This window comes from Lineus longissimus, chromosome 17 (assembly GCF_910592395.1).
Source record: "Lineus longissimus chromosome 17, tnLinLong1.2, whole genome shotgun sequence".
Lineage (NCBI taxonomy): Eukaryota > Metazoa > Nemertea > Pilidiophora > Heteronemertea > Lineidae > Lineus > Lineus longissimus.
Genome location: NC_088324.1, coordinates 5,030,348 through 5,102,436, shown reverse-complemented (window position 1 = coordinate 5,102,436; position 72,089 = coordinate 5,030,348). Strand labels below are relative to the sequence as shown.

The following is a 72,089-nucleotide window of genomic DNA, read 5'->3' as shown; positions in this document are numbered from 1 at the left end:
AACACCAAAAGAGCGCAAAATAGAGCGCAAACTGCAAAAACGCACTAAAACATGCATTACTGACTAAATTCTAACCGACGGCAGTCACACACATGACTTGACCTGCACATTTTCTGCAGGAGTGATAAGAAATTCCAGTAGCCATCTTTGACTCAACTTGAAATTCTGTACATTCATAAATCACTTCCATAAAATGATGCCCGTTAGATCCACTGCGGGACCCGGCCAATCTTTTCTCTTTCCCTTCATTGCAATGAGGGGACCAAATTGATGACAGCATCTTGAAATTTGAAAGGTTAAAATTCACACATTCCGATATTCTCATTTATACTAATTTTGAGCAGATCAATTCATGAATGTTTACCCATGGGTCAAGCTTGGTGTCGAAAATAATTCTAGTGAAACTTGCCTTCCTCAGCCAAACCCTCCATGGCCCTTTTCCGGATTTCCTTTGCAGTTTCCTCCTCTTCTTTACCCTTTCGCTTCTTGTCTTCTTTTTTCTTCGTGACCAACTCCTCTGCCTCCTGCTTGAGTGCCTTTACCTCCCGAATCAACTCTCCTCTTTCATTTACTTCTTCAGCGGTCCCCGACCTGTATGAATGGAAGATACTGAAGTGACAGACATGGCACCATAAGACCAGAGTTTTGATGCAAAAAAACTGATGTTTGGCATGAACGCTATTTTGAAATCACAGTAAAATAAGCCCAATTAGAGAAATCAGTGAAAGGCTTAAAAGTTGGAAAAAAGCTCGGTAGACAAACTAGTGTACATTAAATAAATGTACATGCTAAATGCATTTGTCATTTATAATATCAAACTTGGAGTATGCTTTAAGGTTCACTGTCAAAAATTGCTCGTCACTATTTAACAGTTTAATATTGTATACAGGTACACTGACACTGACATTACTGCACTCTACTTACGCTCTCAAAGAAGTGAGTTCATCTCGGTTGAACTTGTTGATGAGCATGGTAACACGATCAGTGAGGGTCCGCTCCGAGGGACAGCTGGATAACAGACCATACTGCTTCAGAGCATTGTTATAGTGTACGAGGACTTCCCTCCAGCTTCCGCCATCTGGGTCAAATGGGTTTATTGCTACTATTTCCTTCAGCATTATGATATCTTTCTTCATGTTAAACATGAAGAGTTTCCGTTGTTGTGGAGTTTCAGCCTGAGCCATCTGAAATGAAAAAAAAAACATTTCAAAACATGACAGTATTGACACAGCATGAGCAGGAGGAGCTGGAAGCTAGATCTTATGACTCGTCAGAAAATTTTGCCCCTAAACTGTATTGCGTATGAACGCCTGGCCATCCACCTTCATTCATCCTGACAGGCTATGACAATGTTGTACATGAGGCCATGGAGGTATAAATAAATCTTATTTTTCATCATCATCATCATCATCATCATCATCATCATCATCATCATTGGATTGGAAGCCACTGTAGCCAATACTGGCTTTGGGCTTATCTGAATACAAACTTACTACGAACAGTACGCATGGACTGGGTGCTGACATGCGGTTATCCTTGAGAATTATTTTCTATTTCCACTATGTACATAACTAAGTCCACTAGATTCATCAGGCATATTATGTAGCAACGTCCGGCTGTATCAAGTTGGCGAGTGTGTCATCAAAGACCAGAAGACTCCTCTCACAAAAAAAATAAATAATAATAATAATAATAATAATAATAATAATAATGCAATAGTAACCGTGATGCCCACCATCTACACCTTGTAATTAAATAGCCCATCCCTATTGGACCAATGGTGGTCTAATCTTGCTTTAAAACTTGTTACACTTGGGGCACTGACGACTAATTCAGGTAGATCGTTCTATTCGTTAACCACAGCGTTTGAAAAGAGGTTCCCGCCAATGCGTGTCCTGAAGCGCTTTTTTTCAATTTTAAGCGGATGCCCCCTGGTTCTACCACCTGCTAGTCTCAAAGTTAGGTTGTTATAGGTCGTGAGGCCCTGAAAATATTTGAAGCATTGAATCAATCTCCCTCTGGTCCTTCTGTGTGTAAGGGTCCATAGATCTAAAACCTTTAACCTCTCGGGATATTCCAACTGCAGACCGGATCAAGCACAAATCATCTTAGTTGCTCTCCTTTGTACTTTCTCAACTAACTCGATATCCGACTTATTTAATGGCGCCCATGCACAATTACCATACTCAAAAATCGGCCAGATTAGTGCTTTGTACAGTGTAACCCCCTTTGATCGAATGTCAAACTGCATGTTCCTTTTTAATGTAAATAGGGCCCTTGTTGCTGATGCAGTCATTGACTTAATGTGCTTTGTCGGTTTTAAGTCACAGGAGATTATAACTCCCAGATCCTTTTCTTCATTAGTTTCCTTCAGAAACAATCTTCCTCCGCCATCTGTTCTCATAGAATATTTAAACTCAGGATGTCCTCTACCCACTCTCATGACTACACATTCCGATTCATTAAACTTCAGTTGCCACTTGTTAGACCAGTTTACTAGTGTGTCCAGACCTCTTTGCAGAATTCTGCAGTCGTCCAAATTCTTCACCACGTTAAAAAGTTTGCTATCATCCGCAAAAAGTCTAATATCATTATTAATCCCCTCCTTGATATCATTAATGAAGCAAGTGAAAAGGGTGGGGCCAAGCACACTCCCCTGTGGGACTCCGCTTATGACTTCAGTCGGTGCAGATAACGCATCTACCCTCACACACTGTTTCCTTCCTGACAGGAACGCTCTAATCCAATTTACACAGTCATCGCTGATACCCAAGTCTTGTTATTTCAGGCAGAGTCTAGCATGCGGCACTGTATCAAAGGCCTTTCTGAAGTCTAGATCAATCACATCAACACCCAAACCGTCGTCAACTGCTTTCCCCCATAGCTCTGTACAATCCACCAGGTTGGTCTCACAACTCCTTTCTTCCATGAAGCCGTACTGATGCGGTTCCATCAAGCCATTTGGAACTAAATGTTTCATCATACGTTCTCTGATAATGGATTCCATAACTTTACAGGGAATAGAGGTGAGGCTGACAGGGCGGTAATTACCTGCGACAGTTCTATCTCCTTTCTTAAAAATAGGGGTGACATGAGCTCTCTTCCAATCTTGGGGTATCACTCCTTCAGCTAACGACCTATTGAAGAGTATTGTTAAGGGGTATGATAATTCCTATAAAAGTTCTCTTTATAGCATAAGGTGCATATCATCAGGGCCGGGGCCCTTTTTGGGGTCAAGTCTAGCTAACGTTTTCCTCACTTCCTCCTCGGTTATAGCTATTCTCTCCATCCGTGGGATACCATCTGCGTCATTAGGTACTGGTAAGTTGCCCAGGTCTTCTACAGTGAATACTGATGCGAAATACTCGTTTAGAATTCTCGCTTTTGCTGCATTATCTCCCACCAGTTCGTCTCCAACCTTGAGATTACCTAATCTTCCCCGTGGCTTATTTCTACCCCTGGCATACTTCCAAAAAGATCTTGGGTTTTCCTTGAAGTTTTGAGCCTGCAGCCTCTCATGCGCCCCCACCGCCTCTCTTATCTCTCTTCTGGCCTCATTCCTTTCTGTAATGTAAATATGGTAGTCATCGCCATCTTTTGTTTGCAGGTATCTCTTGAACGCTGCATGTTTAGCTTTAACCTTCCTAAGTGCTGCAGGATGTACCCACAATGGCTTAAAGTTTTTCCTAGAATTGGGTCCGACCACACGCTTAGGTACATACCTAGACTCAAGACTCTTAATCTCATTCATGATAAGGTTCCAGGATTCCTCAACTCTTTGCCATTCAACATATTGTCCCAAGGTATTTGTCTAGACTCATCTCTCATTGCGTCATAACGATCCTTATCATACAGCAGTTTAGATGGCCTCGCATCTTTGTAGCTCACAGAATTCTTATTTTTACAATTTGAGTGGATTTCGAAATTCAGCACACAGTGGAAGCTCCCACCAAGAGGGTCACCATGCACAATCTCGGTAATTTGTGAGTGATGAAATCGCGTTAGTACCAAATCCAATACATTCGAGGCTTGACCATGTCTAATATGCGTAGCCTTTGAGACATGTTGCTGATAGGTATTCTGGATAGTTACTTCGAGTACCTTAAAACTGACGTGATTGTCACCTCAATTTCAGCGCAGTTGAAATCTCCAAGGAGTACAATTTCTCGGTCATTTCCAGTGGCATTCCCGACAGATGCAAGGTGTGCTATCAACTTATCATTCATTTGATCGTCATTGCTAGGGCTCCTATAAACAGTACCAATACAATATTTACCACCATCCTCCAGCGTGATGTCAAGCCACACACTATCTCTGTACTCCGCCACTGGAATGTAACTTGCACATATAAGTCCATCCCTTGCATATGTTGCAACCCCCCTGCTACCCTGTTCAGACATATTAGCATACAGCGTATACCCTTCTAAGTGGATATCGTTTTCACAAAGTTGAACTCAATTTTTAGGATGAATCTCGGTGACTGACACGACATCCGGTTTGAGACAGAAACAAGCTAGTTCCAAGCTCCTTATCTTATTTGACAATGAATCAGCATTCGTACACAATAACTTACACATGTTATTAGTTTTCAGCCCCCTGTTGGGGATCTCCACGAAAGGGCCGCTTTCGGTCCTTGACTAACTTATCACCTCTGATAACCAGGTCCTGCTCACCCGCCAGTTCTCTAGTCTCCTTTTCTTTCAACAGATCCCTGTAATGCTGTCTGGCCTCCTTACTCCTGTCTCTCCTAAAGTTACAATTTTTCAACCAGTTATTTTCCTGAACCCCCTCTTTCAACTTATTTATGCCACTTGAAAATCCTGCTAGCGGTCTTTGGTAGCGAAGATCAGCGGGAGAGATTTTTATGATATTTGATATTTTGATATTTTCACGATAATTTGAAATACTTCGAAAAGCTTTTGGCAAAATCGAGATATAGCCACTGTTAGATGATATGCCATGTAGTGAAAGCCGAAATAGCTCACCATAGGAATAAGGTAAAATAAACAGGTGTATGAATACGTATGAGCACAACTGTAGATAGATATGGGTCTACTGGAGACCAATGGCACTAACTGCCGAAAGCAGCTGTGGCTTCATTGGTGTTGCCACCACAGCATAGGTTACTGTCTGAAAAAGACCATCGAAGTTGTCAAGTTGGGGCGCGAAATGAACGTCAAAGACGTAATGCACTTTAAATAACATGTCAAATGCTTCTATAATGGTTGACCCCGCTTGAATTGGCTGGAAGTCAACCACTATGAAGTACTGGACCGGTCTAATTCTTGGTCCAATGCCAATTATGATTGGCTGCGTGTACTTTGTTGCATCTATCTGCTTGGCCAATACGTCTATGTCGCTGCCAACCTAAAATGAAATGTAAAATAATAATTATGAATAGAGTATATATACGTGAACACACCATTGACAATACACTCTTTCATTATGCCGCATGGGACTGGACTGGGAATCGATGTAACCCAGCCTTACGGTCACTTCTTTTCGAGTATTAGTTTGAGAGAGCAATCAAATTAAAACAGTTACATGATGAAGAAGACAACGAAATAAAAGGCACCTGTACGTAAAAGGAAAACACTGGATATAAAGTATATGTGTGTATAAACGACGAAGACAACCGAAAAATCCGCCTCCGGGATCCGTCCGTGCAGTGATGGGGGGGGCTGATTATTATTACTAGCAAGCCAAGAGAAAGAAACTTTATTCTCAATTACCAACTCATAAGTTGCAATTTCTTTTTTGAATGATGAGGCAATAATTGGCATGGTTTGTTGATGTTTGCGTGACGATTGTCATTGAATGAATGACTTTGATTTGGGCTTTCCCAACTTTCCCCCTTGTAAGGATATTTGAATTTACCCGCGCCATGACGTCACTTGTCAGTGACTGGTCCGTGCACATTCGCTACTTTTGACACCATCTGATTACCTTACTTCGGACGATCGGTGCAGTCGGGTGAAAACACTTGGTTTTAAACCTGATGAAATGGGCAGACTGGTAAGTACTATAGGATTAGGAAAAGATTAGTACGTATAGAAACTAAAGATCATGTCTGGCATCCTATAAATTTCCCCATTGTTGTACAATCGCTGTTTGAATACAGGGTTCTCAAAGAGCACCGAGAGCACGTGGCCCCGCACACATAGGTCATATCAATGTTGTGCTGCCCTCTTTTAGTGAGATCAGATCGTACCCATGCTGATTAATTCTCGGCTTTCAACTACTGATATCTTGAAATAATGGACAGGGTCATTCAAAAAAATTCAAATTTGTGTAAAATAGGCCTATTTCTCCTACTCAGCCGAATTGATGCATGAATGAATGAAATTATTATGGCTTAATAGCTTTGGCCTTATCCACGCCTTCTTCATTCTTGAATCTTGTATGTATAAATAAGTGTAGAAAATAAGGAGCAGACACAGAGTTTTATTTTCCTGGTGAAAACCTTGAGGCCGGAAATACTTCGAAAGGTTAAAAGGATAATGGTCTTTAATTGGCTTACATTTTCGTATCATCTACCAGTACTCCAATATTGAAATTTACAATCAGTCCAATAAATTTGTCCATTGATTTCGCAACTCAGTGTAGTTGATAATTGTGCTACAGATATCACTACTGCAGGCTTGGGGCAAACAGTTGGACATCTTTAGCACTTATAGATGATTCCTATACATCTTTTCAGTGTTTTGGGTGCAACAACTTTTTCCTATTATTCTGATACTTTCAATAAACTAGCTTATTTCTTTTCAGATTATACTTCCAACCAGACCTTTGGATAGACCCCTAGGAAGAAAAGAACCTTGAAGAGGGTGGAAACCATGTGACAGTCCAATCAGGAAAGAAAGCATGTTGCAACACATTGACATTGATGAAGCGTTTCGATTTTAAGTTTCAAAATCAAAACACTCTGTTCAACTTACTGTCCTAGATAGCTAGATGTGTGATTGTTATCATAGTCATCATTCCCTTATTAAGTTATTGTTGTCTTTGTTCAAGGTGTTTTATCTCGCTTATAAGTGACATGTTTTTGATAAAACTTTTGTAAATCTGTGTAAATTGCATCATATTCAAATCAGTCTACTGATATAACGGGTCAGACGTGTCAAAGTATACTATTTTATTGCTGTTTTTTGTTGGTCTGCAACTAGCATCATACTGTTGAGTGAATAAATAACAATTTACCAAATATACATTGCGTTGCCTTCAGGAAGTCGGAAGACCTCAGCGAGGCAACTGGCCAATGCATCAGATTCAAATCAGTCGACTGATACAACAGTCAGACCCATCAAGTAAACTATTATTGTTGGTTTTTTTTGACACCCGCTACATGTAGTATATTGGTTAGTAATTAAATTAAAATTTAACAAATATACATACTAGTAGTATGTTTTGGTCAGTCCCTCGTTACTTGGAGTGCCGGCACACCAGAGTTCAATCTCACATTGGTGAGGTTTTGCAACTTCGTGGCTCAAGAAATGGGCGAATGAACTCCCCGCTGTGACATCACGCTAGGCCCGTGATGATATAATTTTAGTAGGAGGTGTGATGAATTCACTAAAATCATTACCTGTTCCATTATGACATGTATGCATACAAATTGGAAAGCAAACTGCATGGCCAGATAATACGTACCAATTATTGATATAAATTCGCATAATAGTAGAAAACATGTACGTTTAGAGTTGATTGAAGTAGGATGTGACGCGAAGTGCAGTTTTGCAAAATGGCATGTTGGGACTTTTTGCAAAGTGAAGATTTGTAATGGCAATTACCAATATAGACAAACAAAGGGCAAATGTATACCTCTCAGTGTATCCACCAACTCTTGACCAAATCCCTCCTTCTCTAAAACTGCAGAGAGTCCTTCCATTTCAATGGCATTCAGAGTCTGAAAATGCAAGTTGGTACAGCTGCAGAGAATGTTAATGTTGTAAGACCATCTTAGACGGGGCCTAGCCCTAAGATAATGAATACTAAGTACATAAATTGACTTTGCATGCTTGTGAATCTGGCGTCTGCGATAACAAGAATGTATGGAAGTATTATAAAAAGGAATACTTCCCTATTTAAAACCTAATGTCTCTGTACAAGAAGGTCTGTACTTTCCCCTTGGATTGGATGGACAAGAAAAAAGGCATTACTTTTTTACCCCTCAGCCCGAATTGGGCAGAGGGGTATTGTCGTCCCCTTGGCGGGCGGGCGGGCGGGCGGGCGGGCGGGCGGGCGGGCGGGCGGGCGGGCGGGCAGCTGACAAGTTGATTGAAATAGGATGTGACGCAAAGTGCAGTTTTGCAAAATGGCATGTTGGGACTTTTTGCAAAGTGAAGATTTGTAATGGCAATTACCAATATAGACAAACAAAGGGCAAATGTATACCTCTCAGTGTATCCACCAACTCTTGACCAAATCCCTCCTTTTCTAAAACTGCAGAGAGTCCTTCCATTTCAATGGCCTTCAGAGTCTGAAAATGCAAGTTGGTACAGCTGCAGAGAATGTTAATGTCGTAAGACCATCTTAGACGGGGCGGCTGCCAAGTTTGTCCGGAGCTGTTTTCAGTAACGGCTTGGGCTAGGAAGTTCATATTTCATATGGAGACTGCCCCTGGTGGGTAGGCGTGCCTCGTCAAGGTTTCGTCCCATTTTGGCTTACGGCCTGGCCACTAGGGGGCGATATGTGAAGACACAAAAAATGCAATAACTCCGCAAATTTTGATCGCATCTTGCTGAAATTTTTATTGTAGATACCTATTGAGAGGGGACATAATGTATGGTACGGGTTTTGACCTTGACCTTCTTTTCAAGGTCACAGAGGTCAAAGTTCGTGTAAAGTGACGAAATGTTCACATTTCGTAACCACTGAAGCTATTGATACCAGTCTTGGTATGTGTGTACCCCTAGGTGACAGTAACTCGTAAACCAAGTTGCAACCTTATATCATTACTGGTTTGGCCACCAGGGGGCGTTATGTGAAATTCTAAAATACCTTGGTACCGTAAAGTCAACTTTTAAATGGAAAATGCATAAGCCTCGTTCTGAGAGTGGAGTGTTTTGGACACGCAACCAAGATGCTCTACCAAAGTTCCCTCGGGTTGCACTAAAATGTGGAAACCATGTACACAGCTCACATCAACCACCCTAAGTTTTTTAATGAGCACTACACATATTTGCTGAGAAAAACGCTCCAAATAGCCCATTTGCGCGGATTTTAGCATCACTTGAGCGAGCCGATATGCGGACTTCCTATGCGCGCTGCCGTAACATAATGTAAACAACGGCGCTACCGGCGCTCCGGGCAGGCGATGGATGGAATTTGCCAAATTCGCACATATTCAAGTTATTTTCGTGGCCTATCTTTTTAAGTTTGAGGTATTTTAGAATAGAAATTGAACCCTCGGCTTCGGACCTTGGTTGAGTTATCGGCTCGGGTTTGGACTGTATTTTAGCTCCACCCTCGAGTGTCTTGGTAACTCAACCAAGGTCCTCCGCCTCGGGTTCAATTCCTTAAACATAAAAAGTGTGATATCTCAGTTAATATTGGTCGCAGTCTGCTGAAATTTTTATTGTAGATACCTCTTGAGAGGAGACATAATTCATCTTACAGGTTTTGACGTTGACCTTCTTTTCAAGGTTACAGAGGTCAAAGTTTGTGTAAAATGACGAAATTTTCACATTTCGTAACCATGGAAGCTATTGATACCAGTCTCTGTACGTGTGTACCCCTAGGTGACAGTAACTCATAAACCAACTTTCAACCTTATATCGTTACTGGTTTGGCAACCAGGGGGCGTTAGGGACAACACAAAAAGTGTGATATCTCGCATCTCGCTTAATATTGGTCACAGCTCACTGAAATTTTTTTGGTTGTATGAACAGGGGATTTGCAAATTTGAATTCAATATCTGGCGTTATCTCACTCATGGTTTGGCCACCAGGGGGCATTATGTGAAAACACAAAAATGCAATAATTCCAACAATTTTGATCGCAGCTTGCTGAAATTTTTACGGCACATACCTCTTGAGAGGGGACATAATATGTTGTACGGGTTACGACCTTGACCTTCTCTTCAAGGTCACAGAGGTCAAAGTTCGTGTAAAATGACGAATTGTTCACTCACAACGTCCATTTTGTCACTTAGTCCTCAATGATACAATGTAGTCACTTATTATGTGCATAGTTAGAAATGAATATATATATTATTTTCACCCAATATCTCATGAATTCACAATCTTGTGAACATTGTATGAGCCAAATGCCTTCCATTGTTGTCATTTTCAAACAGTCATAATATCAAATTTGCTCTTACTTGTTAAAAATGAATATGTTTATGCAATTATGTTCCTCTCCTTTAACATCAGTAGATTTTAATAAAGCTCACATCGTTCATATTGCTATCCCATCTTAACTCTTCTTCCTTGAATTCTTCACAATAAATATACATTGACAAGAACAGCTTCGTGAACCGAAATGATTCTCCACTGATTTAAGTGCCAAAATTCACAACCTTGCTTGCATCGGAACGATCTCGCCAATGACCACTTCATTGATAGCAAGCAACCTCCTTTGCATTGCCCTGAAACGAACTTTCCATGATCAGGATAACTCCCAGACTACAGCCTCTAGATTGTGACTATTGCCTGAAAGACACATTTTCCTACAACAGTGTTGACAATTCTGTCTTGGGCACGGGTCCTCCGTTTCAAAGAAAAGACAACACCATGAGATAGCCGGGGTGTCTTTCGACTTTCATCCTTCAACTGAGAATGTCTCCTATCCATGCGAATAACTTCATTTCTTCCCAGAAATGACAATTATCTCTTTTTAACTAATTGCATGTCACAGCCTGTCCACTGCACTTGAAACCATTCTATCCAACAAACTTAAGACAATCTCCCCACAAACACTATCATTTATGTCACAACCTGCCCTCGAACTCCACACAAACAATGTCACGACCTGTGGTACATCAATATTCTGTCCCCTATCAAGACCATCCCATCCCCCAACCTCAAAAGAACTTTATTCATACATTTGGACAAAAATTACCCCCCCCCCTCCCCTCCAATCTACATCACAACCAGTCCAATCTATCTGATCAATCCACACAGGTGTATTCTTTGTATCCTAGAGGTATATTCTTTGTTCAACAACAACTGCGACAACTAATTATCTTCTTGATGGTGTAAAAAGTGAGAGAGACTCCTTTACTCTGTGTTTTGAAAGACTTCACGACGGTGCACTATTATCAGTGTAGCGGCCCATAATGCCTTGCGGAGGAAGTTGCTAAATTCGATCGACGACTCCATATTGAAAATTTCATCCGAGTCGTCACCACATGACGATTGTGACGAGGTCGCGCAGGTGGCAGAGTGAATTGGCAAAACATAGTTTTCGGCAAAATAATCTTATTTCGTTTCATTCTCATTTCATCGTATTGATATAAATCAGTGATTTGATTAGACCAATCCATTCCAAGTGAATAACATCCGCCGAAGGGCTTGTAAATGAAATTTAAATTAGACAAATCTGTGTGTCATGCCTTCTCACTGTGTAGGTTGGGGAAGACGTTGGCTATCTGAGCCAGCATCTCTGAGGCTTGGAAGACATATTATTTAATATATAATATATTTGACTTGGCATTTGGTGTTGCTGGCAGTGCTGCGGATGTTGATGGGACTGCAGATTCCACACCACCAGATATTCCAGCCCAGCTTTGGCTGTCGCCAAAAAGGCTCACAATCTTTTGTGACACAGGGTCTAATGGTCGTGGGCCTGGTCCACCTTCAGTCTTCTTCTTCTCTCTATTTTCCTTTGCAATCTTGTTCTGGCTCCACTTGTCAGCCCTTGCCACTTGCATTTGATCTCCTTCCAGGTTCTTTGTTCCACCCCCTGGGCATTAATTTGCCTTAAAATAGTATGCCAAACGCTCTTCTTCAACTTGTTGGTAACGGTGGTCAACTTCGACGTCAAGAGCTTGATGTGTGGCTCTGCTAAGTCGAGCAGCAGAGCCACCCCTTTATCAGTGAAGTTCTTCTTCCTAACAATTTTTCCATTCTCTTCTGCAGCAGACAGCTCTTGGTCGAGGAAGTGCGATGACAAGGTGCATCGTGGGATAATCCACTGACAAATCCACTGACAACTAAAAGGGCCTAAAAATTGGCTTTGAGCAACTCATACCTGTCGGTGGATTACCTATAGGCCGACAATTGATTTTTATCCACCAACAAATTTATCAACCGATAACCTTATCGATGCTTTGAACAACCGGGAAAAGGGGGTTGATTTTCAATCTTGTTACAGGAAAAAATCCCCCAAAAAATCAACAAATAGAGTTGTTATTACTGCTATTTTCCCTTCAAAAACTAAAAATAGGGGTATATTTTCCTGGGTGTCCTTCCCCGAAAAGATTTTTGAAAAGCTTGTTTTATCAAACGCGCAGGCTTGCGGTCAAGATTCTTCCCGCTCTGCCCGCACCACCCAGTTCCCGCTCTTTCCACGCTGTTTCTGACGCAAGAAGAGAGAAGGGGGTTCGTCAGGATGTTGGTAATTGCGTCAATTCCCTCTCCATGTCGTTGAGCTACCCCGGTAAGCTACATTCAACTCCTACTCCCGCTGGGTCTCAATAAGCCGAGAACAACATGGCTCCCGATTCGCGCGGAGTGAACCGTGGTCGGTGCAAAGATTGTAATGACCAGAAGCATGTTGCAGTGTTTTCCACGGAGGTTATTTCATGGAGTTTCTTTGTACTTCTTTGTACTGCCAACTCAAAAGTCATTGGAAAACCGAGTGGAAAACCTTGTGGAGGACCTGTCATTGTCAGTGGAGAACAGTGTTGCAGCTTCTTACCATTTCAGTTATTATGACTAGTAGCCCTGGCAGTCCCCAGTTTTTTTAATCCCTGGTAACATCTGAAAAGATTGAAAAATGTACAGATGATTTGGCCTGGTGATTGTATGGGTTGACCTTTCCTTTAGGGGTAAGGATCCAAGACTCCCTTTAATTAGGGGGGGTAAGATCCAGTCCTTCCTTGAAATCGGGTGTCAAAAAAGCCCGCTAATAGGGGGTACTAAAATATGCTGTTTCATTCCATTAGGGGGTGATTTTTAAACCTGGGAACAAGCCTATGTACCCCCTAAATAAGGGAAGTGAGGGGGCCGGGAACCAATGTTGACTACATTCAGTATTTCTTGGCAAACCTCCCATCATCCGTGGAGATGGCCTTCATCATTATGTTGTAAAATCAGCCATCAAGTCTTTTTGTTAAAAAAGGGACGCTAGCTTTAAATTCACTGATTTCTACAAAGCTTTTTAGGTTTAGATACAAAGACAATATTGATACAAAAAGCAGCGTGCTTCGTATTCAGATGGTTTTGAAAAGTTATGATGTCATTTATTTGAGAATAATTTTCCAAATCCGTTTTTTTTCTCCACATATAACTTATTTTTTTGGTTAGCAGCTAAGTATGTTGCTAGTGCTTTATTGACTATCTTAGGGTATGATTCCATTCGTTTTCATCTACATGTTATGGGATATTCAATGTTGACAACAAGTTTTATAGCAGGTTTAATTTTTCGTTCGTGGTTAAAAAACGAAAAAAACGGAAAACTGCAAAATGTCTCGACTTTTTGGTCTAATGTTTTAAACATGTTTTAAAAGAAATCTGATTTTACTTTTGTCAAAATATAACTGTCATTGAATGGGATATTTAACAGTTTTGTGATTTGAAGCCCATTTTCTTGGTTTTTAGCTCACCTCTTAGCAGAGGTGAGCTTATCCCATACCGTGGCGTCCGTCGTCCGTCGTCGTCGTCGTCGTCGTCGTCGTCGTCGTCGTCGTCGTCGTCGTCCGTCGTCCGTTAGCAGGGCACGTTTCGTAACTGTTAGAGCTATTGAGTTGAAACTTGGTACACATGTACCCTTATGTAATGACACCTTGGAGACTAAGTTTCGGTCCGATTCGTTTCATGGTTTGGCCACCAGGGGGCCAAACGTTAAAAGTGAAAATGTGCAATATCTCCCTTAATAGTAGTCGGGAAATTTTGAAAAAAATATGGTAGGTACTTCTAGCAAAGGTGCATCATATATCCTCCGGGTTTTTGATTTGACCTCCTTTTCAAGGTCACAGAGGTCAAATGGTGTAAATTGGCCGTTAGGATGTAACGATGGCACGTTTCTAAACTGCAATGACTATTGATACCAAATTTGGTACACATTTACCCCTTAGTCAGGTGATCTTAGGGACCAAAGTTTGGTCCAATATGATTCACCACTTGACCACCAGGGGGCAAAATCCAAAAACCTTAAAAATGTGATTATTCCTTAACTTCTTGCCCGATTGCCACCAATTTGATATCATGGGTACATCTAACCACCATACAGTATATGTCACACAGGTTTTCAATTTGACCTTCTTGTCAAGGTCACAGAGGTCAAATGACGTAAATTCGCCGTCAGGCCGTAACTATGGCACGTTTCTTAACTGCAATGACTATTGATCACAAATTAAGTACACATGTACCCCTTGGTCAGGTGATCTCAGGTACCGAAGTTTGGTGCGATCTGATTTGCCGTTTGGCCTCCAGGGAGGGGGCCAAATCCTAAATTCATCAAAATGCCATTATTCCTAGTAATGACTTGCCCGATTGGCACCAATTTTATATCATAGGTACATCTAATTCTAACAACCATTCAATGTGTCACCCGGGTCTTCTTTGATTTGACCTACTTTTCAAGGTCACAGAGGTCGAATGTACTGTAAATTGGCCATTTTGGGGAAATTGTAATTGCTTGGACCTACATCAAACCTAACACTACATGACACAATACCATGCTCTTTATCCATCTTTCCTCCACATGAGGTGAGCACAATGGCCCTGGCCATTTCATTGAGGTTAGAAAATGGTTCATTTTCCCATCAACGAGCTTGTTTTGGCAAACATTTAAACGCAGAGTAGTGCGAGGCCTTGGAGTAAAATCATAGGCATTGGCAAACAATGTCGTAACACGTCAAGTTAAAGTTAGCTTTTGAAAATGCTAGTTGTCACCCTTCCATCACACCCATTTAAAATCTTGTCAATTCTCGGCAAAACCAGTATGCAGGACCTGTTACAGATAGACTGTGCAGTAACTATATGTAAAGTGCCAAGCCTGGTGAATGACCGAGATTGTATCAAGCTCTTAAATTTAACTAATAAGTGGCACATTTTGTCATTATTTGTCCAATAATCTTTTTACTTTATTGTGCGTGATATGTTTACATAACTGAGGTTGAAAGGGACCTGCCAAGCACTTTCCATGTTTTGTACATTGTACTAATGTATTTCAGCTGAGCGCCGGGCTCTTTGGCCTCTTGTTCAAATATAACTCTTAGGCTGAAGTTACATCGACCTCACGTTTCATCGACTCACGACTCATTTGTCACTTGTCATTCGTGAGCTGATGAATGGACATTGGAAAACCTATTGACCTGTTCTCATTGAAGTGAATTTTGTAAGTTTTGCCCGCATTCGTCGCCTCACGTCATTTCGTGTCATTTCACGCGTGAGGCGATGAATGGACATGTTCATTCTTTGTGAAATGAGCTGGCAAAGAAAGTGGACGTCCATGTGCATTTGTAGTGATATCGCCTTCGAAACTGTGAGTATAGCTACTTTTCGGCATTTTCATTAGTTTACACATTAACACAATAGCTAATTTCGATTGGAAATGAGAAACAAAAAATGCAAAAATGCAGCACTTTTATGTACCACATTGTTCTCGTCCGTCGCCTCCGCTTTCGTTTTCTATTCTCCATCAGGAGCAGCATGGCTGCCATCTCTTCTTCTTCTGAGACCATGTGCGTCGCCGAGAAAATCCAAGTGACAAATGAACGAGCGAAAAAATGATCTGTATGTAAACCGCCGCGGTCACTCGTGACAAATGAGGAGTGACACGTGAAAATGAGCCGTGAGTCGATGAAAAATGTGGCGTGAGTAGCTCATTCCTATGTAACATCAGCCTTAACCAAGCTGAGCTAATTATGTCAGAAGTTAAAAGATATTTTAAAGTCCATTTACAAAATACACATCGTATAGAATTCACCATGGTCACCATGCCTTGACCTACTTACTGCATAGTGCATACCGCTATGTGTATGAAAGTGACATGACAAGAGGTGTCTGTTAAGGGAGGTTCCACTTCCACTGTATATATGAAATTCATATTTCTATGTTTCGTTTTTGAACTTTAAATTGATCAGATTTACTTTTGCAAAATTTATTTATATCCTTGAAACACTGTATTTGATTTTTTCTGACAAGAAATATGTCAGTGCCTGGTATTGAACCAACCTAGTAAGTATGTTGTGTGTATAGCTGACATGAATTGCAATTCTGAGATGATATATATAACGTTTGCGATAATTGTATATGCATTACACGTTCACGAATCGGATACTTGTCATAAAAGGAGTAGACCATACCCAGTATGCACCTCGTTTGTGTATCTTAAAAGTCATTTCGGATAGAATTTACTTTGGGAAAATCGTTGCATTTGTTTTTTGTGCCTATGCTTTGCCTTTAGATATAGTTTAATGGTGTGTACATTAATTCTGAGTCGTCTCTTAAAACACAATATTGTATATGTGTCTGTCACAAATTTGTGAAAAATAACAACCTGAGAATGGGATATTTGGCTCACCGTAGGGGAGTCTCTACACCACAGTATCCTGTTTCAAAAACAGTGGCACGTTTCTTAACCGATAGGACTATGAACTTGAAACTTCGTACACAGGTCAGGTGACCTCGGACACCGAATTTCGGTTTGATTTGATTCTTGACTTGGCCACCAGGGGGCCAAAAGTGGTAACCTAAAAAGTGTGATAACTCTCTTATAAGTGACTCGTTTTCGATAAAAATGTTATGGTTCATTCTCCTAGCAAGAATACATCACATGTTATACAGATTTTGATTTGTCCTACTTTTCAAGGTCAAAGATGTCAAATAGCTAAAATTGGCGTTTGAGTGTAACAATGGCACGTTTTTTTACTGCTAAAGCTAACAACTTGAAACTCGGTACAACTGACCCTCTAGGTCTTGACACTGAATTTCGGTCCAACATGATTCTCGACTTGGCCACCAGGGAGCCAAAACTGAAAAGGTAAACAGTGCAATATATCTTATATTAGTGACTCGTTTTCAATAATATTTTTGTAGTTGGTACATGTACATGTACTCCAAGCAAGGATACATCGGATGTCATCCCAATTTTGATTTGACCAATATACAATACATGTGGCATGTTTTTTTACCAGGATGACTTCCTTTCCATATTATATGTATTTGTGACACTTAACATTTTATGCATGATGTATGTACAGAATAAAAAAATTGTCATTTAATTTTTGGTCATTGTGTTATTTTATTGCTCCTCAGCACAGTTGGTAGGTTCATGAAATGAGCTTCATCATGGCTTCCAGGAAATGGCCCGAGAGACATCTGTTGATAGGTGTGTATCGATGTAGCTGTCCTGGACAGACTGTCTACTATGGTTACTTTAATGCACTGCCATGACTGTCTACTATGGTTACTTTAATGCACTGCCATGACTGTCTACTATGGTAACTTTAATGCACTGCCATGACTGTCCCCTCTGGTGAGTTTCATGCACTGCCATGACTGTCCCCTCTGGTGACTTTCATACACTGCCATGACTTTCATGCACTGCTATGACTGACCCCTCTGGTGACTTTCATGCACTACCATGACTGTCTGCTATGGTTACTTTCATGCACTGCCATGACTGTCTGCTATGGTGACTTTCATGCACTGCCATGACTGTCTGCTATGGTGACTTTCATGCACTGCCATGACTGTCTGCTATGGTGACTTTCATGCACTGCCATGACTGTCTGCTATGGTAACTTTAAAGCACTGCCATGACTGTCTGCTATGGTGACTTTCATGCACTGCCATGACTGTCTGCTATGGTTACTTTCATGCACTGCCATGACTGTCTGCTATGGTGACTTTCATGCACTGCCATGACTGTCTGCTATGGTTACTTTCATGCACTGCCATGACTGTCCGCTATGGGGACTTTCATGCACTGCCATGACTGTCCGCTATGATGACTTTCATGCACTGCCATGACTGTCCGCTATGATGACTTTCATGCACTGCAATGACTGTCTGCTATGGTGTCTTTCATGCACTGCCATGACTGTCTGCTATGGTGACTTTCATGCACTGCCATGACTGTCCCCTCTGGTGACTTTCATGCACTGCCATGACTGTCCCCTCTGGTGACTTTCATGCACTGACATGACTGTCCGCTATGGGGACTTTCATGCACTGCCATGACTCTCTGCTATGGTGACTTTCATGCACTGCCATGACTGTCTGCTATGGTGACTTTCATGCACTGCCATGACTGTCTGCTATGGTTACTTTCATGCACTGCCATGACTGTCCGCTATGGGGACTTTCATGCACTGCCATGACTGTCCGCTATGATGACTTTCATGCACTGCCATGACTGTCCGCTATGATGACTTTCATGCACTGCAATGACTGTCTGCTATGGTGTCTTTCATGCACTGCCATGACTGTCTGCTATGGTGACTTTCATGCACTGCCATGACTGTCCCCTCTGGTGACTTTCATGCACTGCCATGACTGTCCCCTCTGGTGACTTTCATGCACTGACATGACTGTCCGCTATGGGGACTTTCATGCACTGCCATGACTCTCTGCTATGGTGACTTTCATGCACTGCCATGACTGTCTGCTATGATTACTTTCATGCACTGCCATGACTGTCTGCTATGGTTACTTTCATGCACTGCCATGACTGTCTGCTATGGTGTCTTTCATGCACTGCCATGACTGTCTGCTATGGTGACTTTCATGCACTGCCATGACTGTCTGCTATGGTGACTTTCATGCACTGCCATGACTGTCTGCTATGGTGACTTTCATGCACTGCCATGACTGTCTGCTATGGTGTCTTTCATGCACTGCCATGACTGTCTGCTATGGTGACTTTCATGCACTGCCATGACTGTCTGCTATGGTTACACTTGTACAGTCATGACAGTGACACAAGTGATCATAGCAGACAGTCAGCCATCTTTTATTGCATTTTAAGACTCTTTATCATGCTTATGGAACACTTTGAGCCACGTCTTCTGGTGTATATGCTACACAACACAGCACATGTAGTAATCTTCACAACTTAGGCAGATATGGGAGAAATAAGCGCAATTTGTACCCTGAATTAGGAATAGGTATCAAAAATACATGTACTTCTTTTCTACTTATTTAAGACAGCTACCATCAATATAAACCGACATGTACTAACAGATGTCTAGACGTTATCATCCAGAAATGTCTACCAGTAAATCCATATCGAGTGCTATAGAAGAGGAATTATTCGCTGCTCAATGTGCCGGAGTTTTCAAATTTGTCATTGTCGTCTATTAAGCACTGCAACCATAGTGGACAGTGACTTGCTGACACTGTCCGAATCCACACACTGAATGCAATTGGTTGTGGCGTTGCAGCAATGCTCTTGACAGGGAGGTGGTTTTGCTTTTTTTGGTTATAATCCATTCTCCCAAGTTAACATCAATACTGTGGGGTCCCGCCCGTTGTTTGACTCAAACTGATGCACGGATGTTGCATCTATTTTTCTCAATGAAATATTTCAGATTTTATAAAAGAAAAGAACGGTGAAGTGAAACCAGGATAAAAGGACCCTTCAAAAATTTTGATAGTTTTATGCTTATCTTTTTTTACAGTATCTTTGGCTCACCGTAAGGGGAGTCTATACGATAGCGCTGTGTCCGTCGTCGTCGTCGTCGTCGTCGTCGTCGTCGTCGTCGTCGTCGTATCCTAACAGTGGCACGTTTCTTAACTGCTAGGGCTATGAACTTGAAACTTTGTACACAGAATGCCCTAGGTCAGCTGACCTCTGACACTGATTTTCGGTCCGATCTGATTCTCTGTTTGGCCACCAGGGGGCCAAATGTCGATATCTAAAAATGTGATATCTCGCTTATTAGTGACTTGTTTTCGATAAAACTTTTGTTGTAGGTACTCATAGCAAATATACATTTTATATTATACGGGTTTTTAATTTGACCTTGTTTTCAAGGTCACAGAGGTCATATGGCGTAAATTGGCCATTAGAGTGTAAACTATGGCACGTTTCTTAACCACTAAAGCTATGAACTTGAAACTTGGTACATATAACCCCCTATATCACATAGCCTCTGGTGCTGAATTTTGGTTTGATCTGATTCTCCACTTTGCCACCAGGGGGCCAAAAGTGGATATCTAAAAAGTGTGATATCTCGCTTATAAGTGACTTGTTTTCGATAAAATTTTTATGGTAGGTACTCTTAGGAAGAATACATCACATATCTTACGGGTTTTCAATTTGACCTTCTTTTCAAGGTCACAGAGGTCATATGGCGTAAATTGGCCGTTAGAGTGTAAACTATGGCACGTTTCTTAACCACTAAAGCTATGAACTTGAAACTTGGTACATATAACCCCCTATATCACATAGCCTCTGGTGCTGAATTTCAGTTTGATCTGATTCTCAACTTTGCCACCAGGGGGCCAAAAGTGGATATCTGAAAAGTGTGATATCTCGCTTATAAGTGACTTGTTTTCGATAAAATTTTTATGGTAGGTACTCTTAGGAAGAATACATCACATGTCTTACGGGTTTTCAATTTGACCTACTTTTCAAGGTCACAGAGGTCATATGGCGTAAATTGGCCGTTAGAGTGTAAACTATGGCACGTTTCTTAACCAGTAAAGCTATGAACTTGAAACTTGGTGCATATAACCCCCTACATCAGATAACCTTTGATGCCGAATTTTGGCCTGATCTGATTCTTTATTCGGCCACCAGGGGGCCATAATGGAAAAAGGAAGAAGTGCAATATCTTGCTTATTTGAGTGAATTGTTTTCGATAAAATTTTTATGGCAGGGACTTCTAGCAAGGATACACCACATGTCCTACAATTTTTGGATTTGACCTCCTTTTCTAGGTCACAGAGGTCAAATGGCGTAAATTGGCCATTAGAGTGTAACTATGGCACGTTTCTTAACTGCTGAAGCTATGAACTATAAAGTTGGTACATGTAACCCCCTACATCAGATAATCTCTGACACCGAATTTTGGCCTGATCTGATTCTTGATTTGGCCACCAGGGAGTCAAAACTGAAAAAGTAGGACATGCAATATCTCGCTTATTAATGACTTTTTTTCGATGAATTTTTTATTGCAGGGACTCTTAGCAATCACACGATATTGATCTTGTTGATGTCATAGACAATTATTGGTTGGATCATAAACTTATATATACTGCCCTGTCTTATTACTTGACATCAATACACATCTAAAAAAAGTCTTCATGCCTGATTGTGTTCACCATATTCACCTCTAAACTAAGCATGATCCTGCCTACTAAAAGATGTATACGGTGAGCACAATGGCCCCTGGCCGTTTCATTTATAATAATACTGGAAGGGGGACGAATTAAGTCCCCTTGGTATTTGGCACGGATGTTGGTTACATGTTATCCTGATGCACGTTTTGTTTATTTCCGAAAATTTACTTAGCAGAGCAGTAATGAGGAATTTTTAGTCGGATCGCTATCAATTATCCTTACCACGGACGGACATGACAGAGGCCAAGCCATTGCTGTTTAGTTATGCAGTAGCTTAATCAGTTATCTGCACTTCCTGTGGGGTAACTAACATTACCTGTTGAACAGCTTGGTGTAGGAGGATGCTTGGAACAGCCTGTACCTGCTGACCTGCTGAACCAACGAGGAAGTTGCATGCACTCATTCTCCAAAGCAGACATTTCGACAACTATCACTGTGCCGGATTATGGCTTACTGTATTTAGCGCAATCATTACGCTTCGCGCAATGAATGGGGGAAAACCCAAAATGTGGAACCTATTTCTCTCCCTATTGAGAAACACGATGAAATGCATGTAATTGCACGAGATCAACTACTTCCGCTTAGGGAGTGTTCATTATTTGGTTTAATACATTTACCCACACATGATGATTTACCATGGATAAACGTTCGAGGACGGACCTGTAACTCCGATATTTTCGATGTATACTAACACTACTAATCCAATAACAAAAAACTGAAGTACGGGTACTGTTAGGTCGACGACTTTCGCGAGTGTGAGTTTGTGTTTACCTTGGTTCCATAATCGTCGTAAGATGGCAGGGTGGTAGGTAGACTTAGTTCCCCGACCAGCCAACCGGCACCCGTCCCGAACTGGGTAGTTGTAAAACAAGAAACACAGAAACGAAACAGAAACACAGAAACGCAGAAACGAAACGCAGAAACGAAAATCAAACGGGTTTTCATAAAAGTTGGAATCAAGCGGCACGCCGATACTTTCCTTGCCCAATCCGTTGTTATTGTCGTTTAAAAGTAAAATCTGAGGTTGGTGGGTTGCGGCCAGCCGGAATGCAATAGAGTTGTTGAGGGGATACATGGAGCAACTTGGGGGGGGGGGGGAGGGGGCGGCACGATATGGGTGAAGTCTTTTGAGGTGGTGGTGTAGTACTTTGGTAGGTTCGATTCGATTCCTACAGCATGTTATTTTAAATGAAGGTGCAGTGCAACATCTTGCCTTGTAGTGTTCAATTTACATGAAGTACCAGGATCATCCTACAAATCCCGTCTGATGCAGCACTAAATGCAAGGTACGGTACCAGTACATGGGTGAATCATTTCGACGTTATGTGAGACGTGAGAGACCAATTTTGGCGACTAGAATGGAGTGAAGTGGGGGGGGGGGGGGGGGCGGGCGGGCACTAGAATTGGACTTGGAGTAACTCAATCTTGCCTGCCCAGCTGCTGCCTGGGGCCGTTTTTGGTCAGGGGCACGATCAAGGCCGGATGCTGCCAATCTGCGCACACGTTGATGAGGCTAAAAGGGGTATTGGGAAATGAGCATTCCTCCTTCCATTCCGACTGAATACCAGTTTTAGTTACACCCGCGTTCGCGGCCACAACCATGGCAACAAGATGGAGTCTGCAGACCAGAATTCGCCACAGGACTGGTTTCTGCGTTTCGTTTCTGTGTTTCTGTGTTTCTATTTCGTTTCTGTGTTTCTTGTTTTACAACTACCCTCCCGAACTGTACAGTACACAGGGTGGTATATCGTACGTTAATGTAATAGTGTTGATTTTGCACTCAGTGACCTTTGACCAGTCATGACCTTGACAGTAGTATTTCGGGGTCAACCTCCTGATGATAGATCTGGGAGCTAGGAAATGATCAATATTGCCTTCCTTATCTCCCCACCAACCCTTATTTCCTGATTCCCTTTCCGTTCCCATCCCCTCTTTATCCATCACTGGCCTTCTCCGCTCACCAACCTCTTCTCACCGAGGCTAATCCATTAGTAAATGCCTACTCCCCTGGGGCTTATTAAAGGGGGACTATAGGCCTAGGCAGGAGCAGAGGTGCTAATTTGGCCATCTTCAGGCGACTTTTGCACAGTGAGGGCGCTGGGCCATGTCCGATTCAGCACTTAATATATTCCTTACACAAGCGTGAGATGTGAGAGAACCCTTTTGGCGACTTAGTGTAACTTTATCTTGCTGCCTATATTGTCTCTTTATTATCCCAAAGCAAAACAGACATGATATTCAAGCTTAAAGGTCACCGCCACCACACCATGTACTACTTCTAGTATATAATAGTAGATCAATAGGCGCGCCATCTAGGAGATGATACGATAACTGACATCTACCCTTGTTCCATTGTATTTTTTAGTGTCAGAAAATAATGATTGCTCCCGAGGCGTAATATTGCGCTAAATAGGCGTAATATTGCGCTTAATACAGTAAGCCCCGGATTATGACATGCATCAAAACACAAACGACAATGTGTGCCCATATGATATTATGCGTTGCGCCCGGGGTAACCAAAAACGCCGACCGACCGACCGACCGACCTACCGACCGACCTGCCAACCTACCGTCATATGCAGTATCCCTTTCGCTTGGTAACCGGAAAAACGCTGACCGACCGACCTACCGACCTACCAACCCAAGGAGTTTTGTAGTTGAGTCTCAGGTCTCATAAGTCAATGTGATATATCCAATCCACGATAGCAGGTCATGTGAAATGAAATTGTAAACAAGCGCACGTGCGCTGTTCAAATGACAACAAATGCATATTGCGCGTTGCAGTTCATGCATTGCATCGGTCGAGACACTCGAGTGGAAAAACTACAGTGCATGGATTAGGCCCAAATCATGTTTTATATCCACCGACCATGTAGACAAAGCATATCTTAAATTAGAGTATCGTTATCATTATCAGTTCCCTACCGCGTGGGCTCGTTTTCCCGGTATAATTGACTGAAGATGCTGCTGTCAGACATGTCCGAATCCATCACGTCCATTGCGCTGGGCACTACACAGATACATGTGCTATAGAAAAGCGAAAGGGATACTGCATACGACGGTTGGTTGGCAGGTCGGTAGGTCGGTCGGTCGGCCGGTCGGTCGGTCGGTCGGCGTTTTTCCGGTTACCTGCGCCCGGTACCCATTAGGCGAATTGATTTCAGCAGGATCGAACGAAATGTATCCCAACATGAAGAGATCAGTGTCCGACAAATGCTACTTTTGATTAGCAGAAACTAAAAATATGACCAAATCAGTTCGTGACTACAATAGACCTGAGGAGATTAACATTTCGTGGCAAAATACCAACATATCGGCCCTATCGTCGTCGGATGTCCTTTTATCGTTGTTCTCATCGGCATACAGTACATATTATATATGATCAATCCAGGCGGATCGTCAAGGACCATCGTTTACTCAGAACATTGTCTGCAAAGAAGTCCTTTAAACTAACAATCAGGTTACATTGCCATTGGTCGCCAATATCACTCCGGGCAGTTGCCCGTTTTGGTAGTGCGTTTCTGCAACGGCTAACGTGTTACTGTAACAGTCAGTTAAGTTGTGTTTATGTAAGTTGTTACGTATTTGCTAATGCACACTCCGTTACCCGATTCTTTAGCTGGTAAGCGTAAGCCCTACATGGCCACACCCAAATTCATAACATACCGCTCCCGTCAACACCGTACGGAAAATTGCTAGAGTAATGTAATAGACTTTACAAAAAAACGTATTCTTCTGACCCACGACAGCATTCAATTTCTAGATCCATCGCACCTGGATGAACACTTGTGAAGAGAACGGCACATTGGAACAATGCGATTCAAATAGAGTTTCAATATCGAATCGATATTACCGTACCATATTCAACACCTCTTCAGTTTACTGCAGCTGGATTTCAACAGAGGATGTAGACTATTCAACAATGCTTTGTTGGATAACAAAGTGAATTTCGATCGACATAGTCCCCACGGTGAGCAGCAAGGTATTGGTTTACTTTTGCAACATAATAGAAACGCGGCGCTCCCATTACAGCAGTGTTGGAGGGGTGCAAATGGATAAAAATAATTAATGCGGGCCTTATGCCCCTCAAAATGAATTAATCTTTTGTATGTTTATTTTGTGTCGTCATTTCCTCTGGAAGCACCTACTTTTCTTCGGCAAACTGATACCTTCAGCCACTGTAGTCCCACGACTGCTGGTTAGTGACTGACTATTGGTCGTCGCGAGAGCAGACCCTTATTGTCAGGTTCTGTCATTATGTTTGTGGCAGCATGTGCCTAGCAACCATGGCTAGCAACGGGCATTTTACACTAAAAAATATCTTTAAAATCATTTTTTTTAAAATTTGGTTCCAAGGAATTGTTTGCAGTACATTCAGCCTCTTTGTCACCAACTTTGAGACAAATCGGAGTAAAAGTGTAGACGCTGAATCGATTTGTTTCAGGTCCGTTTAGCTAAATGGCGAGATTGACTATGAATGAAGATAGTTTTAGCCCTAGCAAATTGCGTTGCCAGTATTTGTCCTATTGTAATAAAACTTAAGTTTTCATTAAAGTTCGTTATCTTGTTCATTAAGTCCTTCGTCTCATGTAAAATGCGAAATGAATAAAATTATTAATTGGGAGCTCAAAATTGATGAGCGTGTATACGTAGCATGCAGGAATGTTGTGCTGGCCAGCGAGCAGTATGGTGAGTTTCTTCACAAAGCTACGTGTCTTTATCGATGATGTATGAAGAAACTACGAAGACCCAATGTAAGCAGTAATCTAATCTGTAATACTCTCAAATTTCAACGAAATCAATCAAGTATTTGCCGAGAAATTAGAAATTACGCACAACTTTACAGGATGGCGTCAGCCATAATAATGACATTAATGTACATGCAAATGAGGACTGTCACTTGCTCGTCAATACCGAGCAGCTAATCACGTGGGCATAATTATGATAATAAGGTACAGCGGTGGAAAAATTCAAATTCAAATTCAAATTCTTTATTACTCTAAAACGCTAAATAGTCTGGTTCTGTGACCTCGATCTCCGGGCTTTTGGTAGGGTTTAGGATCGGGTCAGGTAACAACAACCGTCTACAAATAGGCAGAAAAGAGGAGTGTTATTTTTAGATTCAGCCATTGTTGTAATTTCCCGAGCCAATTATCGTTTTACGGTCGAATTGAGCGCTGTATCTGTCCTAGGATTATGCACTATTATTGAACACATCATTCTACACTGTAGAAATACCGGAATTACTCTTAAAATGCGCGATTACGGTTATTTTATGTTTCAGACAAAGGGGTTTCCCCATATAATGACCTCACTTTTAGCGATATTGTCATTTTCGCAAAAGTACGATTTGGGACGCTAAACCTTGACCGATTGCGTTGGTTTTTGCAGGATAGGTTGTTTATAATATTAAAAAAAATTAGGCATAAGAATTTTTGTGGAAATGGTGGTTTAAGCTATTGTTCTATTTATAGATTTTTGTTATTGCCTGACCTACGACAGCGAGAGTGAGGTCAGGAGCCCAGACTATAAAACGCCCACTAGGGGCCAACGGTTACATAAAATAATTACAAAATATACAATATAAAGTTACAGGGTATACAAAATAAGATCACAAATATTTAAAGACAAAAACATAATAATGGAAATCAGGACAATATAGAGTTACGCAGTTTAAAGAACTCGTTGATAATCGCAGCAGAGGGAGGTGAAGGATTTTTCAGAAAAATTGTAGTCAGATCCGACAGAGACAGAAAATGGAGATCACTTCTATTACAACTGCAATGAGTTTTGCTGTTTTGACGCATATTTAGGGCACACCGCAAGGAAGTGAAAAATCATCCTCAACCTCCCCTGACTTGCAAACCTCACACTTTCTTAGACTACAGTGTCTCCCAGTTTTGATTCTTAGACAATGGGCTTCCAGCATTAATTTTGTGATACAAGCCCTGTGTTTCACTGATTTAATATAATTTAAATATGTTTGAAGTTCAAATGAAAACATAAGATTACTCTACATCGAGTTTTTTATTTGTTGCGATTTCACCAAAAATTTCATGTTGACAAATATCTCTAATCCTTTACTGGGCATTAGAGTATAATATTTTCCAATTATCCACATTAATATTCATTTGATCAAGCCATAGGTACCCCAACCCGGAGGAATTAAGAACAACATTTCCAAACTTTGGGGACGTTCTGGCATCAACGCGACGGCCCATATTCGCCTATAGGCTTGTCCCAACTATACCGACACTCCAAAATGAAGCGTGAAACAAACAAAAAAAATCACTGATTGTGTGATTTTTCTGGTTCCAAGGGATATTCGTAAGAATATACGACTGTGTACGGTGTCGGGCATGGTGCATGTCGATAGAAATACTTCGCACGACGTTTAGCATTCTGCCACGAATCTATTATAGCTCTAGTGCTATAATTCCGTGATTCTGCTATATTCAGTGAATTATGCTTTTTAATACAAACCCACGTATTATTATGATAATCTTTGTTGTTGCATATCCAGAAGAAGTAAAATGCATGCGCATGTGTGCATTAGATGAAAAAATACACAGTGGTTATTTCACCAAAGCCTCTTGGTAATAAGGTCCGGACTAAAGAAACTAATTGACATATAGGTCCATTTCGGGTTTTTTTCTGCGGTCAGAGTTTTTTGACCGGAAGCGACAGACATTAATCAAACTTCTGTTTGCAATTTGCCATGTAAATTCTTCTTTTCAATTGGTCAAACGGAGAGGCCTCGTCCGTCTATGACAACGAGTTTTGCCGAAATGTTCTTCAGCTTGATGCAATCAACCAGTATGCTCTTTCCCTGCTGTACGGTTCCAGAAAACCGACTTCACCATCGAAATGTAGTTCACAACAACCGCAAATAACAAGAGGCAACTCCTAATTGGCGACTGGTCAAAGCCTTGGCAGTTTCGGATTCAGGGGACGGCGAGCGGGAAAATAGGGGTCACCCTCAGACGAGACATCAACAGTGCAGGAAATGATCCCACGCACGCTTTCAGAATAAGCAAAGGTGCCTCCTTCGTCCTCGGCAGTTCGTCCTGGAGCTTCATGGTAATGGGTATGCTCATGTCTCCGCGGTCAAGATTCAGAAACAGGACTTAACCATCGAAATATGGTTCAAATCAATTGGAAACGGCAAGAGACAAGTCCTTTTCGGTGGTCCAAACCATGGCAATTCATTATTGCGGTACAGACCGACGAGAAGATACAGGTGGATCTCAGATGAAACATCAACATCCGACTCTGATTGAAGCCATAGGGGTGGTTCTGTGACACGTGGCTAGTTTGGCAACGCCTTGTCGTCACGTATTTGCACGTGTCTGGTACGTGTGTAATATACCTAAATGACCAAGCGGTGAGCTCCCTCAGTACCATATTTCCTGATCACGACCTACAGGTGAATGACCATCAAACTTACGAAGTCGGCTACAAGAAGAACACCAATAACGACTTCTTTATGGGGCGCATTTGCACTCCTGAATATTGATGGCAACGCGTACAACTTACTTGGCCGTTCAGGTAATGCTCGAGTCCATTACTTTATGTTTGTCCGCATCATTTTGAGCCTTGAAGCGTGAACTAATTGTTGGATTTCTTTTAAGTTTGTTTGTTAATGATCTTCGCTGCGCGACCAGACTTTTTAGTGCATCAAACTAGAATTCCAAATCAAGACGATGTCTTTTAAAGAACATTTTCAGTGCTCTACTTGTACTTTATTACATACTTTACCATGAATATTATTGGTGATCTTTTCCCACTCTTCAAACAAGTACTTCTCCACCGGTCCATTTCTAGTCTTGTATGATACAAATGATCATATGAGCAGAGCAGTATCAGTCACTTGTATCATGGCCTCGAACCCGTATCAGCCAGAGGGCGTGGTACCGGGACTGATACGGCTCTGCTCATATGATAACCAGTGTGGGGATTCGAACAGAGTCAGCCAGTCACTGTCGACTATGCTTACCACAGCGGTAGCAGATGACACCAGTGTGAGGAAAGGTCAAAGCCTCCTCTGCAATCATCAAAGAAGCGAAACGGACATACTATACTTCACACTTGTCGAGTGCTAATAACTCTCAGCGCGAACTTTTTACAATGTTTTCAAAACTGACTGCTGATCAATCGGCTGCTACCTTGCACCTCGATGGCGTGTCTGACACTGAACTAGCTAATAGATTCGCTGATTACTTAGATCAAAAGATTGTGAAAATTCGAAATGATTTTGATGCTGATGTGCCAACCACGGGTCAGAAACGTTGTAAAACCCCCGGCAACCCACTGATATCCGAGTTCGAACCAACTACAGTTAGTGAACTTAACACCATAATCAGGAGCACCCCTGTCAAGACTTCATCCCTTGACCCGATCCCAGCATCGTTACTCAAGGATATTCCCACCAATATTCTACCCCAATTGGTAGAATTGATCAATGAATCCATGAGAACTGGTGTATTTCCTGATGAGATGAAACTGGCCATCGTTACTCCCATTTTAAAGAAACAGAGTGCGGACATTTCTGATCTCAAGAACTATCCGCCTGTGTCCAACCTCATGTACTTTTCCAAGCTTCTGGAGCGTGTCGTCACTGCTCGTCTCCACAAACATCTTGCTGAGCATAACCTTTACACTACAAACCAGTCAGCGTACCGTCCAGGTCATAGTGTTAAAGCAGCTTTGACTTCAATTTCCGACAGTGTCCTTCGTAGTTTGGATGGGAGGAAGGGTTTGGCCATGGTTCTGTTCAATTTGTCGGCCGCGTTCGACACCATTGACCACACCATCCTTCTGAGTAGATTGCGAGAAGTATTTGGCATTGGTGGCATGGCCCTGGCCTGGTTTGACTCTGAGACAAGACCACCAATGAATATTCATAGGTTGGTGGGTCCAGGCCTATCAATTAGACTTGTGCATGTTTTTAACTCTCGAGTACATATTTGGAGAGGTATTGAAAATATATTTGCTGTGGCAAGTCTACAGATAGATATAAAGAAATTATTTGATGAAAAAATTAATTTCGAATTTTGCTCATTTGGTAATAGGGTGTTTTGAGATTTTTCTGCCATTTGGCTGAAAAGAGTGGAAACATCAAGGTCTGTCTAATTTGTCGATTATCAAAAAATGTCCGTGGTCAACTACCAGTTTATTTTTCACCATTTACTTGCCCGACTGTCCGGAATATCATATCAAAATTTCAGATTCTCAACCCCAAGCAGTATTTGATGCACAATTGAACTGCTAAAAGGCTTTAAAAATGGTGGTCTTGCCTCCTCTTACCTCACGGGCCGGAGTTTCCGGGTCAAGGTCGGGGACGATTTGTCTGAATCGCACAATTTGCTTTATGGGGTTCCGCAGGGCAGTGTGCTTGGGCCACTTCTTTTCTCTTGTTGCACTCAGCCACTAGAAGCGATCCTAAACGCCCATGACCTTACCTCCCACTTGTTCGCAGATGACAAAAACTGGCGTGCGTTCCAGCTCACTCCTACGTCATCATTACCAAGTGTAATGATCAGAGTGGAGGCATGTCTTGGCGAGGTCTGCAAGTGGATGAGTAAAAACAAACTTGAATTAAATGACCTGAAGACTGAGTTTCTTCTACTCATGTCCCCTTCTCAGGATCAAATGCGACCAAGTGATATTGTACACATGGGCAATGCTGAAATTCTGCCGTCCCAAAAAGCTCGCAATCTTGGTTTTATCTTTGACAACACAATGACTCTTCATGATCAAATATCAAGTGTTGCATCCGCAGGTTATTTCCACTTACGCAAAATTGCCTCCATGAAAAAAATATCTCCCTGCCGGACTTTTAGTTACCTTAACCCATGCTTTTATTACATCTAAATTGGACTTTTGCAATTCGTTGTACTTTGGTTTGCCAGATTATGAACTCAACCGCCTGCAGAAAATTCAAAATCAAGCTGCACGACTGGTTACCAACACCAAGAGAAGAGACCATATAACTCCTGTCCTCCGTCAACTTCACTGGCTACCAGTTCATGCTAGAACTCAATTTAAACTCTTAACCTTTGCTTACAGAGCTGTGTATGGCGGTGGCCCTGCCTATCTTCGGCTGCCGCTTCTTTCGACCCAGTGAACAACCAGGGAAGGAGCGGCACCGAGACTTACTCGATGTAAGTCCAAGAAGAAGACAGCCGGAGATAGGGCGTACAGTGTCAGCGCCCCACAGCTCTGGAACAAATTGCCAGAAAAAAATTAGATTGTCCAAAACAATAGCAACTTTTAAAAAATGTTTAAAGACGCACCCTTTTAACCTATATTTCCACTAGATAGTGTTTTATTCAATGTGTTTTATGGTTAAATTGTTTTATATCATGTATGTATTGTAAAGCGCCGCTGACAATTTGATTTAAAGCGGCGCTATATAAATTCTTTTATTATTATTATTATTATTATTACAACACAGCACATGCAATAATCTTCACAACTTGGGCAGATATGGGAGAAATAAGTGCATTTTGTATCCTGAAATAGGCCTGGATCTAAAGAAATACTGCGTTTTACCCCTCGGCCCATAAAGGCTATATGGGTTATTGTCGAGGCGGGCACCGTTTATCCGTCCGTCAGTGGTCTGTCGGTCCGTCGGTCCGTTGATCTCGTTTCCGGAGCCTATTTCCGTAACCATAAACGCTAGGTATTTTATCTCTTGGCGGTTTGAAGGTCGGGTTGGCATAAACCTGGCGGATGGTGATTGGCCAATGGCGAGTCTTGTAACATGAAGAGTCTTGAAATATTCAACTCTCGTTGCTTCTTTCAGCATTTAGTTACATGTTCGTCCAGCGCTCAAAGAAATCCCTCATATACCCTCCGATCAATGGCTAGAAAGTTGCAGCATTTCAGAACATTTATAGAATACAATGTATTACTAATCAAAACAATTACATAACAAGCATTCCAGTGACTCTTCTTCTTAAGCGTTCGGTTTAAACAACACTAACACTACATTCACTCGTGGTTGTCGCACGAGGCACGCACTGAAAGCCATCATAATTGAAGACCACAATGAGTAACGGGTAACGGTTCCAGGGATGCTGACCTGACCCAAATGCACAGTGCATGTTGTATAGAAGAAGGGTAACCTGATCCGGAGGTTGGCATAATCAATTCAGGCCGTCATCCAATTGCTTTGTGTCGAGCAATCTGATTGTCCACCCGTTTATGATGGTGCGTCCGACAGATTACCTGGCGAGAGTTATCGGCGGTGAAAGGAGGAGACTTTAGGACTGATATTCACCGCCGATAAGTCTGCATGAAGTGTTACAAATGTACCGTAACACTTACATGATTGTGTAAGTCCATGAGCTAGACTCGAACACTTCTTGGATGTGTACCACCTGGGAGGAGTAAAGGCCACTCTGATTTTGTGAAAGCAGTAGGTCTATAGTTTCAGAAAATCTTTAAAGCCAAAGCTGGATCCACAGATAAATTGTAAAAATCGACCTTTGAGTGCAGGCATGCGGGTTTGAATTTGTTGAAAATTTGGGACAAAATGTTGGGGCAGGGGAAACCAAAGGAAACTCAAGAAGTAAAAATGATAACTAAACAAATGACCCCTCATATTGTTGCTAATTAAATTTTCTATTGATTAAAATCAATTCTATGCAAATTGGGTCATTGTCAAGGTCACCAGAGGTCAAGAGGTCATCATTTTTGGCGAGTCGCTAAAATCTGGTTGCCCATTCAAAAAATCACCATCAAAACATCAAAACACGGAATTTTGTATATCAAAATGGATTTTATTAGAGCCAAAGGAGGTGGTCAACACTTGTATAGTTGTTATTGTGGCACTTTCTGAGAATCGACAACTTCACAGTGTAGGGATAGATCCAACATCTGATAGGTGTTTCATAAAACACTGGAATGTGTGACGTACGGTAGAACCTGGTTGGGGTCAGTTATTTAAAACCTTTTGAGTGATAAATTGGACCGACCTGATAGTCAGTATACATGATACAGGACACTAATATATTTTGGTAACAACTGCTTTAATTGAAACCAGTAGCCTAAGGCCTCTACACCAAAAACTGGATTGTTACAAATTAGACGTTAATCAAGGGGAACTTGTTGAACATGATAATTAGGGAAAATTCAGGGGGGGGAGAAAGTATTCTAGCAGTCATTTTTGAAACGAATTGCATTTTATGCTGCAGAAAAAGGAACTATTTTAACCTAGCAATTCGTCCTTTATGCTTTTATAACATCCTTATCATACTGCGCCAATGCAGCCTTTGGCTTTGCTTGTACTCCTAAATGAATATACGTAATTGATGATGTTCAAATAGGCACCATCTTAAACATTTCCATTTGCAGTTCCTTTGATGTTACTTTCGAATCCTCTTTTCCTCCAGTATTCTTGCAGTCTGAAATTAATGAGAAAGATCCACATTCAGTGAATGCAAAACAACGATAATAACATGGATTAATGGTGGGGGGGCACACTTCGCGAATTTCCCGCTGATTTTTCTTCGTGCGGTTGGCAGCTTAGGCATTCGTAAGAATCACAATCTGAAACTCCCAGCATTACGCGATTCAACTTAAAGCATCCCGAATTCTTATTTTACTTTGGCATTCAGATCTGGGACTCTTTGAGAGCACAATGGCCGAAGCTGACGGTTTAAAAATAAGTAAAAAAACCTTCTGATTGGGACATTTGCTGATCAACGGTCCTGCGAGGATATGTGTTGCCATAGCAAATACATGGTGCTTGAACGCTGTCCACACCAGGCCCAGTATTTCTCGATGCGAATGCAAACATCAGCTGCAAGCATGCGCTCGACGTATTCCGGGAGAGAATCGATGGACGGATTCAGGACTGACTAACCCGAGATGTTCGGAACCGCTTGATGCTCGGAATTAGGGATTTTGATTCTACAGGATGTTACGGCAAAGTGTGCTTTAGGCCTGAACCTGTGTCGATGTCGAATGGCGCCAGGAGTCACTAGGATATCCGCCCCGAGTTTCACGTATTGTTCTGTTTGCAAACCTTATCAGAATCACCTTGTTCCTATGGTAAGGAAATGTCCAAGCGAGGTAGACAGCTTTATTTAGATTAATGAAAATAAAGGCCATATTTTACGACTGCTTCTCTACTTATTCATAGATGAACCATTGTACCCTTTTTGGGTTGTAGAAATTTGACAGCACGTGCTTTATTGTTGGGATTCTTGCAAGCAGTATAAGGATTGAAGAGAACCCTCGTCTTACATATATATGGAAGGTCTGGGGCCTGATTCACAAAGCACTCTTAGATTTCCGATCTTAGATCACTCTAAGAGCACTCATAGGGTGAACTTACGTGAAAGGTTAGGGAACCCTAAGTGTTATTCATGAAGCTATCTAAGAATTATCTAAGCAATTGCTTACGCAAAGTGAATGAATAAGTCCTGAGTGAACACACGTAGCTTGCTATAGCAAACTTTAAAACGTCTCTCGTAATGAAAGGGTAAGGTATTTTAGCTCATTGCATTGCATGTTTATACACAATCGTGACAGATGGCCTAAGGGTTTGCATGGCCAGAAGACTTCTACGTGGCATTCCAACGGCGTTTCCCAATTACAATGGCCCAAAAACGCCCTGGAAAAAACAATTTCTCTCCGAAAAGAATAGACAAACTCACTGACCTGGTGCAACAGCATAACGAAGTGATTTCAAGCAAATTCAGATTTGATTACTTTGTGTTACATGAACTTTGGTGTGTTATGAAACTTAAAATACCGCGCGCCCAGGGAGCGCAGGGAGAGCAGACTTGAGAGTGACGCCGAGAAAGCAGAACGTGATTGAGAGCAAACGAAAAAGCTCGCAACGTTGAGACGGAGCCCCGGAGTTAGGCTGGGTACAACGAAGCCAGCTCAGTGCTGAGGCCGAGTGCCGCCAACGGTTGAAACGAAATAGTATGCTGTACGAGAAAGAATGGTTCGGGAGTGTCACGAGACGTCCACGAGGGAACCGAATGTAGCTGCACGTGCACGAATGATTCCGGAATCTACGAGGCGTGTCTAGCCTGTATACTGATGTAACTCAATATTCTGAACTTAGCGCCGAAATCTAGCTAGTATCGAAGTCTGCTCCCTTTCGCGAAACGCAATAATGTCAACACGCGCTGAAACTCATTCTGAAGTGACTCTTGAATAGAATTCCTGTACATATTTTGTATCAAACTTATATTTGTTTACATTTAAAACCAGTCTCGTTCAGTTTCTTCATACACAGAAGTGTCGCATCTTGCATAGAACCAACAACCCACTTGAACTCACAGGGGGAGTTCGTAACAATTACAAGAAGATATGTTCTATTGCACCATGCATCCGGACGAGAGAAGAAGTGGAAGGACTTGAAGCAAAAGGCAAAAAAGAAGCGGTATGACGAAATGAAAAAGAGGCAGGTGACAGGAAATGTTCCATTTTCTGATGACGGCGAGAATGGTGGTGATGAGAATGCTAATGGTTTAAACGATACAGAAGAAAAAATCATTGGCTTGCTGAGTGTAGATCTTGTGTGTGGCCTTGAAGGTGGGGTAGATACTGCGGGTAAAAATGCTACTACCGAAAACACAGGGAAAATACGTAAAGTAAGTAAGCGTGTTCATACATCCGTCAATAGGCCTATGAAAAGGCTTTAGCTATTCTCTATCATTACCAAGAGCAATAAATGGTCTGGCTCTGAAGGCTAGCTAAATATTTTTTTCCGAGAATATGAGGGCGGCGTGAATTTGATATGTTGCTTGGTTCATCATGGGGGAGGGAGTTGGGTCCGCCCGATAAAAAATACTAACATTAAGTTTGACATGTGTTGATTATTCTGCGTCGCTCCCTGTAGAAACCCTCAATAATACGTTCCTGGGCATCCGGCTGAGGGAATGAAACGAATTGCTGTGCCTATCTCACCAGTACCGTAGAAACTCGTAAAACAACCCTCGAGACATTAGGTTGGCTGATGTGACTGGCATCACCGTTACATCACCGATACATCCTGTACCGTTTGAACAAATCGACATCGTCATATTCATCAAGAGGGTGCAACCGATCCCGAAAACCCGTTCCCGACGGAGAGGTCGTCTGACGTCTTCTTCAGCAAATATTACAGCCGCCATTCTAGCGCGCGTTGCCTTACCAAATGCCCTAAGTGTACACTAAGATGGGTCCGGTACCTCACGTAGAGTTACGATTACACTATGTATTGGCGTAATTTTAAGGGTCTTTTGTGAATACCACTTAACTCCTTAAGTGTTATCTAAGGGTATGTTACGGGCCCGTAAGTCCTTAAGAGTGCTTTGTGAATCAGGCCCCTGAAGTCTTATGTCGAGTTCTGATCAGGTGATCCGGGTTCAAGAACTTCAGGACGAACTTCTTTTCTTCATTTTCACATTTTAGGGTGGGGTAATTTTTGCCACCGGCTAAGATTAAGCGACGATTTTGGATAGTGTGCTGTATAGCATTACACAATTGCAATTCTATTAATCTCCTCAAAGACTGAATAGTTTATGACCTCTGCGGTTTCGAAGTGGCCCTAATATTTTCATCTTACCGTAGGGCATTCAACTTAATGAATCCAGAGGCATCACTCGGGACGTAGCCACCAAGCTCGTCGAGGCTGAAAAAGATAACGGGGTGATCGATCGAGTTGACGTATTCATGGAATGAACGAAACATAATGACAAGATAGGTATAAGAGGCAAGTGAAAAGAGAGTATACCTTACCTAACAAGCGCCTTGTTGTGGAGACTTTTCTTAGAGGTTCTAGCTAATATGTAGATGGCGCCCTTGTAGATTTTGAGGTCCACCACCCCCTCGACACATTCCTGACTTTTCGCCATACAGTCCCGGATGAACTGACACTCTGGACTGTACCACTTGCCTGAAAGGAGATCTGGATAGTAGACACTTTTTATTGAAATTTTGTAACTCTAGATACTTGTTATTGACAATGTATAACTCTAGACACTTGTTCATTGACCGCGTGCAGCTCTAGACACTTGTTATTGACCATGTGCAACTCTAGTAACTCTAAACATTGTTATTCACTATGTGTAACTCGAGACACTAGTTATTGACCCTGTGCAGCTCTAGACACTTGTTATTGACCATGTGTAACACTAGACACTTGTTATTGACCATGTGTAACACTAGACACTTGTTATTGACCATGTGTAACACTAGACACTTGCTCACTGACCATGGTCACTCTAGACACCTGTTCATTGACCATGTGTAACTCCTAGACACTTGTTATTGACCATGTGTAACTCTAGACACTTGTTCTTGACCATGTGTAACTCCTAGACACTTGTTATTGACCATGTGTAACTCTAGACACTTTTCCTTGACTATGTGTTGCTCTAGACACTTGTTATTGACCATGTACAACTATAGTAACTCTAAACACTTGTCCTTGACCATGTGTAGCTCTATACACTTGTTTTTGACCATGTGTAACTCTAGACACTTGTTCTTGACCATGTGTAACTCATATACACTTGTTATTGACCATGTGTAACTCCTAGACACTTGTTATTGGCCATGCGTAAGTCTAGACACTTGTTATTGAATATGTATAACTCTAGACACTTGTCCTGACTATGTGTAGCTCTATACATTTGTTATTGACCAAGTGTAACTCCCAGACACTTGTTATTGACCATGCGTAAGTATAGACACTTGTTATTGACTATGTGTAACTCCCCGACACTTGTTATTGACCATGTGTATATCTAGACACTTGTTCTTGACTATGTGTAGCTCTAGACACTTGGTAATTGACCATGTGTAACTCCCAGACACTGGTTATTGACCATGAGTAAGTAGGAACCGTTTCAGAAGTTGTTTCAGAAGTTAATTATGATATACAACTAACATCCAGTTATGAATGAAATTCGTCCCCAAACCTCTTTATCCGACGAACCCAAACAGTTCTAAACCTTCCAACATATAACGCGTGGACCACTTGCCCAGCAAATGACATGCCCTGAAATAACCCGCACACCATAAATGATACAATCGTGTTTTTTAATGATAAATGTGGTATTGAGTGATTTGGAATTTAGTTGACTGTTTTCACGGCTTCAGAGATCGATAGGATCTATCTGAAGCCAGAAAACAGTTATTGTATGTATATCCAGTTTACTGGGGTGTGTCAGATGGATGGATAGAAACCTGTTTGTATTCTCCCCGAGAATCAAAATCTTAAAACGGTTCCGAACACCTAGTATTCGGGGTAAGAGACGAGAGACCGTGTTCGCCCTTCGGGTACTATTTTCGGATCGGGGGTCTTTAGGACAACAATGATCGAAATGTTACATTAAGACCCCAGTCCAGGAGGCTGAATTACTTTTGATTGGATTGCTTACTTTTAAATACCATCTAACGCTTGTATCTGCTATATTGGCAAATCTATGCAGCTTGAACTTTTTCCTCAGCGATCCCAGTATTTCTAACATTCTAAAGTTTTTTGGTTGTAATTTTGTCAATAAGACTCACACCCGAGTAGATTGGGGGTGTTTTTTCTGGTCATATCCGAATCACTAGGTGGATTTCTCATGAAGCACGTGCGGATTTCGCTAGGAGGACTTGCTTCTGAAATCACTATCGAACGTAATTTCTTTATGTTACTGCGTCGTCTGGCTTCTGGATCCATGGCCATAGACTTGCAATAATCGGCATTCCCTTTGCGAATTCTTCTATCATTAGTATCAAGGCGAACTGCTAGAGGAGATCCGCATAAGATTTGTTATGTCCGTCAACAATGGTGGCGCATTTGCTTACTATTGAGTCTAGAAAGTTGAAACTTGGCGTGTGGATGCCTTATGATAACATTACCTGACAAACAAAAAAAATCATTGCAATTTGACCTACTTTCTGGGCTCCAGGCGGCCATCTTTGAAAACCATACGTTGTCAATGTCTTATGATCGAACACTGATAGCTAGAACCGTGCAAGTTTCATCACATCTTGCTCCATGGATAGTACTCGATTCCAGTGGAATCTCAGTCCACTGAGGGTCAATACCAGTATAAGCCATAATAGAGAGCTGGACTACTTCAATTCATAATTCACCACAAATGGTGGCTGTGCCAACAAGTGTTTTCCCCTGTTAACATAACTGCTTTCTGGCCAAGTTAATACATTTTGCCTAATTTTATATTAATGTTGGTAAATAACGATGCTTTTTATCATGTCAATGTTATTATATGGTTGATCATATCACTGACTGCCTTTTTGTTTGGCTGCGGCATCACTTTTCTTGCCTTTTTAAGAAACTTTACTTTTTCACATGATTTGTCAAATAAAATCATCAGTTCTAAAGAAAGTTTCTCTCGCACCTCCCATATTGTACTTGAACCTATAATCTAACTTAACTATATAATTTTTGTTTCAAAAGTTATTTCCAACTGTGTAAAATTTGACTTGGTAAAACGTATTTAAACCAACTTGCTAAGTGACCATCCCCTTTCACTGTCATTTGTCACAGACTCTTCAGGTTTAATATTTAGACACCTATTAGGCATCTGTACACATTGACAAAATTTAGGCCAATTGTGACCTAATTGTGACCTAAATGTAGTTTTCAAATTCATTGAGGCCCAAGTCTAAAAGTAGTGAGGTTTCGCAACCACCCGTTTAGGCCCTACGACGACGTTTATCTATTGTGTGAGTTTACCTGAACAATAGATAAACGTCGTCAAAGGGCCTAACCGGGCGGTTGCGAAACCTCACTATTATAGTGCCACGTTTTGTGATATTGTGATTGTGGTTTCTAGGCATGGTAGGCATGTGGAGTGGCATCACCTCATGTCCTGGCATCCCATCTGTCTTTACCTTCCATCTTTCCAGTATCCCTGTTGATATTCAAAGTCAAAACCACCGCACGTCTCATTGCATCTACCACTAAATATTCCCAGGTGAGCACAATGTCTCCTGGACGTTTCATTTTTAACCGCTACGCTGCGCTGCGTTTGTGTCATCGCGTCAACAAACCAATGCTCCCAAACTCACCTTGGTAAACAAGCTCCGTAAATGCGGTACCAAGACTTCGCTTAATCTTTCTCACCTCCTGAAATCGAAAGTTCTTGTCGGTTTCATGCAAAATGATGGTTTTGCAGGGAAAATTTTAAAAATCGCTCCTATCAATGTTCAACTTACCCCATGAACGTTTTAGCATTATGTAACAATAAATTGTTGTATGTTTTAACATTGAGTAGGAAAGGCTTGATGCCTGGAAATTTAAGTCAAATGTTTTATAATGCTCCAAGTCTGTATTTCTGAATATCTCCATATAGCGGCTAATCATAAGTTTGTGGCAACCTACCCGGTCCATCGTGTAGATTTCTATATCAACATGAGCATCGTGAATGATCATTCCTCCAGGTGTCTCGTAAAGTCCTGTAATAAACAGAGACAACTTTGGCAGGTTTGGCAAACCTTACGAACAACGAAGTGCGAAAGTCTATGGCATCATCAAGTCCTGAATGCGCGACAATCTCGTACTAAATCTGGAATGGGCTAGACCGAACTCGTATCAAAAATAAGTTATAACAACGTATTTATTTCCCTGTGTACCCATGCTAGTTACTAGTTTTCCTTATTGAAAATAGACCACCTATGAGCAACCATTCCTATACCACTTGAAATATTTAGTACAGCACTACACATATACATGTAGTATCAATCAAACATATATATTTGCTCTTATTTGCACAATCTTGTTGAATATGGTGCACACGAACATTTTGCAAATGAATCGGTAACGGACCACCTTGCCCGAATCTGTTATCCAATGAATTTAGAGGGGTGCCGTACACTCCTTTCACCCTCTCCAATTTTATCATCCTGAGAAGTCTTAAATACCACATAAATGACAATGCAATATCTGGTCATATGAATGTTAATCAGCTTCTAGCCATGAAATCATCCCTCACCTCTAGATTTGAGCCCAATGGTTGAATCCTCGACGATGTCAATACGTCCAATGCCGTGGCGACCGCTAGGAAATGAGAAAACAAACAAGTTGTGAAACATGTTGTGGACCAAATGAACAACACACTAATGAGTCGCCCGCTAATAATTAAAAAGTCCACAGCAAAAAGTTTCAATTTGAATGTGACAATGAAAAATCTCATCTCGAGTCACACAACCGCTGACAATCTGGTCTTTGCATCCTACTGTATCGGCCCGTCAACACTTGGATCAATTGCGGTGGCAAATTCTTCCTTACCCGACCGTGTTAAGGTATTTAAAGAGTTCCAGGGAGCCAGTGACATCTGTCCCGTCGGATACATTCTTCACGCATACAGGCACACCTGCAAGGACAGCACGACTAGTTGCTTTAGACACCAGGATTGGTGATAACACGCAGAACAGCTAAAAGGAGATAACCTCGCGAGGCCAGTTTAACTAGCTCGTATCACAATGATAAACACCTTCTTCACACAATTTTTACAATCATCAGATCAGTTCAAATGCGGTTTTTCTGGATATTTTCATAAATGTTGCCGCGCTGGCATGAACCATTGTGTAAACGCTTGCCGGATTATCACAAAATATTTTATAGCATGCATAATGTAATCGGTCATTTTTAAAAGAGTTGCAATACCTTTCTGAAATTCTATCTGCAGTGTTTCAGCGTAGTCGGGGGCCTTCTCGGGGTCCGTAGTCATCTGGAAAATGCCTTCTGGAGCGACTGTTTCGGGGTCTGTTAAGATACCCGACTCGTAACTAGAAACGCAAAAAAGACACTCCCCTTAATTGGAAATGGTAAAGAGTCAAAATAGAGACATGATGGATGTACGACTCCTTGTTTCCTTATTACCGCATTTTCCAACTGTTCCGTGATGAACTGAGCAAAACTTACGGAAAGCTAGTCATCTTGTAAAGGCCTTTTTGAGTGTACTGTAAGGTCGTGTTTCATTTTTGCTATCGCCAAATTGATTTACCTGTCAAGGTGGTTTTCATAAACAAATGAAATACAAAGATCTAATCGAGTTGAATAATTTTGTTTATTTGTCCTGCACTTTCGGTTGCGTGGGGTCGATTATATAACGGCTGGCTTTGATAACCCCTTTAAAGAGGAAGTAGAACATTGGTAATGGTACTGTTTGCAGAGTAAGTGCAGAGAGATAGAAGTTTGATGTAGAGATATACATGTACATGTTTCCTTTTATCAAAATATTCGAAAGCAAAATTATTAAATAACCGAGCGCGTTTTGAGCACGACTTTTAATTCAAGTCGCGAGTCTGTAGGTTGCCGCATTTGCTGATTAGAGCAGAATGGTATATTCCCTTGAAATAACTGCACTGAATTCTCTGTCAAAACATACCATATGGGTGTGGAATCATTCCACGTGAATACCAAGACCGCCCTCATCGATTAAGTAGGAAAAAGATAATTTTATTCATTATGAGAGACAACATGACTACTGATACTGTACAATGTGTGTAGTTTACAAGTCTGACCTGATGTGCATTAGATTAGCATCCATGCTCCATGGTGATTTTGGTGTCACAGGCAGCGGGATGTTGTTCTCCTTGGCGAAGACGAATAGCTCAGGTCGACCGGGAAATCTGTCGTAGAACTCGGGGATCTTCCAAGGGGCAATTACCTAATAATTACAGTAAATGACAGCGAACAGTTGCGGCACATAATTGTCCTTTCCAGGGTTTGAATAAAGGCGATACGAAAAATTTGATAACGGTCATTTTCACAACCGCATTTTCGATCGTAAGTCGTAAAAACTTGATAGACCTCGGACTACGATAACATATGTACTTTGCGGATTTAATTCCGCAATAACTTGTGTATGGCAACATGGTTACTGTACAATGTTTTAAGGAACCAGCTAAGTCTACTTTACAGGATGAAGCACCCTGCCAATAGTCGGACTAAGAAAGAGGGTGATCCGCTGCAGTGAGGGGCAAACGTTCTGCTCCGAGGAGGATAAAATAGAAATATCTCAGCACAGAAGAAATAGCACGGTGACTATGGTAACTATGGTAACTATGCATACAGTTGGTTTCAAAAGCAAAAGGTACAAGGTAGTGCAACAGGTATGTAACATATTGTACACCTCTACAAAAAGGGAACAACTCAAAAAAATCGAGAAAAAAAATATTATACTGTCCACACTCTTAAAATCAAATAGTAAAAATAACTGTTTGACAGTAATAGTAATTTCTTGCTACGCTGGTAGTTGCTATTGCACCGACTGTGTAATTAGTTGTTTTAACTCTCAAAACAGTAATTCTTAATCATTTTAATGGTAGTTTTTATTACTTTTTTTAGTTGGAACAACTAATTGATGGTTAGTTTTTAATAATTCTACAGTTTGTGCAATAGCAACTACAAAATTAGTTGTTTTACAAATGAATTTTAAGAGTGTACCCCGCCCCGCCCCGCCCCCGCTAATTATTCGTTTTTGTAACTTGTCTGCTGTTAACACCCATTGAACGGGCGTCTGATAGAACAAAACCCGTGTATGAAACAGCACAACTACTCTCCTCACCCAGTTGACTGGTTATACCCTCGTACACTAAAATAACATTAACAACGTAATTGCTCCTAATCAAATGAAGCCAAGATGCGGAAATCGACACTTGCAGAAACAACATCTGCCCTCCTGTATGCGCATCCATGTTTCAAGGTCGACTTAGTTGTCGTCTGCCCATGTAGGAGGAAAAAAAGGAGGTTCAAATGCGACAGTATTGCGTAATGTGTGTACGGCATTTAATTCAATTTTCAAATCCTTTCTTACTGCATCGCATGTTTTGGACATTATGCCTTCATTGGGAAAGAATCAAGGCCGAGTTACCATTTATTGTAATCCCCTTGAAAAAGATCGTCTGCTTGAGAGGAACGACATGCAGCTCTTACAGTAAAATGTGACTGCCGTGTTCTCACCTTTATAGTAGGATGCAATGCATAACAGCTCGTTTCAAACCGGACTTGGTCATTTCCTTTTCCAGTTGCACCATGGGAAATATAATCTGCGCCATTTTCCACTGCTACTTTCACAAGACCCCTGGAAGATACATTCAGAGATATATCAAACGCCGTGATTAACTCCAATTAGAAACTTTCTTCGATTAGAATTATTCAATGCTGATGATACGCTCTCTCAGCCCTACGTTGTGCTTGGTAAGGTCGAAGATGTCCGTGAAGTGCATATATATACTCTATTAGCCATCTCTACCAGTGCAAAGGTTGAAAGCAAAGCATTTTCTGCACTCACACCGTGTAAAAGCTACTCTAAAAGCCACTCGACCCAATCACTACGTTTTGAATGAATATTGCCAAGGGTCTCATCTGAAAGTGCGTTTTTTTAACTGACGTCGTATTTGGATAAGTAGCGGATCTTGCTCCTTGAAGCGCATGCCCAGTATGATCTGCACGTGAATGCTCTCGCGCCAGGCCCGAGGATGAGTGAAGATGCGTAAATAGAATTGATCAGACACCGGACTGGGCTACAACTATCACTTGTACTCATCACTAACCATATTGGCAAGTTTTTGTATTTATTTCTTGGATAATGTTCTTTAAATGCCTATGTATTAAAATACTACAGTGTGTATTGCAAAAAAGGATTCGTGTGCTACGAGGGTCTCTCTTCGGCCTGTAGGCCTAGCGAGATGAGGCGGCTTACAAGTGCAGTGCCAAAAAGGAACGCACTTATGTTCACGCGCCCACATGTCGTGCTGTAAGAATCGAACTGGGGTGAGCAAGGAAAAGTTGACCAAACAATACTATGCTCTATTAAAGTGGTCAACGCATATGGCAAGCCGTTCGTCCAATAACTAAGAAAACCTAGTTTTATGGAATGTTCTTTCAAAACTTAGTTTCATGGAATAAAACCAGGGTTTTTTCAATGAAACTATGTTTTTATGGGAGGAAAACATGGTTTTCTTCCATAAAACTAGCTAGGTTACATGGAAGAAAACTAGGTTTTTAGTCGAAAAAGTCGAAAAAGTATAAGTCTTATGTTCTCTCTTCAAAACCAAGTTTCAAAGAAGATAAATCCTATGTTTTCTTCCATACAGCCCAGTTTTATTGAAGAAAAAAACATGGTTTTCTTCTATGAAACTAAGTTTTTAAAAGAAGAAAACCAGGTTTTAATGAAACCTAGACTTTTTACCTCGTCTCCAACCCAACCTCTCCCCAGGCGAGCCATGCTGTGGAGACGAGGTAAAACGACTAGGTTTTCTGGCAGATGGATTGGAAACCAGGATTTAACAGAAATAACCTGAAATAACCTTTTTCAATAAAGACTAGGTTTTGATGAAGACATACATATGGTTATATTCCACAAAACATAGTTTTCTTTTCATTGAAAAAGCATAGTTTTAATTTCTTAATAGTTTTCTTGCAAAACCCTTGGTTTTTTATCAAGAAAACGTGGTTTTTATCATTAACCTATGCTTCTTCCATAAAAACCTAGTTTCAATGAATAAAACGTGATTTTCTTACATGAAATTACATTTTTAAAGAAGAAAACTAGGTTTTCTTAATTATTGGACACACGGCTTGCCATAAACGCCAACATATCGCTCTATTTTCCTCGGTGCAATGTTAAGATGGTCTAAAAAAACATTCCAAATATATATTTCGTTTGCTGATTTTGATGTTGCAATTTCGAGTTTCATGTGATTAAGATCGCGATTATATGGATCAGTTCACGTTTTCTCATGTGACGTGTGACTGCTCACTTTTCATGTACAAGTCATTTCCAAAGAGTGGGCCACATACGATTCAAGATATCACCTTTCACCCTCACGTCGTGTTTTCAAGCCGAAGTCAGTTAACTCGTGACAAGTGTATAATGTGAAAAGTGACACCGTGAACCCTTATTCGACTCACTCTACTAATCTAGTTACAATATCAAAATCATCAAATGAAATGTATTAGTTTTCGGGACAAACCTGACGATAAACTAGAGTGATGATGGCGTTGACTTGATCTTAAGGAATAAAAAGTTTGGTCACTTTATTATTGCACTCCACTCATGTTTTAGATGAGACTGAGGGTTATTCAGTAAAGAGATCAGTGATGGAGTCGAGCTTTAGACCAAGGTTGCCATCCGGACGACAATACATATTCCAGATTGCATCTCTGGAAGCCTTTAGCCTACTCAGTGTACCGTACAGAAAAATGCCCTACTTTCGGTTGTGTTGTCCACTGGCTGTATACAGTGTCGGATTCAATTGCACATCATGCATATTCCCGAGTGCACGGCTTCAGCCACATTCGGAAAGTACACTTGACCAGTCACATTAAACAGAAAATGCTATCTCATCCAGCATTGTCAAGAGTACGGCCTACTCACCTTGCTATACACGGTCTGGCCAGCGCCGTGCCCATGGGGTATCTGTCTTGGTACAAAGAGCTGGAGTGAACCCATGGCCAGATGAACTCATCCACGAACGCCTTCTTGATGTCCAGAATGCATACCTGCAAGATGGGGGAAGTAGTGAATATAGTGTGCAAGTGTTAAAATGACTGTATTGCTACTTTAAATATGAAAGGTAATTCTTTTGAAATATCTAATTAGTCAAAAAGAAATCACCAACTGCAAAACAGCAGCGATAGGACTTACGTCAGATGACATAGATGTCCCTAAATTGCACCATTGGTGGGAAGACCTAAATATTCTAAATAAAGAGATGTAATTTCCGAGCGATAACATATTATCATTTTCATGCTCAATAATAAGAACGACATGCACTTGTGAAGGGGAGTAAGAAAGAATCCTGGGGGTTGTTGTTCAAATTAGAGTTCAGAGCCTGGAATGGATGATGCAACTGGGGTGACCGCTGCGCAATTACCATTCTGAAGAGAGAACAGTCAACAAGTCCTCAAAACTATTACCTGTTTAAGCGAATTGTCATTTTAGATCTTGAGACATGATCTTGTGTTGAGTTTATTCCGCTTTGGCATTCCATAATTTATGTCTCCATGCAGCGCCTTGCATCGGTCCACATGGAGATGATCGACGCATACTCGGCTTACTCGGATCAAATCTGAGTCAACAACATCGGAACAGCAGGATAGTTCAGTCCGATTTAGATTTTCTTTCTTTTTTTGTGCAATTTGTTGATGGAAACGTCTAGAGCAGAATATGGGGTGACTAGGCAGCCGATAGCTTTGTAATATTACCGTTAATAATATCAAATGTCCTTTATAGGGAAGGAGTGAACGAAGTTCCTATTAAACAGGTACACCGTAGGTAAATGTATAGGAGTGCGTGTTTCATTGAAAAATCACCGTCAATTCAGTTTTAAAACGGCTGTAACATTTTTGACAGTTTCCGTTCTTGAATTTTTGTGTTTCCCCTCGTGTTTTTATGAATGATGAAAAATAGATTGACACGTTCTTCTATGCTTCCCATATTGCAAAGTCATGGTCTCTCTAAGCTATATATTGTATGCCACAACTGAAATATGGGGATCAACCACAGATAATTCATCGGCATTGTCAGTTTTTCCTGGCCCCCTCACCTTACTCGCCCCGAGGGACAGGGCCTTTGTCCTCGCCTCGTCGAAATCCTCCTCTTGCCCTACGTCAGCCTGCAAAATAATCATCATGGAGTCTATGCGTAATATGAATAAAAACTAGTAAATGCTTTTACTTCAGTTTTTGAAGTATTTACTAGCGACTATATGAATAAACCAGGAGTATTAACTACAAGTACTTACTTTTACTTTTTACTAATAAGTACTAGTTAATACTAGTGCAGTACTTACTCAAAAAAAATTAAATACCGCCCAGGATATGAATAATCAGCAGTATTTGCTAGGACTTTCCAAGTCTTTACTTGAAATTTTGAAGGTAGCTCCAGACCTACCTTAGACACAAACGCGAACAGACGTTCATGAAAACATGGCAGCCTTCATGAACATACCAAGGAAAACTAAGGTATATGAGCCAAGGAGGACATGCCCGGCGCATCTTTACAGAGAACTTTATAGATTTGATGAGGAAAACGTGGATTGGTTGGCTCGGAACTTTCTTGTTGATAGTGGGGAAAATCGAGGAGGAGCACTGAGTGTCAATCAGCAGATGAAGGTATTTCTCAGGCATATCGGTGATCCTAGATTTCAGACAGGTGTCGGGGTGGATTTTGGAATCCATCAAACAACTGTATGTAAAACATTTTCAAATGTTTTAAACCAGATTGTCGAAAAAGCTGATCTGTGGATTAGGTTCCCGACAAGTGCTGCCGATATTCAATCAGCAAAGGATTCTTGGTTCCAAAAGGAGTATACCTTTCCCTCTGCGATAGGGGCAGTGGACTGCACCCACATCAAGGTCCAGAAACCGAAGAATCACGGTGATGAATATATTAATCGGAAGGCAGTTGCATCCATTAATGTCCAAGCTACGTGTGACGCAATGGAGAGGTTTACAAGTGTAAATTGTCAGTGGCCAGGATCGGTTCAGGATTCGCGCATATGGAAGAACTCGGACGTTGGTATCTTCATGAAGAATTCCGGGACTGACACACTTTTGTTGGGTGATAATGGGTACGGGATAGCCCCGTGGCTGATGACGCCTTTTAAAGATCCGCATGAACCTACCGAAAACTCCTACAATCGTCTCTTCACCAAGGAGAGAGTGATTATCGAGCGGTGTTTCGGTCAGCTGAAAATGCGGTTCCCTATTCTACAGGAACGTGTCAGGCTCAGGCTCGGGAAGGTTCCAAGCCTTGTTGTGGCTTGTTTTATTTTGCACAACGTAGCTAAGTACATTCAGGATCCTGATGATTTTCCGGAGGTGGTGAACAATAACAATGTTGACCTTGATGATGGAGAGGACTACAATGATATCCGGATTCGGCAACGGGGACAAGGGAGAAGGCGGCAAATAGCGAATATCATCCATGAAATGAACTAGGTCTCTATCACTTGTAATGATTATTACATTGTTTGGAGATGAATGGTGTCTTGAGTAGTGAAGCAATCACCACTGTGCTTTTGAAAGACTAACAATGCATTTTTTAACCATAGACACTAATTCTGTAATTGACTGTTCATGTAAATTTGACTACATATAGTTTGGAGCGGAGATTTGGTTTTGCTGCATTCTTGCCAGTTTAAGTTGTTCCAGGAGAACGAGGCGCTGCAGCTCCATCATTGACAGGTTTTCAGTGTCTTCTGTTTCCGGAAGGACCTTTTTTTTCTTCGGTGGAGGAGGAGGAGGGGGCAGTTTGCCTTCTTTCGCTTGAGTAGTTGAGCTAGTGTTACGACGGTGACCAGAAGTGGCTAGAGTAACGGTACTTGAGCTCTGGCGGTGGCGGTTAGTAGGGACTTCCACGTCTGGGGTAGACCTGGACAGCTTAACCGATGATGAACGCCTCGTTCCAAGCCCAACACTCATGCCACCTGAAATGAGAGAATCAGAGAAGGGTTTAAATTCTATGGCCTTGTGTTGTTTTTGTTTCTGTTTTGCCGAGGAAAGGTGTAAAATAAACCATTTTTGTCTATGATAAAACAATAAAATATGAATTATTGAATGAAATATGAAACAAGCCCTGTTGGCTTGGAAAGTTCGCGGAGCTTGAAATACCCACCTGGGTTACCGCTCAGGGTAAGATTGGACTCTGCATCAATTAGATCAAGAAGATCTGCCTCCCACTTCTTAAGTGTTGCACTCCATGCACTACAAAACAAGGCCTATCGTTACTGTCCCCAGGAATAAAAGATATATTTTAAAAACACCCTTGTTACCTCATCACATTCACGTGGAGGATCAATTTGAGTACGGTAACGCAGGCCTCAGACTAGTAGATACTAGTAGTTCAGAAGTATTTACTTTTCAGTAAAAGCAAATGTTTATTCATATGGATTTAAGTATTTACTTATACTTTTAGTAACTACTAGCTAGTATTTACTTTTACTTTATACTAGCTAGTACTTACTGTTTTTTATTCATATCACCCATTCAGGCAGGCAATGATTTTGTTTTACTATCGATTCTGAAGCATTTGCTTGTACTCATATGAATAAAACCATAGCAAATGCTAGGAAAATGAAGGTTTCCCTTCAAGTCAAAGCAAATGCTATTTAGCATCTAGGGTTTGCTTCGAAATGAAGTAAATGCTTGTCTCGATATGAATAAAGTTTAGCGTATGCTTTTTACTTGGTGGGAAATGCTTCGATTTTTCAACGTTTCTCCAGATCAGTCTTGAAAGTCGAAGTAAATGGTTGGTCATCATCGCTATGGCTGGTTTTATGCGTGTTCGTCAGGAAAAGGTGTATTTGCCGCGAAGGGCATGTCGTGTAGGGACATATCGTTCACTGTATCGATTTGATGAGGACCACGTGCAGCGGATGGCGGAGCATTTTCTGATTGATTCGGGGGAGACTCGAGGTGGGTGTTTGAGTGCAAGACACCAAATGGAAGTTTTTCTTCGGTATTTGGGAGACCCAGGCTTTCAATCTGGCGTGGCAGAGGACAAAGGAATCCATCAAAGCACTGTTTCCAAAACATTTGCGAAAGTGTTAACTCAGGTGACGGAAAAAGCCAGTCTCTGGATAAAATGTCCAACTTCCCAAATAGAAATCCGTCAGTCGGAGCAACTCTGGCAGCAGAAGTACCAGATTCCGGGTACTGTCGGTGCACTGGACTGTAAACATGTTAAAATTCTAAAACCAGGTGGACCCCGGGGGCATGGAGACGAGTACATCAACAGAAAAGGCTTTGCCTCCATCAACGTTCAAGCAACGTGTGATGCCGCCGAACACTTTACCAGCATGGATGCAAAATGGCCATGTTCCGTGCACGGAAGTAGAATTAGGAAAAACTCAGATGTTTAAAGGTTTATGATACACTCGCCTCATTACGGCCGAGGTGCACTTCTCCTCAAAGACCAGGGTTATGGAACTGCATCCTGGTTACTAACTCCGTATGAAAATCCAGTTACACCAGAAGGAATAAGATTCAACAGAATCCATGCGCATGAAAGGGTTGTAATAGAGAGATGCTTCGGGTAGGTAAAGCGCAGGTTCCCTATCCTGGCCGGCCAAGTAAGGCTTCCTTCACATAAAGTTCCCAGCGTCATCGTAGCGTGCTTTATGCTGCACAACTTGGCAAAGTATTTGAATGATGAATATGAGGACTTTCCCGATGTTGCAGAAGACAGTGACAGCGACGACGACGAGTCGGTAGGTGATGGCAATGATGATGTCGAGCCTAGGATGCGGCAACGAGGACATTAAACCTGGAGGTCGGATTCAGGTAAAGTTCAGGTGGTTAACACTGTCTGAACAACGTGACTGGAAGCTGACAACAGCTCAGCACTATTACCTTCTGGAATGATAAGAAATACAACGAATGCCTATATGAAATTTGTTTAATGATGCTAATTACACCCTAAAAAGCATTGTACAGTTCTAAATTCTAAAATTCCAGGTCAAGGTATGACATAATCATAAAGTAAGACATGTAATAGGTCTTGTCAACATGATATAAGCATTTGTCTGGGTACAAGCGGTAGAAGTTATAGGTGATGTCATTTTCACTGATGTTGTTTTGGTTTTACCAGAGATATGCTTTCACACTCTATGGCCGCTGTACACGGTCAATCATTTTCATCAAACTTTTTCATCAATCTTTTTGGTCAAATTTGTATGTAGAGGGTCCCGCCATACACGGTCAATCATTTTCATCCAAGCATTCACAAAATGGCTCCCGTGCAGTCAAGACTGCTTGTGGCCGTTGCTGCGTCAGCTGCCGTTGCTGCTATAGCAATAGCCATGGCCGCATTGAAGAAGAAACGACGACGACGACGCCGATATTGGACACGGCCATGGATCCTTCGAAGAGCATCCAAAGGGGCATATGCCATGCTAAACGAGGAGCTCAGGCTGGAAGACCCCGCTTCTTACAAAAACTATCTGCGTATGGATGAAGAGATATTTGCTGATCGTTAAGAAAGAGCAGCTTCTGGAACCACCATACGGTTGGCTTGTGCACATCCTTTGCCGCAGCACCACTTCTTTTGGTCTTGTTTATCTTCTCCATTTCCCTAGCAAAGTTGCTACGTAGCCCGTTCATTTTTTTCTTCACGTCATCAACCGTGCAGTCACTCTTTTCCTTGCAGACATCCTCAAGTACCTCTTGGTAGGCCAGTTCCTTCTTAACGCGATTGTGGTACAGGGCATCTTTGGTGTTGTATAGGATTGGGTGGGCCCTATACGACTCTATCATGATTTCCACTGCCCTCTGCGTCCAGCCCATGTTGTCGTCTATGAGAGGCAAACTGTGGAATCTAGGCCTTGCATTACAAACCCGTCAAATTGCATAACCACCGTCATCATGAAGGAGGAATGGACGATCATTGATTTCGGTGAACCCACGAACAATTCAATTCAATAGGGTTAATTGTTCAATAAATATCCATGCCCGCTGTACACGGTCAAATTTTATCAATTCGTCATTCAAAAATAGGACCGGCTCTATTCCATCAATCTTTGATTGATGGAACATATTTCATCCAATTTCCCACCATACACGATCAATCTTTTCGGTCAAATTTTTTTCATCCAATTTTGAGGGATCGTGTACAGCGGGCATTAGTATAAAATCCGAAATTCAGACGAAAACATTTAATGTAGGAAAAATATGAATTTTGGTCGAGTCTGTCTGCAGTTTGGCAAAATGAATATCCCAGTAACGTTGCCCGTGGGCTGTGCAGTCCGATGTGACAATTTCAATTGCTGCTCGAGTTTTTGCGGATGATTCAGTTTGGGGAATTTAGAGTGGAATAATCAGATGCCAATCAACCATATATCCCGACCAGGGCAATATGGTGTCATATCCCGACGGGCAATGGGCCATATGAATAAAAACTAGCATTTCCTTGGAAGCAAATTCTTCAAGTAGAGGCAGTATTTGCTAAAAGGTTATGCTAGAAGATTATGCTTGTCTTCTAGCAAATGCTTGAAGCTCAGTCCCGATGTCATATTTCTTATGAATGGTCGGTACTGGTATTCTATTTCATCTTGTGGTTTTGGTATTGTTAGAAGGGGATAAGTAAAGCATCCTGAACTTCAGGGCTTTTCACTAGGCACCTATAAATGACCAAGTTTTTCTAGTAATGTGTGTGGGAGAGGAGCACACGACTGACCCTGGTATTCGAGGATAGGGGGTCAAGAGGTCACCTGATGAAAAGATGTTGGCATGTTCTGCCCTCGTTGACACACTCTCTCGCGTCATCATCATCCGACTCATCTTACATCTAACTGGGGAAATCCTGCATCCGTTTGATAATTTGCCTCGTTATACACCATAGAGCCTCTACTGCTAAGGGAGAGCCCCTTCGCAATTGTTTTGGAATGATTACTTTGATAGAAAAATTTGTACTCCACCTCGCCAGACCGAAACCTGAGTTCTCGCAGATTATGAAGAAACAAACCTGGCGGCGACTGGGATCACGTGGGGGTGTGGCTTTGGTTGTGGGTGTGGATGGAGGGGTCTGTAGGCATGTTTACGCAAGTTGTAACATTACGCACTCATCACATTTGTAGTCGAAACGGTCAGCGCCGTGTAGCGGAAAAGACGGGAACCAGTCTAATCACATGCCTGGGGAAACCGATAAAGGCTAAAAATAGAATGGGTCAGAAATGACGGATTTCCCCCTTAAAATGGCCTTAGCATTCTTCAAAAACAGCCCAGAAACTATACAATCATTCGTTACTATTATTCAGCTGAATTCGTTTCCAAAAAATACATATTATTCGCATATAATTCTATCTGACACGCATTTTTCTTTCATCATACCGTCCTGGAATTTGGGGATTCCCCGAGAAGCCAAAAATAGATTTGCTAGAAGAACAACGGATTTCCCCTCTTAAAACCACACTTACATTCATCAGATACACCCCACAAACTATACAGTAACGCATAAACATAATATATAACCATTAACCAATTAAAAAAATTATGTGATTCTATTTAAAACGACTTATCGTTGACGAAAGGAACTAGGTCGCAGATTTTCTGATCGATTATAATGGACACTTACGTGATCCAATATTTAACATTTGTGACCTGTCACAGCAAAACCAGGCGCATGTCGCTCTGAGCTTGGCAGGTTGAGACGGACTGTTTGTTCATTTATTATTGTCTGCCTTTTATGAAATATGAGCACATCAATTTCTTCCATTATTTCCTGGTGTCATTTAGGATCATCTTCTGTGCGACATGCGCATGGTTTTGCTGTGACGGGTCACATTTGGTCTTTCGTGCTCAAAGATCCATCTCGAGTGTCCTCCGAATAAATTGTCAAATGCTATAACCTCCGCTACGCCTGGGCTCATAAAATCGATGCAGTGAACTATATGTATGGCTTTCATGGCAAATACAATTTTCGTGACCAAAACGCATAAAATCATCCATTCGGAAGATGACAAACCTCTTACTTCAATTTTCCTGCCACCTCAGGAGCAACCTTGAAATATCGAAGCATTTCCTATCAAGTAACAAGCATATGCTATGCTTTATTCATATGATGACAAGCATTTCCTCCCTTTCGAAGCAAACTCTCGAGGCTAAAAAGCGTTTGCCTTGACTTGTAGCAAAGACTTCAATTCCCGAGCATTTGCTACGGATTTATTCATACGAGTACAAGCAATTGCTTCAAAATCGATAGAGAAAGCAAATGCTAGTTTTTGCCATATGGCCGATTGGGTTGGTTGTGAACTAGAATAGTTCCAAAACTGTTCAGGCCTAGAGCATTTGTTAGAAGACTTTTAGCAAAGCATCTGCAGTGAAAGGTCCACATTATTCATAGGAAAACAAGCATAATCTTCTACTCTTAGGAAATACTGCCTCTACTTGAAGGATTTGCTTCCAAGGAAATGCTAGTTCTTATTCATATGGCCCATTATCTAGTATCAGTAAGTTGCGTTTGGACGTAAAGTCGAGTTTCCTTTATATAAGAGAAGTCACATCGTCACAATGGGGCCATATGAATAAAAACTAGCATTTCTCTATCGATTTTGAAGGCTTTGCTGGTACTCGTATGAATAAAACCTTAGCAAATGCTCGGAAATTGAAGTTTTTGCTACAAGTCAAAGTCAACGCTTTTTAGCAGCTAGAGTTTGCTACTAAAGGGAGTGAATGCTTGTCTTCATATGAATAAAGCATAGCATATGCTATTCACTTGATAGGAAATGCTTCGATGGTTGCTCCTCAGGTTGCTAGAAAGTTGAAGTAAGAGGTTTGTCATCTTCCGAATGGCTAATTGTATGCGTTTTGGTACGGGTTTTTGATTTGACCTACTTTTCAAGGTCACAGAGGTCAAATGGCGAAAATTGGTCGTTTGAGTGTAACTATGGCACGTTTCTTAACCGATAAAGCTATGCAATTGAAATTTGGTACACATGACTCCCGACATCATGTAACCTCGGACACGGAATTTCGATCTGATCTGATTCTCGACTTGGCCACCAGGAGGCCAAAACTAAAAACGGTGCAGTATGCAGTGCAATATCTCGCTTGTTTTCGATGATATTTTTATGGTAGGTACTCCAAGCAACGATACATCACATATCATACCGACTTTGGTTTGACCTATACACTATACATGTGGCATGTTTTTTAACTAGGATGAATTCCTAACCACCAAATATCTATGCGGTGAGCACAATGGCCCCTGGCCGTTTCATTACAGGTTTATTGTCATACATGTGACATAACCATGCTTACAGTCAGTAACATAACCATGCTTACAGTCAGTCGCAAAGGGTGACACAAAACGAACTGCACTCGACTAGGGCCTGGTGACAAATTCATGGGAGCAAAAACAGATCTTTATTCGTTTATTACAACTTCGCGTTCTTGAAAGTCATCAATGAACTGAGGTCCATCAACTGGGTCTTGATCGTCTACATATTCAACATGTACTAAGTACAACATCCTCGTCCCTCAGAATGATGTCGAATCCGTTCTGGATAACGAATGGCTGGACACCCTCCCATGCATTAGAGATGATCTGCACAATATTCAGAGTTGTAGAGTCATCACTTGTGTTCCGTTTCTTCCATGTTTCCACTCCCTACGTACTCTACATTTTGAATGACCGCATCACGACGATGTCCTCTCCTTTTGCAAGTGTAGTAAGGGGGGGTCAAACAAAAGTTTTATCTCAAACTGTCCAATTAATCCTGTGATGGTTGCCTCGAAATTATGGACGCGCACCGCAGCGTCTGCCGGGATAATGGTTGTATTCTTGGTTTTCCGGCTTGATTATTTTTTTGTTTGGCAATTAGCAGCTAATCAAAATTACAAACACAACTGCCTGAATTGTTAGCTCGTTCACATCAATATAATTCAACAATTTATGTTGTAGGTACTTGTTTCCCGATTTATTTTAGGTATACTGCATATGCAGAGTATCCTTTTTATTGAACTATTGGTCGTTCCATCATTGTTGTGTACCTCAACTCAAATTGTAGTTTAAGGTTGGCTTCCAGTGAATTGCTCGAGAGAGCTGTAGGAGCAACGTAGATAGAGTCAGAGTCTTTCAAATAAAGAGCGTGACAAGACTCTTTATTTGAAAGACTCTGACTTAACAGACATTGATTACAAAACAATACAAGAGACCAATTGAGGTGCGAGGTGTTAGATTCATAACGGTCAACGATACTGGGCGGCTGGGTTTTACAGACAGCCAGAGGAAAACACAGAATAATGATAATAGATTTGAGATGCAATTCCAAACACAGTCATAATATTATGCTGCACGGCGTCCTCAAATATCCGACTAATTGCATTGTCATGAGGTGTTGGTTTTCTTTGAAGCATTGAAGGCAATGTCAAAGAAAAACGGGATTTTGTAAACATTCTAAAAACCACTATTGATTACAAGGCCCTAAATACTAAGTTCGTTCGGTCAAATAGTACTTTGGTTGTCTAACCATGGATACTGACAGAGGCACCACAATCGAACCTCAATATTAAAGTGTGATTGCTATTTCTCTTGAATATTCCCCTATCAACCAAAGCGGCCCAAGTCGCTGCAGCAAAAAAGAGGTGCAGAGAATTTTACACTGAAAACTACTAAACACCTCAACAAAAGTAAGTCCCCCTCTAAACAATTGGTTATTATTTCGTATCCACGACAGTGCCATGAACATTTCCGGACATCATCATACCATCATTAGGCACAATGAGTGAAAAGGACAGGGGCCTACCTATTGTAATGAATGAATGATCTTCAATTGTCAATGAATGAAAACAATTTCATTTAAAAAATAACAACATTCGTGGCATGCAGCGAGCGTTCGCACCGCACGGTTAGTCAAGCCGACTACATGGACCTTTAGCTATGTGTATCCGTAACCGGTATAAATACGGTTTGTTTTGACCCGTTTCGCAAATGATGCCGGTCAGGCCTGGACGGATAGTACCATTGTTGACGACCATGCTTTCGTACCCGAGGTTCCATTATGGTACTTTAATTGAAGTATTTAAGTCCACGGTAATGCCACGTCATTGAATACTTTCATATGGCGTTTTTATCGTGTCATTCCATTTACTTCAGCAGCCCATCCAATCTAAGGTGTACCATTATGAGAATGCATAAAAATCTGTTCAAACGCGAGTTGGGATTTTGTGCTCGTACCGCAATTAGCGGATCTGGATGTAGGAAAATGAATGAACTATTGTAGGTAAAATGCTACAGCTTGATAGAATGATTCCTCGATATAAAATTGAGTGGTTAAACTCGTGTGGTTACAATCACCCTGGCGCTATGGCTGTAGGCAAGTAGAAAGCGTATTGATTCTAAACATGGATCCGTCTACCACGATATTTTGACGTGAAATACTACCCTCTATTAGCTTTAACCGAAGCAACTGACAGATGAAAAATCTCAGTGCGACAGAAATTTGGTGACAGACATTTTAATACTGAGTGGTGAACTCCGTATCAAAGCGACCTTCTGTTTGGAGTCCTGTCTGAGATGAAGGATAGCAAGGCACAGACGGCTATGGATCCTTTTAGAATAGACATGCAAGTACTGAGTTATTATCAACCAAATGCAAACAAACTTTGAACAAGATGTAATTTGTGGGCATAGACTGCAAAGAAATTGAAAATAGCAAAGGAAAAGAAACCATCCCAATGTTTTGGCCAACGCTAAGCTGGTCCTAGTTTAATTATATTCCTTCTAGAATGTCAATAATGAAACTAATAAAAAGATCAATGATATTTTTGGCCAATTCAATTACTAGTGAATTGAATTTAAAAAAGTATATTTTAGAATGATTTAGGTAACGACTGAACTGAAATTTATTCACTTATATCATCAGGTGTGTTTTGTAAATTCTTCCCTGTCCCGTCTACAACTGACCAAGATAAATACTATTAAATATTCTACCCGAGTAATGACAATAGGCCTACCTTTGCCTGCCCCGACTCACCCCACACCCCCACACCAACAGACACTCAGATGGCCGCTTTTTACGCCTTTTAGCCGCACAACTGCCGTTACAATAATATGTAAACCGTTTCTCAAGTGTCCACGATAGTCTCCACGTTTCAGATGCCGACCCTCGCATCGAAAATCCGGTATTTGGGTCGGCTAAAGGAACCCCAACCTTCCATCAGATTTAAGGCTGCCCTATTAGTAAAATACATGATAAAAGCACTACCTGAAACGCTGCTTATTGTTGCCAATTAACTTAGATAATGTAAAGGTACCTTCTCGATATGCCCTGCTCTTAAAGTGACAGTCATCAAGATGCCATTAACTCTAATGGAACTATATTATGCTTTATGATATATGCGCCAGGTCGGCTAGTCTCTAAAGTTACGCCAATTTAGTTAACTGGCTTAATCAATTTCTTTTTTGTTACGGATTTAATCTGCTCTGAATTAAGAATGTGATCGAAAGGAATATGAATGAGACATGCTGTTTGTCATCCCGGTGGTTCATAGCACTCGTTACCACACGGGCACACTTGTATCGCGGATAACGAGCAGAGCGCAAGTTCTCGATTTCCTTCAGCTTGACGTGTCAACTTGACGCAAGGATCCAACGCATCGCGTAGCGGCAAAATAGCGAAGCTGGCGAAACATTTATATCGGGTCACCGTGGCCTAATTATGGACTTATAGCGCGATTTTGCTGTATATTGCAACGAGGAAAGAAAAGCACACGACCTAACGCCGACCTATTTATGTAAAGTGATAATTAGAGGTATATATGATAAACTAGAGGCATGGCGGCCTGTATAGCTACGCTGGCGGAATTTAATAGCAAGGAATGAGATGAATGACAAGAAAATGTAGCTAGTAGTATATGCGAGTACCAGAATGTAGGTTTATGGTAGATAGGGAGATGTGGACAGACTAGATGGAATCAAGCTTAGACAAATGGGGCCAAATTCATGAAGGGTGTTCAGCTTAAAACAGCGTTTAACTACAAAATAGACAGATTCAGGTCCTTCATGTAAATATTCACAGAACATGAATAGGCCCTATAACTAATCAGGAAGAAATTACACACGTCTAATGAATTTGGCCCCTAGGGTGGATGACAGTTGTGAAGGTTTTATTTGAACTACAATGAATGAAGTAGTTGAGGGGTTCTTTTGTCACATCCGCTCTTCAATATCTTCAGTGCCTTTCCTCCAACTGTGTTTAAGCAGGCCAGCGCCAAACTGCTCATTCAATACCTTTAGTTTGATACCATTAACGCGACTGCCTTCCTCTAACGGTGTTCAAGTTGTTTAGTGAGTCATAAAAGTATATCAAGGTAAACCTACTCTTAAACACTTTTAGTTTGATATCAAACACGGATGACACCTTTCGCTGTAACCGTCCCAGAGTAGGTCAGTTGGTAATGAAAATGGGTTAGCACACATTTTTTGCAACAGCGTTTTGTGTATAAAATGTACTATGGCGTTCATGTGTGTTTTGATCTTCGACTTCGACTCAATGACTGAGCAAATTTAATGAGACAGAAAGCCAAAAACGGTAACACTTCCTATGTGAACAAGCTACGGGAGTCATTCTAAACTATGACATTTCAAATAACAGTTGTCATGGCCAATTGTACCTAGCAAATCAAGAGAAAATACAGAGAAAACTCACCCTGATTTTCTGTCAAAAAGTTCACTGTACGTAGATGAACTGAGCGTATGAATCTGGGTTTTTCTACGTGTCTTTTATCGGCAATATTAATAAGAATTAGAAAAATAGAACCGAATTGAAGCACTTGTTACAAATGCCAATCGCGCGAGCACTGTGAAAATGTTTTTTCAAAATCCCTTTTGATAATTTATTCTTAAATTTAAGTACAAGGGTTCTTTATCTGTATTCACTCTGAGATAATCGTTTAATTTTACAATTATTTGGTCGGCTACAAACGGTTTTGGTCATGATGAAACAGTGTCGACACGTAGTGCCCGAATAGACGGGTCATAGGTCAAACATGCTACGTCACACCCAGGTTTTGGCGGTGACGAGCGATATGACTGGATATGACGTACACAAGTATCCAGGGTCTAGTGGTGCAGCCATTTTGAATTGCTTATCAAGTAGATCCCGGATGTAGAGGTTGGACATAACCGGTTCCTGGGTTATCGTTTGCCACTTACCATATAGCAGATGACATCATATCCTTTCTGTTTCAGCCAGACGAGTATACAGGAGGTGTCCAAGCCACCGCTGTAGGCTAGCACTATCTTCTTGCCACTCATTGTGAGCCCGTTGACAATGCACGTATCAAGAAATAGCTGAAAGGTATGGAACACACGAATATATTGTTCATAATGTAATCTTTATTTCTGGCCCTAAAGTAGTATTTTTCGCAGATGTTTTCCTCGAAATCTATCATTATCGGCGTCGTTCACGGCCCCAAAAAAGGTAATCAGTTGACTAAAGAAGCGCTAATGTTCAATGGATTTACAGTTTAATGCGATCAAACTACGTCATTTCCGATCGGGCATTGTAACGTACACAAAGAAAACTTCCATTACTTCAATCGAACTTGTAAGAAGCACCAAATCGGCAGAAAATCGGATGAATATTCGCGGCCCGTACATTTAAGAATCAGCATGGCGTCCGAACTAGGTCACCTCAAAAACAAGGCTAAGGATCTCCCTTACATTTCTTTTCTTCACAACACCCCCAACTGATCTGAATGAACTTCAGCAAAGAAGGTACGACTAGACAGGGAGCTCATCACACGTGTTGTTAGGGACTTGTTGAGGCGAGCACAAGTTTGCGTGGACAGGCGGCCATGTGGAAGACAGAATGTTAGTAATATCTCGCGATGGAAATGGCTTTGCTAAACTCTATTTTTTAGCCCTTTCACCTACGTGTGGTTTGGCAGTGGAGGATGGTCAACTTACCTCAAAATACAAGCGAAGAATGCTTGGAAGCACAACCCAGCGTGTATGTGGCGAATGACAGATGACACATGCGCTGGTCTATTTATACCCTATCAGTAGGCCTAAGTGGAATATAGATATTACTGGTTACGTCCGGCGGTCCTTCGTCGCCGGTCAATAGGTGTATAGATTCATAATGATCAAGCACGATGTCCGATCGATATCAGGCCATAGGTCATGAAATAGTTACCTTACAGGGTAAAATCATAAACACATTCATCTATGGTCAACAGGTATTCTATTCATTGGGTGAGGTCGTCAGTTAGTAAGTATCCAGTGTCATGGACGTCAAGAGCATTCACGCCTTGGTCCTAGAACTGGGGAAATGAACATCTCGGACCAACCTTCACGACATGACGCAGACTGTGATGACTTATAATTATTAGATCGTTGGCACTCTCCGCAGAATACGCCTCCAGTGTCACGGTGGATAACCGTATCGGTTTAGCGACCAAAAGTACAGTTCAACGAGCTTACACCAATGCACTCCAGCAGACGACGTGAGTTGAAAATCAGTATATATACATGTATGAAATAAAATATGGAAGATATGAATACATTTTTGCGATTTAGCGGCCTGGGCTCTTGCTAGATATAATGGACTATCCTACTGATCATAATGCGATGGTTTTTGTCTTTTATAAGTCTAGGTTATTTCATTACAATCTTGAACAAGTCTAGTAGGGTACCATGTAATCCCTGCCTGGTCAACGGTAGGTCATCACATTTCCTTTGAAGCTATCGAGTCTGACTCTGAGTAGGTTTTCCATTGTTTTTTTTAATCGAAATTCTGCCCTTTTCTTAATTTTTTTCGTGCTGCAATGACCGTACATGTTTATCAAACCCTCGAGTACGGTTCAACGGCTTCACCGAGTACGGTTTAACAAAGGCAATATGTACGTCAAAATTCAGTTTCCGACGTATACTGCAGTATTCCATGGCACAGTACCGGCATGGTGATCCAAGTTCCTTTCGTCTACATGAACATCCTATCCAGAATCGTCAATAAGATACTATATAAAACAGAACAAAATGGTAAGCAAACAACAATTTGAATGATAGACTTTTACTATAAGTTGTTCTCCGAGCAACGGTTCGTAATAAGCTCGAAGCACTCGTGTGCGATCAGTGCGGAAAGACGTGTAGGTCAAAATGGACGTTCGATCGGCACAAGACACTCTAACAGGTTACGAGTGACTCATTCAATGAAGGAGGGACATAATTATCCCATTCATGGGCATACCTTTATTGGGGTTTTTGACACCGTGATTTAACTGGACATGTCACTTATTACACTCCTACATGTACGGCTGTTGAATAGATGTGTTTTAGCAAGGATCATAAAGAATATTCTTTGTTAAATCTTGCTGGTAGTGCATCATTCTGTGGAAATAATTGTGTATGACCAGTTCCTTGGGAGGGTAGCCGTGAGCTGAGTTTATAGTGAAGTGGGACAATGTCAAAACTCACCACAATTAGGAATTATCGAGGGTTGATTTTCAACCAGAAAAAGTCTGTTATTTCAGATCCAGTGTAAGATATCAACATAAAAACACACCACGCAGTCTAATTTGTGCTGTACTACAACACCATTGCATTTTTCGTTGGTGTTTTCAAGAAATAAACAAGTATTTTTTCGGACCTTTTGTAAATGGACGATTACAGAATGAAGACAATAATGCACTTCATTGTAATCTTCATGGTCACACAGACAACAACATTTGCGACATCCTTGTGCAAACCGCATTGAAAACGCTTGAATAGTTAAGAAGATATCGTAAGTTGTAGGTTTTTATATTAATATGAGCTAGACTGTACATCGCGTTTTTGGCTCACCTTTGAGCATTTACAATGACACAGTGTCCGTCGTCTACGGTGGCGCATAGAGGACATGCCTTTATTTTCAATATATTAGAATATTTTTCTTTTTACAATGCGTTTTTTTTCTCTCGAATTACAACCGCCGTCCGATTTATTTCTCACCGCCGAAAAAATAATTCCCACCGCCGGGTTGTCGTCCGTCGTCGTCCGCCGTTAGACATGGGTGGCACGTTTCGTTACCGCTGAACATATTGGGAATCCAACTTGGTACACTTTTACCCCTTGGTGACTGCTACTCAGAAACCAAATCGTGACCTCATATGATTCATGGTTTGGCCACCAGGGGGCCAAATGTCGAAAGTGAAAACATGCGTTTTCTCCCTAAACACTGGTCCGAAAAAATTGAAAAAAAATACGGTAAGTACTTCTTACAATGTTACATCACATTTCCTCCGGATTTTTTTATTTGATTTACTTTTCAAGGTCACAGAGGTCAAAGTCTGTCCGCGGCACGTTTTGTAACAGCTTCAGCCAGAGATCTCAAATTAATTACAAATGTACCCCTGGGTGACCGCTACTGAGAGACCAAATCGTGGCGACATATGATTCACGGTTTGGCCACCAGGGGGCAAAACGTCAAAAGTGAAAATACTGGTCCGAAAAGTTTGAAAGTAATATGGCAGGTACTTCTAGCAATGATACATCATATATCGTCTGCAATTTTATTACCTACATGTCAAGGTCCTTTGACACAGGTGAGCACATGGTCCCTGGACCATTTTATTCTAGGGTGTGTTGGTTCTGTCATTGATTTCCAGCTGTGCTTTGATTTAGGTTGGATAAGGCCGTTTTAGACCCTGTGTTTGCTATTGGTTGTGTGTTGTGTGCCTGGCTTGGCGAATGTTTGCATAAGGGGACCTGGTAGGGAAGGGTAGGCGTGATTCTTGCTGACATAAATCTTGGGTTGCTTGTTTCTCTTGCGGCCCCCGGCACTAGCCCGGGAGGAAAGTATTTTATTTTCCATGGCTGTATGAGAGACTGGAAGCCCCTCGCTTAGTTTAGCTGTGATTTTTAAATGACTATACAGTTTCCAAGTTGCTATCTACTTTGAACTATATATTGACGGGCTTCAGCCTCTCGGGCACATTCGTCCGAACGTTTGTTGTAAAATATACTTTGCGATGATTTAGTGTTGGGAGAGTGTTGGGAGAGATTTGGGGGAAATACTCAATCATGTAAAGGTATGGAGGGTATTACTCCTGTGTAGACATAGGAAAGAGGGGAGTTGACGAATGCCCCCAATACTCTATCGTCAACGAGAAGTGGGAGATGCGCAGTGTCCATTAGGTCACGAGTGACATTGCGCAACAAGCATTTATCGTGGGTCACTTGTTTGGTAGAAGCCGTGGTGAAATGGCAGAGGGAGATGGTTCGGAAACACTAAAGATGTCGTTGACGATGTATATAATATTCTGGACACGAGGAACGCTTTTGCCGTTGGGCTTTTTTATAGCCCCGCCCGCGCCGCCCCCGTTTACTTTATCCCTTCTGTTTAGTTGGTCATCTCCCATTTCTCGTTGACGAATGCCATACCCCCCCCCCCCCCCAAATACTCTAACGTCAACGAGAAATTGGAGATGCGCAGTGTCTCTCGGGAACCCCTAATAGCACTGACGAGCACCTTTACAAGTGTGCGGTGTGCGACCAGACCTACAGGCATAAAGTGCACTCTCCGGGATGGTGTATGAGATAAGGCTCGACGAGACCGTGCATTCTCACAAAAGTTGGTGCATTCTCATAAAAGTTGCAAAGAAACATTGCTCCTGAAATAGAGTAAAATATTTGGCTAATTGAAGGCAATTCCCGCTCCCGAAGGCATCAGCCATCAACTATTATTAGTAAGATTACATTTTAGATTGGCAAATATGACTGTCGGGGCCAAATTTCGAGTGAATGCGAGAAATAGTTTTTAATCGTTGGACCATACAACCCGTACACTTTCAGTGCGTTACATTGCTAAAGAAGTGTACAGTAGTATCGCTAAACACCCTTACATTTTCATGAAGTCAAGATATTTTGCACTGTATCTCAGTAATGCGGGATACATATTACTCGCTACTTCGACAGTCTGTAGTACAAGATAGCCCTGCAAGATTGGCGTCTATTTCGGAGACTTCGCAACAAAATGATGTCTTTGAAGACCACACAATTTTCACCTTTCAGCGTGAATATTAGCTCCGTTTCTCTAAGTTACATCCACATTGACATACTGATGTAAACTACATCGACCGGTGATGCATGCATAATAAGCAGAACTGGATTAAAGCACAGGTACTTACCGAAAATTGTAAAAAAAAGGTGCTGCCTGGAAAATCATGGCAAAACGGAAGTTCGTTGAACTCTACATATTGGTCAATCGCCAACACAGTTATGTTAACTCTAACAAACTACTTGACTCTCAAAACAAACGACATGCTCATAAACAAGTTGCAAAGCCCCCGTCGAAAAGTATTTGAGTGCAGATAGGCCAGTTTGTGTTGGTAAAACGAAACAGGACAACTATCCCACTGGATTTCCATTCGTCTCATTTTGAAATAGGGTGCAATTGTCATGCTCCTCCGAACATGGACATCACAAAAGGACTCTATGGAACGAGACGTACGGGTTCACGTGAGTTCACGCCGCTATTAGTGAGGTTTTGCAAGCTTACGTTTTCCGTAAACGATTACGTTTTCTTAGAGCCTCTGCGGGATTTTTTAACGCGTAAATCGCTTGCTACGCTTAAGTGAAATTACGATTTAGTCAACGCCCAGTCTTATAGCTTGTGATGAATGGATTTAATTGGAATTTTAGACACTCTTATATGAGTATATTACCTATATATTCTCATAATTTCAAGAAGAATGCATGGCGCATATATGTAATTTAGCGGTGGTTAAACTTGAGTGATAGATCAAAGGATTTTCAGCCGAACGGGAAACCTCACCTCAGTCGATGACGTAATTGCGTCAAGTCCTCTGTCGGCACCAAATTTTGCGTCAGGATGTCGTCAAATCGTAATCGTAAACGTAAAATGTAAGCTTGCAAAACCTGCCTATTAAGACGCAACGCCATTTCCATATACCGTTGCAGTTGCGGGGTAATCAAGCACCATCAGCTTGACGTCGGAAAAATCAATATCAGCACCAAGACGTCATAGGGCAGATCCTAACTCCAGGAAACACCTTGCTAGTGCATCGTTCCTCGTGGAAAGGGTCGACGCATGGAGAGCTAACTTGGGCCAAATCGGATTCAACATCGGAAAAGCTTGATCATGATATTTCAGTCAGATTTTGTATTTCTACTTTCTTTGTGCAATTGGTTGATGGAAACTACTTATGCAGAGTAGGAGGTGACTGAGCAGCCGACAGTTGGGTAATATTGCCCGTAATAATGCCAATGGTCCTTTAAGGAGCACGACACAATCATCGACTCACTACGGCCACCCGACCTCTCCGTGCCCCAAACCCCAACCTAATTCCCAGTTTTGATTCCGATTGAGGCGCGGGAAGGGCATGCATTTTCATAATATCGTTAAAACGATAGATGGCGACATCGTTGCTCAAAACGGTTCGGGGACTGGTTAATGTCTTATATCAGCTGAAAGACCAGGCTGACGAAACGAAGCAAACGTGTGTCAGGCTGCAATTACATGTACAGTATGTTCATGCCATACTCTCCAGGGCATATATTAGAAGCCCCCATTTGGTCATAAACTTATCGGGTCTGAAGTAGATCTTCTCTACTCTTGACGTAGACCGTATCATTTATAATAAGTTTCTGAAGAATGGTTGTGATTGTTTGAGTTTACGGTGATAAAAGAATTGTTTTGTAATAAAATTGCTCTCCCAGAATTACTTCTCGGAGACTTGGTAGAAATTGTTTGTCATGACCAGAGAGCCGCTCTGACAATCGCTACCAAACTGACTTTGCGAAGGTACACTCAAAAAAGTGAGGGATATTATTGAATAAAATCTGTACGATTTTGGTTCGAACACAAATTTACATCATATATTAAAGATCATTATATTATCAAGAGAAATATCATTAGAACACCGGTTTGTTGCAGTGTTTCCCAACGAAAACAATCTCTAAGAGCCAATGCAAATTTCCGTGACGTCATCATATATAATATATAATCATCTATAATGGGACTTCCACGACATGAGTGGAATCAGACCACACCTTTAATATGGAACATTCATCCTCCACGATATGAGTGAATTTAGAGCTCACTCTATAGGACGGTCATCTTCAACGAAATGAATGAAATCAGAGCTCAACCTTTGGGACAGTCACCTTCAACAGTTTGAGTGGAATCAGCGCCCGGCCAGCATGTTTCTACCTTGAAGTGAGAATAGTTTCCAACCAGGCCAGCATGTTGCTACCCTGAAGTGAGAATAGTTTCCAACCCGGCCAGCATGTTTCTACCTTGAAGTGAGAATAGTTTCCAACCCGGCCAGCATGTTTCTACCCTGAAGTGGGAATAGTTTCCAACCCGGCCAGCATGTTGCTACCCTGAAGTGATAATAGTTTCCAACCCGGCCAGCATGTTTCTACCTTAAAGTGAGAATAGTTTCCAACCCGGCCAGCATGTTTCTACCCTGAAGTGATAATAGTTTCCAACCCGGCCAGCATGTTTATACCTTGAAGTGAGAATAGTTTCCAACCCGGCCAGCATGTTTCAACCAGATTTTTTGAGAACAGTTTCCACCCCGGCCAGCAGGTTTCCACCAGATCTGAGAATAGTTGCCACCCCGACCAGAATGTTTCTATCTGAAGTGGGAATAGTTTCCACCCCTGGCCATGAGTGGAATCAGAACACACCTTCTGAGACAGTCACCTTCTCCGATACGAGTCGAATCAGATCACATCCTATTGGACAGTCACCTTCCACGACATGAGTGGATTCATGGCACATCATATGGGGCAGTCATCTTCCATAAAATGAGAGAATTGAGAACACGCCTTTAAGAGACTGTCACCTTCCATGATACTTGTGAAGATATTCATGGGCCGGTCGTCTTCTATGATAGAAGCGCTTCAGAGCACGTGGGAATTCAAAGCACATCCTCTCGGACTCGCACCTTTCATTGTAAGTGGGAATTCAGAGTGCATGACGGGTTAGTCACTTTTACACATCACATGAAGGGATTGAGAGCATATCCAATGAGACAGTCACCTTCGATGATATGAGGGAATTCAGAGCACATCGTATGGGGCAATGATCACCATTCACAATATGTGTTGAATCAGACCACACCCTATGAGACGGTCAACTTCCGCGATGTAAGTGGAATCTGAGCTTACCCTAGTGTCACATCCGACGATATGAATGGAATCACACCACATCTAATGGGACAATCACCTTCCACGATATGAATGGAATCAGACCACGCCGTATGGGACAGTCACCTTGCAGGATAAGAGAGGAATCAGAGCTCAACTTATTTGGTGGGCCACAAAAATGTTTTTTGTCATGTAGAAACAGTAGTGACACGTAACGACAAACTAGACGGGTCGGAGGTCAGACATACTACATTGCACGTCACCCCCAGATTCTGGACGAGACGCGGCATGTGACGTAGGGGTGTTACCAGGGTCTACTGTGCTGCCATTTTGAATTGCTAATCAAGTAGTCCCAGGATGGAGAGGTTGGATGTGCTGTCCCATTCCTGGAGCTCTTTGCAGTTGAAAGGGGATAAAACTTCACTCTCTTTTGTTTCCCCGAGCAGCCGACAGAAAATGCCTCGCTTTGACTGAACTTGCCTCGACCACCACCACCACCACCCCTGGTATCGCTCACAAAGTTATTGACCCCCTAAATAATCATTGTGCCCAGACCGAGGTGCATTATTCTCGTGGTACAACTGCACTTTGCAGCAAAATTGTTATAGCCAAAAATAATGGACATTTTTAAAGCAACAATCCGTCATAATATGACATGAATAATTAGGCCACAAACGCCATTATACGGTGCCCATTTTTTTTATAAGTATACGCCATTTTATGGAAAACGATTCTCAATTTTCACAAGAACCTATGTACACGTATTATTAACGCCTCTAATTTTCACAAAAAGACTAACAACCAATCGGTCAAATGGGCCTATCTAAATGGGTTACTAGTATAGCAGAGCCATGATTAGTTCCTCCCTTTATCGCTAGGACATACACCTGTAGTATACTAATACATGAGACATGACGGGTCCTCGATGAGGAACAATGTGTTTCACAATCGTTAAAATAATGTTAGGATTGAGTTTGACCCCTTCCCGCTCCGACCCGAGTCCTAACACAGAATATTGATAACCACCCTGTATGAAGGAACTCCAGAGGACCACCAATGTTTATCTGAAAAGGCACTCCTAAAAAGCCGTTTATCCCCTTCCATTTTGTTGTTGGTTTTGAAAACACATCGATGGATGACCTTAGCGACAAAAGATTTAAAATCGCGATGAAGAGCGAATTCTCTATATGTCACATGCCAATGGAAGTTAAATACCATGGCCACTGGTTCATGCCCAATATCTGGTCGACCGGGGGAAGTCTAATGAGTTCTGATGCCGCCGTATTTATCATCGCTATATACATGTAGTCTAACGCAAGTCCATATGGGCCGTGGAGGGCTGGTGATACATTTTTTACTGGTGTGTAGTACGTCGAGAGTTCACGGTTTTGTCATGTGAACATATTTTTCATGTAAAAATATTGGAAGGGCTTTTGACATTATGCGTCGATGAAAATGTTTCGACATTGTGCGTCAGTTTCAACATTAACAGTTGTACCAAGCTTGTTTGACCAAGTGATGAACATATATATTCCTCAAAGAAGCGTGAGTCCAGCCAATGTACCTGAGATCCATGTAGTAGATACACCGATCGGTGACTTCGTAACATTTGATCTGGTCCGCCTCGCTCATGCCTATATTATGCTCTCTTTAATCAACTGTATCAGGATCACGTTGGCCTTTTTTAGCTGTCATAACATACGAATCGTGCTGGTATAATCTACTAGACCCGATTTGGAAAAGTGAAAAAAATGCCTGTTGAACTGAGTGTTTAGGCACTCGTCATAACATACATTGGAATAAAACCCACAAATTGGTGAAATAACAATAATTGGACAATAACTGATGAATCACCGTGGTAATAACATCATGATTACCCAAGCCGTTATAAGAGCCATTAGTTTAAATATTCGGTCAAATACGGTAATTGTCGCCCGAGACAGCTGAACTAGATGTATGCATTAATTTGTTACTAGAAAATTAACCGTTACATGTATGCGGGCATGTTGATAAGTGGGATTTACGTTGAAATTGTTGGGCAAATTGAATTAAAAGGTAAAAAAGCAAAAGTGATTTACCCTAACTACGGACAGGGTCGGCAGTCAGGAAAGGATCCCATATTTGCCAGTTGTCGCAGATTTTGGGCGACGTCCTCATCAAACTCCCCAACGACTATGAAATTGAAATTCCGCGGAGTAGCCTTGATCTAGCTGCGCCGACACGTGGTTCAATGTATACATCATGTAAAATGCGCGTCGTCTCGCTAAATCTTAAGCCCGCACCACACGGTGAAATTTGCGTGATGCAAGTGACACGCGTGCACGTTGCGACAGGCAAATTCTCACTGTGTGGGGTCGTTTTTTGCTGCGTATCTTCCTCGTGTGTCGAGACGCAGCCGATCTAGCATGTTTGATATTTTCTCGACACGCGAGGAAGTTAATCACCGTGTGGGGGCTACCTGCAGCAATGTTGCGCGAGTTCGACGAATCACAACAAGCAGATCGGTCACATGATTTATAGGTCAGTCACATGATACTAAAATGGCAGCGCCCGGGAACTGTCAAATCCTATGAGAAGTATTATGGACCAAGAAGACCAAATTGCCCTTATTCTCCTGCCGTTACTCCGTCGGAGGCGGCGGCGGAGGCGGCGCCGCGTGGACCGTAGTCTTTGGACAAGGCCATGGATTCAGAGAAGAGAGGATAAGGGGGCCTATGCAAATCTAATTGCTGAATTGCGGGAGGAGGACCCCATGAAGTATCGCCAGTTCCACAGAGTGCGGGTCGAGGAACAGATGGAGTAACAGCAGGAGAATAAGGGCAATTTGGTCTTCTTGGTCCATAATACTTCTCATAGGATTTGACAGTTCCCGGGCGCTGCCATTTTGGTATCATGTGACTGACCTATAAATCATGTGACCGATCTGCTTGTTGTGATTCGTCGAACTCGCGCAACATTGCTGCAGGTAGCCCCCACACGGTGATTAACTTCCTCGCGTGTCGAGAAAATATCAAACATGCTAGATCGGCTGCGTCTCGACTCGCGAGGGAAG

General features: G+C 41.6%; 2 protein-coding genes across 2 annotated transcripts in view; both read right to left on the bottom strand.

The window, feature by feature from the left end:
- The window catches only part of LOC135501627 (uncharacterized), a 2,325-nt gene extending 712 nt beyond the window's left edge, over nt 1–1,613 (bottom strand). The window contains exons 1-3 of the mRNA XM_064793844.1: nt 1,494–1,613; nt 925–1,184; nt 410–591 (exon numbers count right to left, since the gene is read on the bottom strand). Of these exons, the coding sequence (XP_064649914.1) occupies nt 410–591; nt 925–1,184; nt 1,494–1,526 (475 nt within the window). The 5' untranslated portion in view covers nt 1,527–1,613. The remainder of the gene's footprint in view (nt 1–409; nt 592–924; nt 1,185–1,493) is intronic.
- A 31,624-nt stretch (nt 1,614–33,237) lies between these two features.
- Nucleotides 33,238–61,927, bottom strand: LOC135501201 (argininosuccinate synthase-like). The gene is made up of 14 exons (XM_064793131.1): nt 61,850–61,927; nt 61,094–61,231; nt 47,985–48,053; nt 46,814–46,938; nt 44,395–44,515; nt 42,954–43,099; nt 42,094–42,215; nt 41,716–41,800; nt 41,420–41,484; nt 40,810–40,883; nt 40,497–40,554; nt 37,206–37,362; nt 37,033–37,098; nt 33,238–33,868 (listed from the first exon to the last, which is right to left on the bottom strand). The coding sequence occupies exons 2-14, from the start codon at nt 61,193–61,195 to the stop codon at nt 33,799–33,801; spliced, it is 1,260 nt and encodes a 419-aa protein (XP_064649201.1). The 5' UTR covers nt 61,196–61,231; nt 61,850–61,927; the 3' UTR covers nt 33,238–33,798.
- Nucleotides 61,928–72,089: the final 10,162 nt, after the last annotated feature.

What these genes read in the sequence shown, in the direction of transcription:
- LOC135501201 (XM_064793131.1), bottom strand. Translation starts at nt 61,195, where the DNA reads ATGAGTGGCAAGAAGATAGTGCTAGCCTACAGCGGTGGCTTGGACACC. An exon ending in GCCAGACCGTGTATAGCAAG is followed by an intron (nt 44,516 to 46,813) that starts GTGAGTAGGCCG and finishes TGTATCTTCCAG; the next exon opens with GGGTCTTGTGAAAGTAGCAG. An exon ending in GCAGATAGAATTTCAGAAAG is followed by an intron (nt 41,801 to 42,093) that starts GTATTGCAACTC and finishes CTGTCCTTGCAG; the next exon opens with GTGTGCCTGTATGCGTGAAG.